General features: G+C 39.0%; 1 long non-coding RNA gene and 1 pseudogene across 1 annotated transcript; one reads left to right on the forward strand and one right to left on the reverse strand.

Moving 5' to 3' along the window:
- TUBB1P1 (tubulin beta 1 class VI pseudogene 1) lies at positions 28687-31522 on the forward strand (annotated as a pseudogene).
- Positions 31376-47152, reverse strand: FAM41AY2 (family with sequence similarity 41 member A, Y-linked 2). The gene is made up of 10 exons (NR_028084.1): positions 46995-47152; positions 46350-46399; positions 34892-35020; positions 34551-34644; positions 33787-33957; positions 33584-33677; positions 33100-33309; positions 32619-32806; positions 32185-32406; positions 31376-32102 (listed from the first exon to the last, which is right to left on the reverse strand). It is a non-coding gene; the product is annotated as a family with sequence similarity 41 member A, Y-linked 2 (long non-coding RNA).
- Positions 47153-60948: the final 13796 nt, after the last annotated feature.

The raw sequence follows: 60948 nt of genomic DNA on the forward strand, positions 1-60948 counted from the left end.
CCATGAAGCTTGTCATTGGTAGTTTCATAGGAAGAGCTTTGGGCAGTATGGTGATTTAAATGATATCAGTTCTTTCTCTCCATTAACATGGAATAATTTTCCATTTCTTTGTGTCTCGTGTGACTTCTTTGAGCAGTGTTTTGTAATTTTCATTGCAGAGATCTTTCACCTCCCTGGTTAGCTGTATTTCTAGGTATTTTATTCTTTTTGTGAAAATCGTGAATACAATTGCCTTTCTGGTTTGTCTCTCAGTTTGGCTCTTCTTCGTGTATAGGAATGCTAGCAAATTTTGTACATTGATTTTGTACACTGAAACCACGTGGAAGTTGTTTATCAGCTTACGGAGCATTTTGGGTCACAACTATAGGTTTTAGATAGAGAATTATGTTGTCTGCAAACAGAGGTAGTTGGACTTCTCTTTCTATTTACATACCCTTTATTTCTTTTTTTAATAACCTTTATTTCTTTCTCTTCTCTGATTGCTCCAGCAAGGACTTCTAACACTATGTTGAATAGGAGTGGTGAGAGAGCACATCCTTGTCTTGTGTGCTTGTGTGGGTTTCAGGGAGAATGCTTCCAGATTTCGCCCATTTAGCATAATGTTGGCTGTGAGTTTGTCATAGGTGGCTTTATTATTTTGAGGTATGTTCCTTCAATACCTCACTTATTGAGAGTTTTTAATGTGAAACATTGTTGAATTTTACTGAAAGCCTTTTCTGTATCTATTCAGACCATCATATGGTTATTGTCTTTAGTTTTATTTATGTTATGAATCACATTTTATTGATTTGCCCATTATAGAACAACCTTCCATTCCAGGGAAGAAGCCTAATTCACTGTGGTGAATTACCCTTTTGATATGTTGCTGGATTCACTTTGCAAGGATTTTGTTGTAGATTATTGAATGGACATTCATCAAGGATACTGGCCTGAAGCTTTCCTTTTTTGTTGTGTCACTGCCAGGCTTTGGTATCAGGATGATGCTGGCCTTATAGAAGAAGTTGGGAAGAAGTCCCTCCTTCACTATTTCTTGAAATAGTTTTAGTAGGAATGGTACTAGCTCTAATTTGTACATATGTTAAAATTTGACAGTTAATCTATCAGGTCCTGGGCTTTATTTTTTTCCTTGGTTGGTAGGCTGTTTACTACTGATTCAATTTTTGGAGCTCATTATTTGTCTGTTCAGAGACTGAATTTCTTCCTGGTTCAGTCTTTAGAAGGTGTATGTGTCCAGGAATTTATTCATCTCTTCTAGGGTTTTTTGTTTGAGTGTGTAGAGGTGTTCGTAGTAGTTGTTGATTGTTATTTTTATTTCTGTGGGGTCAGTGGTAACATTACCTTCATCATTTATAATTACGTTTATTTGAATCTTCTCTCTTTTCTTCTTTATTCATCTAGCTAGTGCCTATCTATCCTATTAATTTTTTTCAGAAAACGTTGATTAAGTGACCATTTGAACAGTTTTTTATGTCTCAATTTTTTTTCCAATTCAGCTGTGATTTTAGTTATTTCTTATCCTCTGCAAGCTTTGTGGTTGATTTCCTCTTGCTATTCTAATTCTTTCAGTTATGATGTTAGGTTGTTAATATGAGATCTTTCTAACTTTTTGAATTGGGCATTACTTCTTATGCCCTATACTAACTTTTCTCCTTCTCCTAGAAAACTCAGGACTGTGCTTTCTAAACTAATTTAAACTTTCTCAGTGAATCAGCCTGATCTCCCTGAGGCAAAGTTAGCAATTTTCCATTACACATGTTTCTCTTTCTCTGTAATAATATCTTGTGCAACAATGCAAGTGTTTCATGCCCTCCTGGATATTCGGGGACCTCATTTTGGCTGAGACCAAGACTTAAAACTTTGTTCTTTCAACATTAATGAAGATCTATTTAGAAAGGCTCTATTTTACAGAAAAGGTATACAAATACCAATGAAAATAAATATAACATTATATGACATACAATTATATTGTGAAAGATTGAATAAATAAGTGAAGTAAGCTCTAAGAAAAAAAGATGATATAAAGTGATACATAAATGAAAAACCTGGCATGGTATAGCATAATTTATGTACCAGTACAGTGTGTACATTGCAGAAGTGGCAGGAAAACTGCATACAGAGTGAAACCTGACCAAAAGCTTTAAGGAAAGTTCAGCTCTTTGTATGGAGATTGGTAGGGGAGAAAAGGAGAGGAAATAATATAAATTATTTGATCTATGCCCTTAAAAGAGATTAAAGTGGACTCAAGAAAACATGGTCCACTTTAGAAGAAGGACACAGGTTCAATGCTGGCCAAAGCTCAGAGCATCCCTACTTTCTCCAGGAGGAAAGGGGATACAAAAGAGCAGGCAGACAGCAGTACAGCCAGGTCAGTACAGGGCACCCAGGCCAAGCCAGTTGGGCTATACTGTACAGGTAGTAAGGAGCCACTGCAGGGTGGGCTTTATTCATTAGTTTGTTATATTTTCTTTAGTAACTAAGACACATGATCAAAGTTGATCTTTGTAAGTATTGCTGCAGCTGAACATAGGATGGATAAAACCAGTGTTTAAAAAATTGTGTTGTATAGAACACTAGCCTCAGTGAGATATTAGTGGAACCCACAGGTGCATGCACACTCATACACACACACACTTGCACACACTCACACTGAGCCCAGATTATTCTGGCAAATGCTGGGTTAAGCAAACTAAAAGAAACATCTCTATTGCTGGACATCTCAGAACCTGGAATGTGGCTATATGACTCATAAAACAGCAACATTAAGACAGATCATGTGATTTTGTTTTCCAGAAATGTTGAAACACTTTCCTCTCCTTGGCTTCAGTGTCACCTTCTTTCTCCTCATTCTCCATCAACATTTTGGCTGCTCCTTCTTGGTTTCCTTCTTGACACTCTGCTGCTGCTCACCCATTCTCTTTTCATTCCCCATGAATTTCTCAAGTGTGTTTCTATTGCTGCAGATCTTTCCTTGTTTTTTCCTGACAATTCTCCTTGCCTGACCCTCCCCCATTCTAAGGCATGTGTTCCATCTGTGTGCACTTTTGGCATCCTGGGATGCTCCCAGAGTGTTCCATGCCACACTCCATCAGGTTTTCTCCCCCAGACTCTGTGAGGGCAGTGCCCTTGTCTCTACTGTTGCTTCAGTACTCAGCACATAACACATAAGCTGATTCCTAAACATTTACTGGGCCAACTGAGACTAAATGTGTGTTCCTCCAGATCTTAAAAAGTTACAATAATAAACATAGCACAATAGTCCAAAAATGTCTCTTCAGTCAGGAGTTCTCTATATATGCACAACAGTTTGAAGTCATTATAAGGCAAAGTTAAACAGAAACTTTCACAAAGTTCCCTATTTTGCTTTAATCTTCAATTCATCAGGTGAGATAATCAAGACCATGTGTTATTGTACATATTTCTAGCTTGCAACATAAGAAGCTGATTTTTATTGTTTGAAATAACCACAATATAAATCTGTTAACTAAAACTTGTGTAAATATTCCTTTCAGATAAAATTCTGCCTAAATTTTATGTTATTCATGTGTTCAAATGATAATGAGCTCATAGGCTTTTCCAGTACCTCAGTCACAACATTGTACTGATTCCAGCTGTGGGAATAGCATCTGAGAGTTATGTTACAGATGGGGAAAAGGTACTTATGTGACATTGGCCTTTGCACTACTGTGTCCGTTTGGTTCAGGAAAAAGCTGTTTCCTTAAAATTCTAAAATCTCTTCTGTCAGGTCTGTATGGTAGGTGGGAAACACAGTTTTTTAAATTTTAGACACAGATGATTTATTCCTTGCTAAAAGCAGTGAATAGATAAAGGCCACCAGGAGAGCCTCTGATGTTGCTTCAGAAGCAGTGTGTCTGAGAGCATCTTCCTGAAACACTCTCCTATGTCTGCCCAAAATCACGTTAGGTAGGAAAGTCAAAACTTAGCAGGCTGAGGAGATCCAAGGGGATCACTGAGCTCTGAGACTTATGACAGAAGAGAAGAGAGAGAGGTCTAATACTTTTGGGGTATAAATTTATGGGTTACAAGTTGTAATTTTGCTCTAAGCATGGATTACATAGTGGTGAAGTCAGGGCTTTTAGGGTATCCATTACCGGAATAATGGACATTGTAACCATTAAGTAATTTCCCACTATTCACCCCTTCCATCCCCTCACCCTGCTGAGTCTCCATTATCATTCCACTATCTACATCAATACCTAGACATCTTTAAGCATCCACTTATGCGTGAGAAATACAATGTTTACTCTGTGTCTGGCTGGTTTCACTTACAATAATGGCCTCCAGTTCCATTCATGTGTCTCCAGAAGTTATGATTTTATTCTTTTTTATTCCTGAACATTATTTCATTGTGTATATTTTCTACATTTTCTTTCTCCAATAATCTGTTGATGGGTATTTAGGTTGATTTGTATCTGTGCTACTGTGAATAGTGTTGCAGGAAACATGCAAGTACAGGTATCTTTCTAATAATTTTATTTCTTTTCCTTTGTGTATGTACCCAGTGGTGGAGTAGCTGGATCAGACAGAGCCAGTTGATGATCAGTAATGGTGGCCAATAATCAGCTAGAAACAAAGTACTTAGCAGAGCCTGAAAACACCAAGACTCTGAGACCACTGATCTTAAAAAACTTCAACAGCCCTGAGTGAAACATCCAAACACATTTATCCACAATTTAAATACCCTTTAATGCCTGTCTTCTGTGCATCTCAGAAGTCTATTTTTACCACACTGTATATGCTGCATTAGCCATTTATATGAAACTGCAAGGCATCTTATACTAAATATTCAACCATGTATCCCTAGTGCCTAGCACAGTCCTGGCATATAGTTTTCTACTAAACATTTGCAGAATGAAATAATTATCTTGTATCCAGTTTCCAAGTTTTAAGGTGATTTCTCACTAAAAATAAAGTACTGCAGTTCACAAATAATCTACTTCTTTTTTTGCAAGTGGGATATATTTTAATCTTATCCCCTAATGACATTATTTTCATTTACTTCCATCTAAATATACTGTCATAAGAGAGAAATAAGAAAGAGAGTTAAAGCTGGAACTTGAAGAATTGTACATGGTCCACATTGTGGCCTGACATTCATCGCTCACCTGAGCTTCATCTGTTAGGTATGTCAGGGAAGATAATTGGGGTGAGAGTGGCCTCAACAGAGGACCCCAGATCTCTGGCTTCCCCATCTGGCAAGTACACGCTGTGAACAAAGTCTTCAGAGCCATATGACAAGAATGGCCCAAGCACTCCACTAGGGAAATCTGAGCCCTGTGGACATCAATGCAGAGCATCAAGCAGCACATAACATGTAACTGAAGAGGACAGCAGGAGCAACAAGGAGGGACAACCATGACCTAGGAGGGCACAATGCCAGGGATGCCTGGACCCCACACTAGGCTCAGTGCCCATTATACTCTTGGGACCCAGTGCTTTCTCTCGCCATCACTTGGCATACTTGGAATTTTTTTTGTTGCTTAAAATAATGTTTTTAGTGTTCACCTTTCCTAGGAGACAGGTAGATTCTTTGACACTACAGCTTCTGGCACACAGTAGGTGCATCACAAACATCTGCTGAGTTCACACACTCTTGCCTTCTCAAACCTTCTTGTCAAGTCTTCAGTGAAGAGGAATTGCTGATTGAGAAAGAATTAAACTTCTAGAGACTTCTGGATCCACTGAAGTTTGAGGCAAGGTGAGATTTGTTTATTGCCATATTCCTAGCTCATAGCATAATGTAGTCACTTAATAAATGTTTGTTAAATAAGTGAGTGAATTGATTCATACGTCTTACTTAGCAATATATTTTCTGAGTAAAGTTGATACATGTAAGAGTTTACTTCTGGTATAATTTTACTTTACTTATTCAAGAAACTTGGCAATTCAACTAGGTGCCAGTCACACCACTGCCGAAGAAAAAGAGGTATAAGATATAATTTCTGTCTACATGAAAGCCACAGTTTAAAAATTAGAAACATATGTACAAATTTTAAAAATAAATTGGCTAAATTCAAAATCAGAGGGTTTTGTTTTTATTTTAAACAGCTCTACTCAGGAAGTGTTTGAAAATTCTAAAGAGGAAATCTTTCAACACACCACCTAAGCATGAAGCAGAAACCACCCATAATTGAGTTTGCTACCACCAACCTCAACAGCAAGAATTCCAATCTTGCTGCTGCAAATTAAGTGTCACTCTGATTTTATTACTGCTATGTAACCCAGTTTTAGACTCTCTGGTTCTCACTTAATATTCCATAAAAGTATTAAAGAGAAAATATTATTATGGTGATGAGCCCATTCACTGCAGCCATCTTAACATTATACCTATTATAAGCCCTATCACTTAAAAAGAAAACTGTTTGTTTAACTTATTTATGCAAAAGTCAGTGTAACATAAACATATTTGCCATCAGACTTCATATTTATGGGTTAAATAGCATACAAATATGATTAGAGGCTTAAAGTTTACACTTTTCTGATTCTCTCAAATGTTTTTTCAAAATAGCATGTGCCTTTCTTTTTTTTTAATTTATTTATTTATTTATTTATTTTATTATACTTTAAGTTTTAGGGTACATGTGCACATTGTGCAGGTTAGTTACACATGTATACATGTGCCATGCTGGTGCGCTGCACCCACTAACTCGTCATCTAGCATTAGGTATATCTCCCAATGCTATCCCTCCCCACCCCCCCACCCCACCACAGTCCCCAGAGTGTGATATTCCCCTTCCTGTGTCCATGTGATCTCATTGTTCAATTCTCACCTATGAGTGAGAATATGCAGTGTTTGGTTTTTTGTTCTTGTGATAGTTTACTGAGAATGATGATTTCCAGTTTCATCCATGTCCCTACAAAGGACATGAACCCATCATTTTTTATGGCTGCATAGTATTCCGTGGTGTATATGTGCCACATTTTCTTAATCCAGTCTATCATTGTTGGACATTTGGGTTGGCTCCAAGTCTTTGCTGTTGTGAATAATGCCGCAATAAACATACGTGTGCATGTGTCTTTATAGCAGCATGATTTATAGTCCTTTGGGTATATACCCAGTAGTGGGATGGCTGGGTCAAATGTTATTTCTAGTTCTAGATCCCTGAGGAATCGCCACACTGACTTCCACAATGGTTGAAAGCCCAAGGTAATTTACAGATTCAATGCCATCCCCATCAAGCTACCAATGACTTTCTTCACAGAATTGGAAAAAACTACTTTAAAGTTCATATGGAACCAAAAAAGAGCCCGCATCACCAAGTCAATCCTAAGCCAAAAGAACAAAGCTGGAGGCATCACACTACCTGACTTCAAACTATACTACAAGGCTACAGTAAGCAAAACAACATGGTACCGGTACCAAAACAGAGATATAGAACAATGGAACAGAACAGAGCCCTCAGAAATAATGCTGCATAGCTACAACTATCTGATCTTTGACAAACCTGAGAAAAACAAGCAATGGGGAAAGGATTCCCTATTTAATAAATGGTGCTGGGAAAACTGGCTAGCCATATGTAGAAAGCTGAAATTGGATCCCTTCCTTACACCTTATAGAAAAATCAATTCAAGATGGATTAAAGACTTAAACGTTAGACCTAAAACCATAAAAACCCTAGAAGAAAATCTAGGCATTACCATTCAGGACATAGGCATGGGCAAGGACTTCATGTCTAAAACACAAAAAGCAATGGCAACAAAAGCCAAAATTGACAAATCGGATCTAATTAAACTAAAGAGCTTCTGCGCAGCAAAAGCAACTACCATCAGAGTGAACAGGCAACCTACAAAATGGGAGAAAATTTTCACAACCTACTCATCTGACAAAGGGCTAATATCCAGAATCTACAATGAACTCAAACAAATTTACAAGAAAAAAACAAACCACCCCATCAAAAAGTGGGCGAAGGACATGAACAGACACTTCTCAAAAAAAGACATTTATGCAGGCAAAAAACACATGAAAAAATGTTCATCATCACTGGCCATCAGAGAAATGCAAATCAAAACCACAGTGAGATACCATCTCACACCAGTTAGAATGGCAATCATTAAAAAGTCAGGAAACAACAGGTGCTGGAGAGGATGTGGAGAAATAGGAACACTTTTACACTGTTGGTGGGACTGTAGCATGTGCCTTTCTAAACAATTGTTAGTTTTCTTTTCAAATGAACTTTTAAAAGTGTATTTTCCAAAAGCAAAATACAGCTCCCTTTGGTAAATGATGATTTTGAGATAGAATAGGCAACTTCTCTTGGGAACCATTTGATCAGTGCTCACTTTCACACTCTGTCCAGAAATGTCAATGGCTTTAAAATATAGAAGTATATTACACGACTAAACTTATACTCATTCAGTATTGTGAAATATTTAGAACTTATTCTAGCTCTCTGTTGCTGAATAGCAAGCCATTCCAAAACTTAAGGAATTATTTATTGTTTAATATTTTTATTGTTATTTTTATTTAGTAATTTTAAATAACATTATTTCTCAAGGTTTTGTGGGTTGATGGGAGCTACAACAGTTCTGTTTTGGAGTTTGTCTTGCAGCTGCTATTGGTTGCTGCTACTGAAGTTACCTGAAAACTCAACTAGGCTGAAGAGCCTAGATGGGTTACTCACATGGCTGACAGTGCCTATTGGCTGTTGTGTGTGGTGCCTATCTGGCCTCTCCATGTTACCTGGAGTCCTCAGAACATGGTAGTTGGTCCCAAGACACACAGAGAAATACTACAAAGCTTCTTATGACCTAGGCTTGGAGGTCCTAGAATTTGACTTCTGCTGCATCCTATTGGTAAAGCAAGTCATTGTGACCAGCACAGATTCAAGAACTGGGAGATTCAACTCCACTTGTCATTATATTTTAGACGGATAGTACTAGCTACTCATGTCTCCCCTAGAAACCCAAGCTAGGCATTGACATATTGAAAATGATGTCACTAACATTAAAAAACTCCAGAAAAATCACATGTGATGACAGGTTAATTCAGTCTCTCAGTTACATCAATATAATTCCCTTCTTTTAACCCTAAATATGGTAAAACAGAATTGAATTCTACAAAAGTCTTTCAACTGTTTTCTATGGAATAATTAACAAACCCAATAAACGTGGAAAGAGTATGAAGTCCAATTTATTTTAGATATATACCTCTTAATTTCAAAGCTTATAGAAATCTAAAAAACTAATCACCACAATCCATAATGCGTGGATCAGAAGACATCGTACTAAGAGTATCCTGTGGCATGCCAAAAATATATTACTAACTAGGAAATTTAAAACCCTTGTTGGTGATTTTAAGAGAGCTGACTAGCTCATCAGCACAATTCACACAGATTAAGAACGGAGGTTACTCTGCTGAGTGGATTCATAATGATCATAAAAAATTCACGAATAAGAAAATGAGATAGAGAAGGGGAAGCATACTGTCAATCACTACAATTAAAGGGAATTTTCAAATGGTCTGATTTTGTATTTTTCAAAAGAAAGACAGCTTATTGCGATAGAATAAGAATCCCACTCATATGTCTTCTTTTGAGAAGTGTCTGCTTATGTCCCTTGCCAATGTTTTAATGGCATGGTTTTCTTAATGTTCAACATCACTAATAATCAGAGAAATGCAAATCAATGTAAGATAACTTCTCATATTATTCAGTATGGCTACTAAGAAAAAGTAAAAAATTATAAATTCTGGTTAGACTTCAGAGAAAATAAAATGCTTATGTACTGTGGTGTAAATTAGTTTTCCCACTGTGAAAAGCAGTTTGGAGATTTTTCAGAGAATTTAAAACAGAAGTACCATTAAACCACAAATTCCATTATTGAGCATATATCCAAAAGAAAATTAAAAAATTTTTAAAAAGAAACCCCAAATGCACTTGTATGTCATCATATTGCTATTCACATTAGGGAAGGCATGAAATTAACTTACGTGTGAATCAAAAATTGGATAGAAATATCCAACACCATAAAATACTATGCACACATTAAAAAGAATACAATCAAGTCCTGTGCAGCAACATGGATGCATCTGTAGGCCATTATCCTAAGAAAATTAATACAGGAATGGAAAACCAAGTACCACATGTTCTTGCCTGTAAGTGGGATCTAAACATGAATATAAAGATGTCAGCAATTGACACTGAGAACTACTAGATGAAGGAGGGAAGGAGGAGGGCAGGGGGTGAGAAACTATGAGTACTATGCTCATTACCTTGGTAATGGGATCAGTAATATCCCACATAGCTCAGCATTACACAATATATCCATGTAACAAACCTGCAAAAGTACTTCCTGAATCTAAAAAATTTAAGGCAGAGACCAAGAAGACAGAATAGAAGTCTACGTCACTTGTCCCCCATACCCAAACACCAAATTTTCACAACTTATTATATTCAAGAAGCACTATCAAAGGGACCAAAAATGAGGCAAGCAATCACAGTACCTGGTATTAACTTCATATCACTGAAAGAGACTTTGGAGAAGACAAAAAAATGACAGTCTAGAAACACTGATGCCACCTCTTTTTCAACCACCAGTAGTGGCCACGTGGTGCAGAGATTGTATGTTTGGGAAAGGGAGAGCACAGATTGTGAGGCTTTGAAATAAACTCAGTACTACCCTGTCACAGTAAAAAGCAGACCCAGATTGTACTCAGCTGACATCTGCCAATAGAACATTTTGATTTGCCCTAGCAAGATGAAAATCTCCCATCTCAATGTTGGGAGCTTGAGTCTTTACAAGCCTTGCCACATGAGTCGAAGAGCTATTGGACCCTAAGAGAACTTAAGGGGCAGTCTAGGCCACAAGGACTTCAATTATTAGGCAAGTCATACTGCTGAGCTTGGCTCAGAGCGAGTGCAATGTGGAGCCTGGGGAGAATGTGGACTACTGAGACACCAGTCAGAGCAGCTAAGGGAGTGGTCACAATACCACTCCCCCTACCCCCACCCAGCAGCAGCCACACAGCACAGAGAAACTTGTGAATTTGGGAGAGGAAGAGCACAATGACTGAAGGACTTAACATTAAAGTCAGTGCTGCCATGTCAGTAAAGACCTGGCAGAATTCATCACCTGCTGACTAAAGAACCTCTGTACCCAGAATAAAAAACAGTGATACCCAGGTAATACCCAGTGATACACCATGGGTATAGGGCTCTGAGAAGTGCTAACTTCAGGTGTGACCCAGCACATTTCCAACTGTGGTAGCTATGGTGAAAGACTTCTTCCATTTGAGACAAGCAGGGGGGAAAGTAAAGGGAACGCTGTGTTGCACCTCATATACCAGCTCAGCCACAGTGGGTTAGAGCACCAAGCAGATTCGTAGAGTCCCTGAGTCCAGACCTAAGGTCTTGGTCAGCATTTCTGTACTTGCCCTGGGCCAAAGGTCGAGTCCCAGGCATTGCAGAATTTATCACAAGCTAACTAAAGAGTCCTTGGGCTTTAAGTGAGAAATTGATGATGATTTGGCAGAACTACCCCATGGGCCGGTGGTGTTGGCAGTCATAGAAGAGACTCCTCTGCCTGCAGACAGAGGAAAGAAGGGTAGAAAATACTTTGTTTTATGCCCTAAATGCCAGGTTAGCTACAGTAAAATAGAAGAGCAGGTAAATTTTGAAGATTCTATACTTTAATCTCTGGCTCCCTAGCATCTAGGGACCCCCTCATGGCTACAGGGAACTTGCCACGCTGTAGGCAGAGACACAAATCTGGCTGGCTTTGCCATCTATTAATCATAGAGTCCTAGGGCTTTGAGTAAACTTATATGGTAGCTAAGTAGTGGTTAGAATGGGCCTTGGGTGAGACTCAAGTTCTGTGCCTACCTGAGATGTGAACCAGCACAGTCTTTGTGCTGGTGGCCACAGGGTTTCTCATGTTGCTGCAACACCAGCTCCACATGCCTAAGCACAGAGAGAGAGACTATGCTGGTTTGAGAGAAAGTAAGGGAAGAGAACAAGGGACTCTACTTGATAAATCAAGAGAATTTTTCCTGATGTGAATCCAAGGCAACCAAGGCAGTACCTGTATGTGTTTACATAAACTACTGTGTTATTCGGTTGGGACCCAAGTCTCTTTGAATACCTGGAAAGCATTCCCAAGTATAATGGGCACAAACAAGCCCAGACTTTCAAGACTACAGTAGGAAACTCTTCAATGCCCAGATATAGATGAACATCTACAAGTATCAAGACCATCCAGGAAAACACGGCCTCACCAAACAAGCTAAATAAGGTGCCAGGGACAAATCCTGGAGAAACAGAGATATGTGACCTTTCATAAAGGAAATCCAAAATAGCTGGTTGAGGTAATTCAAAGAAATGCAATAGGACACAGCGAAAAATTCCAAATTCTATCAGATAAATTTAACAATGAGATTGAAATAAAAAGAATAAAGCAAAAAAAAAAAAAAAAGAAATGAAAATGCAGTTGTCATACTGAAGAATTACTTAAAACAATTGATCAAGAAGAAGATAGATTTAGTGAACTTGAAGTCAGACTATTTGAAAATATAAAGTCAGAGGAGACAAAAAAGAATAAAAAATAAAGCATGCTGCCAAAACCTAAAAATTAGCCTCAAAATAGCAAATCTAAGAGTTATTGGCCTTAAAGAGGAGATTGAAAAGAGATGAGTTAAACATTTATTTAAAGAAATAGTGTTAAATAATATTAAACAATTTCCCAGCATTCGATATCAACATTTGAGTAAAAGAAAGTTACAGAACATCAAGCAGATATAGCCCAAAGAAGACCACCTCAAGGCACTTAACTAAACTCCCAAAGGTTAAGGATAAAGAAATGAATCGAAAAGCAGTGAGAGAAGAGAGACAAATAACATTCAGTGGAACTCCAGTAGATCTGACAGCAGACCTTTCAGGGGAAAATTTACAGGCTGAGAGAATGGCATGCCATTTTTAAAAACCTGAAGAGAAAAAAAGACTTTTACTTTAGAATAATGTATCTGGCAAAAACATCCTTTAAACTTGATGGAGAAATAAGAACTTTTCTGGAGAAACAAAAACCGAGGGATTTCATTAACACCAGACATGTCCTGCAAGAAATGCTAAAGGGAGTTCTTAACCTGAAAAAAAAAAAGTGAATGAGCAATAAGAAATCATCTGAAGGTACAAAACTCACTAGTAATAGCACACGGAAAAACACAGAATATTATAACATGGTAATTATGTTGTGCAAAAATCTCAAATAGAAACAGTAAGCAATAAACCAATTACAAAAATAACTACAAGATATTTCCAAGATATAGACAGTAAAATCGGGAATGAAGAGAAACCACAAAAAGTTTAAAAGAATGGCAATGAAATCAAAGTGTAAAGTTTTTGTTAGTTGCTCTGCTTGTTTCTTTGTTTATGCAATCAGGGTTAAATTGTTCACAGTCTAAAACGATGTGTTATAAGATGTTATTTTCAAGCCTAATCATAATTTCAAATTAAAAAGCATATCACAGTTGTACAAAAAGTAAAAAGGAAGAAATTATATTATATTACAGGAGAAATCACCCTCACTAAAAGGAAGACTGGAAGAAAGAAAAGAAGGATGAGAGGACAAAAATCAATCAGAAAACAAATAACAAAATGGCAGGAGTAAGTGCTTATCAATACTAAGTTTGAATGTAAATGAACCAAATACTCCAATCAAAAGACAAATAATGGATTAATGGATAGAGGCACAAGACAATAATCTGTGACCTAAAAAAAAATACTTTACCTATAAAGATGCATTTAGACTGAAAATAAAAGCATAGTAAAAGTTATTCCATGCCAATAGAAACAAAAAAAGCAGAAATAGCTATACTTTTACCAGACAAAAATAGATTTCAACAAAAGACTGTAAGAGGAGATTAAGAAGGTCATTATATAATAATAAAGGGGTCAATTAATCAAGAAGATGTAATAACTGGAAATATATATGCACCCAACACTAAAGCACCTATATAAATGAAGCAAATATTATAAGAGATGTAAAGAAAGAGACCACAATACAATAATGGCTGGACACTTCAACACCCAACTTTAGTCATTGGATAGACCTTCCAGACAGAAAATCAACAAAGAAACATCAGACTTAATCTGCACTATAGTACAAATTAACCTAATAGATATTTACAGAAAATTTCATCCAACAGCTACAGAATACACATTCTTCTCCTCAGTACATGGTTTGATCTCAAGGGTAGACCATAACTTAGGTAACGTATCTAAAAACATTCAAAAAATTGAAGTAATATCAAGGATTTTCTCTGACCACAATGGAATAAAACTAGAAATCGATAAAAAAAAAAAAAAGAATTTCAGAAACTATACAAACACTTGAAAATTAAACAATATGCCACTGAATAATCAGTAGGTCAATAAAAAAGTTAAAAAGAAAGTAGAAAAATTTCTTGAAACAAATGATAATGGAAACATAGCATGGCAAAACCTATAGAATATAGTAAAAGAGGTACTAATAAAAAGGAAAATTTAAAACTATAAGTGCATACATAAAAATTAGAAAACCTTAAAATAACCTAACAATATATCTTAATTAAATAGAATAAAAAGGCCAAACCAAACTCAAAATTAGAAGCAAAGAAATAATAAAGATTAGAGTGGAAATAAAGTTAAAATGAAGAAAACAATGCAAAAAATCAATGAAACAAAATGTTGACTTTTTTGAAAAGTAAAACAATTGACAAATACTTACAGAGGCTAACTGAAGAACTGAGAAGATACCAAATTAATAAAATCAGAGTTGATAAAGAGACATTACAAGTAACGCTTCAGAAAATCAAAGGATCATTAGTGGCTAATGTGAGCAATTGTATGCCAACAAATTAGAAAACCTAGAGGAAATCAATTCTTGGACACAAACAACTTACCAAGATTGAACTAGGAAAAAATAAAAAACGTGAACAGACCAATAATAAATAACAAAATTAAAGCCATAATAAAAAAGTCTGCAGGACCAGGCATAAAATAGAGAAGGAAAGAACATTTTCAAACTCATTCTTTGAGGCTAGTATTAAACTGATATCAAAACCAGACAAAGACACATTAAAAGAGCAAACTATGGGCCAATATATGAGAATAATGATGCAAACATTTGCAAAAAACCTGGAAACCTGAATTAAACAATACATAAATAATTATATTTATGTATAATTACATAATATATTTACATAATAGATAATATACATAATAATAATTACATAATAGATAATCCATCATGGGCAAGTGGGATTTATCCCAGACATGCAAAGATGGTGCAACATGCAAATTAATCAATGTGATATATCATATAAACACAATGAAGCGACCAGGTGCAGTGGCTCATGCCTGTAATCCCAGCACTTTGGGAAGCTGAGGTGGGTGAATCACCTGAGGTCAGGAGTTCAAAACCAGACTGGCCAAGATGGCAAAACCCCATATCTACAAAAAATGCAAAAATTAGCCAGGCGCCATGGTAGGCACCCGTAATTTCAGCTACTCAGGAGGCTGAGGCAGGAGAATCACTTGAACCTGGAAAGTGGAGGTTGCCGTGAGCCAAGATCATGCCATTGCACTCCAGCTTGGGTGAAAGAAGGAGACGGCGTAAAAAAAAAACAAAAACAAAAACAAAAAAACAGAATGAGGGACAAAACCCATATAATCACTTCAACTATGCTAAAAATCATTTGATAAAATTTAACATTCCTTAATAATTAAAAGCCCTTTGAAAACTGGGTATGGAATGATACCTCAACATAATAAAAGTTATATGTGACAGACCCACAGCTAGTATCATACTTGGTGGGGAAAAAACTAAAAGCCTTTCCTCTAAAATCTCGAAGATGACAAGAATATCCATTTTTACCATGGTTATTCAACATAATTCTGAAAGTCCTATCTGGAGCAATCAGACAAGAGAAAGTAATAAAAGCCATCCCAATTGGAAAATAAGTCAAATTATCTTTTTTGCTGATGATATAATTTTATATTTGAAAAAATATAAAGACTCATCTGATAGAGTTTTAATATGTATCCTCTCCCAAATCTCATATTTAAATGTAATTGTCGATGTTGGAGGTGGGCCTGATGAAAGGTGATTTAACCATCTGGGTGGATTACTCACAAATGGCCTAGCACCATCCCATTTGGTACTATCCTCATGATAGTGAGTGAGTTCCCATAAGATCTGGTTATTTAAAAGTGTGTAACAACTCACCTCTCTGTTTTTTGCTCCTGCCTTTTGCCCTGTGATATGCAAGATTCTGCTTAAACTTCTGCCATGACTGTAAAGTTCCAGAGGCCTTCCCAGAAGTGTATGCTAGTGCTATATCTTCTCTATAGCCTGTAGAGACACAAGCCGCTTAAACCTCCTTTTTTAAAAATAAATTTTCCAGTCTCAGGTATTTATAGTGATGCAAAAATAGATAAATAGAGAAAATTGGCACCAAATTGTGGAAAATTATTATAAGAATACTTGAAAATGTGGAATTAACTTTGTTATTGGATAAACAGGCAAAAGTTGGAGGAGTCTGTAGGACACAGAAGAAGCCAGAATAATTAGGGAAAGTTGAGATCTTCTTAGAGCCTGGTTGTATGGCTGTGACCATAATGCTGATAGTGATCTGGACAGTGAAGGCTGAGCTGAGGAGTTCTCAGATGAAAATTAGAAACTTATTAGGTCTGAAGCAAAAGTTATGCATGTCATCTTAGCAAAATGGTTGTCTGAATGTCTGTCATGCCCTAGGGATATACAGAAGTTTGAATTTGAAAGTGATGATTTAGGGTTTCTGTTGGAAAAATGTCTAAGCAGCAAAGCATTCAAGATGTGTCCTGGCTGCTTCTATCAACCTGTGTTCACATGTTGGAGCAAAAAAACAAAACAAAACAAAAATTTGTAACTTATACTTTTGATGGAAGCATAGTGTAAAAGCTTGAGAAGTTTGTAGTCTAGTTAAGTGTCAGAAAAATAAATAGCTTTTATAAGAGAGGAACTCAAGCAGGCTATGGAGCAACCACTTGTTAGAGATATTTGTACAACCCAAAAAAAAAAAGCAATTGTTGATAGCCAAGACAATGGGAAAGAGGAATTGAAGGCATTTTAGAATTCTAAAAGCCAGCCCCCCATCACAGACCCTGGGGCCTAAAAGAAGACAATAGTTTCTGAGATCAGACCCAGCACCTGCTGCCTTGAGTAGCCTTGGAACATGGCTCCCTGAATCCTGGCCACTGCTCATGCTCCAGGTGTAGCTCAAATTGGCCCAGTTACAACTATACTCACTGCTTCAGAAGGTGCAATCCATAAGCCTTGCTAGCTTTCATGTGGTGTTAGGCCTGTGGGTGTACAAAATGCAACAGTTGAGAATTTGGAGCTTCCACTTTTATTTCAAAAAGGATGTATGAAAAAGCCAAGGTGTGCAGGCAGAAGCATGTTGCAGAGGGGAGCCCTCATGGAGAACCTCTACTAAATCAATGCAGAGAAGAAATGTGGGGTTACAGTCCCCATGTGGGCTCCCTAATGGGGCATGACCTAGTAGATCTGTGAGGAGAGGATCACTGTCCACCAGACTCCAGAATGGTAGATCCTGTACAGCTTGCACCTTGCACCTGGAAAAGCTAGAGGCACACAGTAACAGCCCGTGAGAGCAGCCATGGGGGCTAAACCATGCAAAGACACAAGGTTGAAACTTCCCAAAGCATTAGTGTGTCCTGGAAATGGGACACAGAGTCAAAAATAATTATTTTGGAGTCTTACAATTCAATAACTCCCATTCTGGGTTTCAGACATGCATGGGTCCTGCAGCCCCTTTCTTTTAACTGATTTCTTCCTTTTAGAATAGGAATATTTACCCAATGTCTATACCCAATTTATGTCTTCGAATTACCTAACTTGTTTTTATTTTATAGGCTTATAGGAGGAAGGAACTAGCTTTGTCTTAGATGAGACTTTTGACTTTTGAGTTAAGTCTGAAATGAGTTAAGACTTTGGGGATTATTGGGAAGTCATGATTGTATTCTGAAATATGAGAAGGATATGAGATTTGAAATGGCCAGGGGCAAAATGATATAGTTTGGGTGTGTGTTCCCACCAAAATCTTATATTGAAATGTAAACCTCAACGTTGGAAGTGGGCCTAGTTGGGAGGTGATGGAATCATGAGGGCAGGATTTCCATGAAGAGTTTGGCATCATTTGCTTTGGTGCCATTCCCACAACAGTAAGTTTTCATGAGAGCTGGTCATCTACAAGTGCGTAGCACTTTCCCTTTGCCTTTGCACTTACCATGTGATGTGCAAGCACCGGATTTTTTCTTCACCTTGTCAGTTGTCAGAGGCATCCCCAGAAGCAGGGGCCAGGGCTATGCTTTCTGTACAGCCTCTAGAAACATGAGCCAATTAAACCTATTTTCTTTATAAATTAACCAGTCACCAACTATTTTTATAGCAATGTGAGAATGGCCTAATATATCCACCAAAAAACTGTTAGAAGTGATAACTTCAGTAAATTTGCAGAATACAAAATCAACATATACAAATCAGTAGGATTTCTATATGCCAACCATCAACAAACTGAAAAAGAATTCAGAAGAGTAATCCTATTTGCAACAGCCATAAATAAAACAAAATGTGTGCGAATTTACCAAAGAAATAAAAGTTCTCAACAATTAAAATTGTAGAATACTGATAAAAGAAATGAAAGAGGACACAAAAAATGGAAAGATATTTATTTGTTCACAGGTTGGAAGAATCAGTATTTTTAAAAATGTCCATACAATCCAAAGGAATCTATACATTTCATGCCATCTCTATCTAAATAACAATGACATTCCTCACAGAAATAGAAAAAACTTCTGCAATGTATATGGAACCACAAAACACCATGATAGTCAAAGCTATGCTGAGTATATAAAACAAAAATGGAGGAATCCCATTACCTGGTTTTAAATTATACCATCAAGCTATAGTAATTAAAACAGCATGATGCTAGAATAAAAATAGAACATAAAGACCCAAGGAATGAAATAGAGAACTTAGAAACAAACTCATGCAGCTAAACTAAACTTATTTTCAACAGAAGTGCTAAGAACATACAACAAAAAATAAGACAGTTTCTGTAATAAGTAGGGCTGGGAAAACTGGCAAGCCATAGGCAGAAGAATGAAACTAGAACCATATTTCTTGCCACATAAAAAAATCAAATTAAAATAATTAAAGATTTAAACTTAACACCTCAAACTATCAAAGTTTCACACACAAAAAAATGGGGAAACTCTTTAAAGCATTGGTTTGGGCAAAAATTTCTTAAGTAGTGCCCCATATGCACAGACCACAAAAGCAAACATGGACAAATGGAATTACAGCAAGTCAGAAAGCTTTTTTAAAGTGAAGGAAACAATAAACGAAGTGAAGAGAAAACCCACAGAATAGGAGGAAACATTTGTAAATTACCCATGTGAAAAGCAATTTATAACCACATGATACGGTTAGGCTTTGTGTCCCCACCCAAATCTCATATTGAATTAATCTCCAGGTGTTGAGGGAGTGACCTGGTAGAAGGTGAGAAGGTGATTGGATCATGGAAGTGGTTTCCTCCATGCTCTTCTTCTGATAATGAGTTCTCATGAGATCTGACGGTTTTATGAGGGGCTCTTCCCCTTTTGCTTCGCATACAGGCTGTCTCACCTGCTGTCATGTAAAGGTGCCTGCTTCCCTGTCTGCCATGATTGTAAGTCTCCTGAGGCCTCCCCAGCCATGTGAGTCAATTAAACCTATTTCCTTAAAAATTACCCAATCTCACCAGGCACAGTAGCTCACGCCTATAATCCCAGCACTTTGGGAGGCCGAGGTCGGTGGATCACAGGGTCAGGAGTTCAAGACCAGCCTGGCCAAGATGGTGAAACACAGTCTCTACTAAAAATAAAGAAAATAGCTGGGCATGGTGGCTGGTGCCTGTAATCCCAGCTCCTCAGGAGGCTGAGGCAGATAATTGCTTGGACCCCAGAGGGGAGGTTGCAGTGAGCCGAGATCGCACCACTTCACTCCAGCCTGGGTGATGGAGCAAGACTTAATCTCAATGAATAAATAGATTAATAAATAATCCAGTCTCTGTTTTTTTTTTAATAGCAGTGCAGAAACAGACTAATACACTACATTATATTGAGTTAAAAAAATTCTATAGAAAAATATGTAGTAACCTAATTAAAGAGTGGACAAAAAATTTAAATAGACATTTATGAAAAGAAGACATACAAATGGCAAACAGGCAAATGAAAAGATTCTCCACATTACTGATTATTATAGAAATGCAAATCAAACCAAAAATGAGATATCATTTCACTCCAGTAAGGTGGCTTTTATCCAGAAGTCAGTCAAAAACAAATGCTGGTAATAGCCAAGATTTGGAAGACACCTAAACGTCAATCAACGATGACTGGCTAGAGAAAATGTGGTACATATACACAATGGAATACTATTCAGCTATAAGAAAGAATGAGAGTCTGTCATTTGCAATAACGTAAACGAAACTGAAAGTCTTTATGTTAAGTGAAATAAGTCAGGCACAGGAAAAACAAATGTCACATGTTCTCACTTATTTGTGACTGCTAAAATTTGAAACAATTGATGTCATAGAGATAGAGAGTATAAGGGGGGTTACCTGAGGCTGGGAAGGGCAGTGGGGGAAGAGAAGGATAGTGGGGATGCTAAATGGGTACAAAAAATTGTTAGAAAGAATGAATAAGGCAGTATTTGATAGCACAACTGGGTGATTACAGTAAATAATAATTTAACTATACATTTTATAAAAACTAAAAGAGTATAACTGGATTCTTTATAACACAAGCTATAATTGCTCAAGGGGATAGATAGCCCATTTTTTATTATGTATTACTCACTGCATGCCTGTATCAAAGTATGTCATGTACCCCTATAAATATATACACCAACTGTGTACCCACAAAAATAAATTAAAAATCAAAATTAAAATTAAAACCAAGGGGAGGAGAGTATAATGAGGTATGCGTGACCCATGGCTTGAACTTGCTTTTCAGGTTAACTTTGGAAGGTCCTTATCCAAGAAGAGGGGTCCATTTGGTGACTGGAGGCTTAAAAATTAATTTTTAATTTATAAGGGGAAAAAGAATTTTTAATCCTGAGCCATAGCTCTCAGTTAATCAATCCCTGCAGGGAACCCTGTTCTTTACTCTGGAGATAAACATTATTTTTCTTTTCCACTGAATAACACCACATTTCAAAATGATGGAAACATCTTGAAACTAAAAGCCTTATTAAATTTGATTTGGTTTCAATTATACGTAATTAATCACATGTGTTCCAGAGTTTGGCCTCAGTCTTCTCCTACTTGAGGCTCACGATCTGTTGAATTTGCTCAGCTCCCTGCTCAACAGCAGGAAATCAGTTAGAATTACTTAAAAACCTCATTGTGACTGGAAGCGGTGGCTCATGCCTGTAATCCCAGTAATTTGGGAGGCCAACATGGACAGATCATTTGCTGTCAGGTGTTTGAGACCAGCCCGGCCAACAGAGACAAACCCCATCTCTACTAAAGATACAAAAATTAACTGGGTGTGGTGATGCATGTCTGTAATTGTAGCTACTTGAGAGGCTGAGGCAGGAGAATCACTTGAACCTCAGAGGCGGAGGTTTCAGTGAGCCGAGACGGTGCACTGCACTCCAGCCTGGGCAACAGAGAAAGACTCTGTCTCAAAATAATAACAATAATTAAATAAATATAAATAAAAATCTCATGTTTCTAACAAAATTTCTTTTGAATATCAATTGTATCAACTTGCATATTAACTATAATCATTTTGTTTACTTTATATCTAATCCTGAGAAATCTTTGAGGACTAATTTCACTCTTTTCTGCCATTTTGGTAAATATATCAAATTCCATCAAACAAAATGCACAAAATTCCTGAGAAATAAATTTTATCCTTGAGCAGTAGGCTTGCTTTGTTAGAGGAAGTCATGGTTACCAAGCTTCTAATTTAATAAACATAACTGGAATACTCTATCTTAATATGAGTACCTAGGTACTCACAAAGCATCTAGAAGGTTAATATTTATGGTCTGAAAATAGCCACATTTTTAAGCTGGCCACAAATTACAGTTGCAGAGTATTTATGGCCATACAAGACAGTTTCCACCAAGCCTGAAAAATGTATAAATATCCTAGGTGTGCAGCATTTTTTCCTTAAAGATAATATTAATGAGCTAGCTTAGGTCAATGGGGTAATGATCATTGTTAAAACCAATAGCTCCTGACTTTAGTGAATACATCTGCACCTTCCAAGTTTATTAATAACTGTTTCTCTTTATACTTACTTATAAGTAGAGATACTCATAAAAGACAATGCATTCCTGCTTTTGTTTTCTGACGATGCCCAACTCTGCAATGGAGTCACTTATAATAATCTTGCTTCTTTCACTGTGCTCTCTGATTCACCTCAATTTTTTCCTACACAAGATCTAAGAATCCTACTTTGTGGTCAGTATCAGGACCCTCTTTTCCAGCAACATCTTTCAGCAACACCTTGAAGGGACACCAAGACAAGACCCCCACTCCAAGGAAAACAATCCATACAGAATCAATCACCTGGCAAGCAGGCCATCTTTTAGAGTCGTGAAGCCATTCTGGCAGGCAAGAATGATTATCCACTACTACTAAAGTGAGAGGCCCTAGTGCATAATGTTAGGGGGAGAGACTTAGCCCAAAAAGTTAGAGACCTGGGGGTGTCATACTCAGATTAAACGCCAAGCTCACAAGGTTAGAGGCTCTGGGGTATGTTGAGAGGAATGGACTTGGCTAAACAAGATGTTTGCCACTTTCTCTTTTTGGACTGTCCACCTGGTGCTCTCTGTCCCTCACCTGAGTGCTCTGCATCTTGTCACCTTTCGGCTCACTGCCTCTGTTTTGTAGTAGTCTGTAGGCTGCCCCATGAAAGAGGACCAAAACAGTTTAGCTTTTACTTTCCTCAATAATCCTCTGACTTTTAGCTGATTGCTTATTTAATTTGCCACTGGTCCAAGTGACACTGAAGAAAAGAGGTGTCTTGGAACCTAGTATTTTTTACCTTAATTATCAGAAAAGATCAGCAGTAACCTCTCCATCATTATGACTAGAAGTTGAAATGTGGCATTTAACAGTCTTACATGATAAGATCAGATATGCCTGTTTAGTGACAACCTCTTTTATGACAACCCTCTGCAAACAATTAGCATCAATATGGAGAACATGAGACGTTTGCTTAAGAGTTTTCTCTTATTTCTTAAGCATAAGATCATCTTTGAAGAGCTGGTATAGGGCAGCTGGACCCTACTTTCTAAACCCAGCATGTCATTTTTTCCCTGAAAGTGTGTCAGTTTTGTCATAGCAGTGTGAAAACGGACTAATACATTTCAATATACAAGTTACAGCCTTCCCATTTCCCCTGTTTGGTCTGACTCATTCTTTTGCAGCTTAATTTGTTTTATAGAAGAGAAAGTGAAGGGGAGGAAATACATTATACACAGGCATCTCTGATGCTTGGTCAGGATTAAAAAATTAAAATCAGCTTGTATATGTTTGATGGAAGAAAAGACAAAATAGGGACGGCACATAATTGATTACCTTTTCAATGCAAGTGCCTCTTAATATCAGGCTTTTCTTAGCTGAGGCTGAACTCTGCACTGCCAGTCCAAGCACCCCATAAGAACGCAGTCAGGCTCCTTCCAGTTCTGGTGAGGTGTGCAACATGTTATTAATTCCTTCTAGTTTTCCAGGGTAATCTCGTGTCCAGACATCATCTTTGCCCTGCCCTTCGAGTCCTATCTTACATAGATACCTGAAAACACCCGAGCTTCACCAGAACAACATGCCCTGGGGTCTCTTATCAGCTGGCAAAGTTGAATCTTTGCCCTCTCTGGGAAGTGGCAAATGATAATAGGGACACTATATAGCTATATGTACCCTTTTCTATGTCTGAATCAGCCACATGCAAGGAAAAACTGAAACAGCTTTCAGAGGTTCCAGGAAAATTCATAGACAAATTTAAGAGGCTAACCTTGAAGTATGATCTGACCAGGCAAGATTTGCATACATTTATGTTTACCTGACACATGATAGAAAAGCAGCGTATTATGGGAGTGACTAGAGCACATGCTAATAGGGCGGCAGCCTGCAACCAGAGACATGGCAACTATCAAGTAGGAGGCACAACAGTGCCTGAGCAGGAACCAAAAGAGAATTAGGATCTAGAAAAGGGAAATCAATTAGGAAGAAAGTGGGATATACAGAGAAAAAATTATGATCATTTGACTCCTTGAAGGAATAAAAAAATGCATGATGTAACTTTTTAATTTTTATAAATCTGGAAAATTGCTCAGGGAGAAGATGAATACCTAGCTTTATTACAAGGGTGGATAACTTAGACCTTGAGGAAATACACTAACACTGCCCGACTCCAAGAAGGGACAGGCATTGCGACATTGCTAGGAGTTTATTTTATAGCCCAGTCTGCTTCTGATATCTGCAGGAAGCCGCTGAAAGCAGCCTTAGGGAGTGCTTAGGGACCCAGACTCCCATGGGTCAGCTGTTAGACTTGGCTTTTGCAGTTTTCCATCACAGGAATAGGGCAGAGGAAACAAAATAAAGCAAACCTCCCAAGAGGCCAGCTTCTAGCTACAGCCTTGTGCTCTCCACCCCTTCAGAGGCAGCCCCCTTAACCCCTGGCCGTCACAGAGGAAGTGAGAAGGTAAAAGTCCCAGTCTGTGCCTCTGGCCCACTATGCCTTGGATATAAATCAATGTGACTTCTGTAAGAAGGTCAGCCACTGCCGAAGGAAATACACTGTGCTTCCAAGGGAGCCATCATCAGCACCCAGCAGATCCAAAAGTGGTAGGGCCTGATACTTCCTGCATCTGCTCTCATTGGACTATTACCTATCGAGAGATGGAAGAGCCTCAGCCGACTCTTGAAGTGGAAGGTAGGATTATTAACTTCTTATTAAGTATGGGAACAGATGACTCCGTCCTGAGTAAATACAATTGGCTCCTGTCTTCTCACGATGGACAAGCCCAAAAACACTGCTTTTCTTATCTTCTAAGTTGTCCTCCAGGGATTCTGTGTTTCTCACCTGCCTTTTTAGTACTGTCTGAATGCCTGACCTCTTACTGGGGAGAGGTTTATTGAATCAGGAGACTATGTCATGGTCACCTTCACAGATCATAAAGCAGAGAAAGTGTTACTTTTGTTCCTGACCCCTCAGGGGAAAAAGAAGTTAAGAATGAGCTGTCACATTTACCACCTGAGCTGTTGTCTCAAGTAAATCCTAAGGTTTGGGCCACACAAGCTCTGGGAAATGCACTAAACACCTCCCACATTCAAATCCAACTTCAGCCTAGTGCTCCTCACCCTCAGAAGAGACAATACATTTTAAGGCGAGAAGCATGAGGGGAAATTCAAACCCTTATCGCCATATTATTGTCATATGAGTTATTAAGGCCATGAGAGTCTCCTTACAATACTTGCATGTTACCAGATGAAAAGCCTGATGGAAAATACAGATTTGTCAGAAACCTTACAGCATTAATAAACGCAGTTGTCTCCATACACCTCATTGTCCCCAATACTTACCCAAGTCCCAGGGGATGCAAAGTGGTTTACATTCTTAAACCTGAAAGATGAATTTTTCTGCATTTCAGTGCATCCAGTTTCACAATATGTTTGCCTTAGAATGGACTGATCTGTATATGCATTCAGCCTCAAAATTAACCTGGACAGGCATCTCTGAAGGGTTCTGGGATAGCCCCCACTTATTAGAAAATGCTCTAGCTAAGGACTTAAGAAATCTACGATTGCAAAGGACACAATTATTCAGTATGCAGGTGACTTGCTCATTGCTAGTCCAACTAAAGAAGACTCAAATAATAAAACTGTTAAATTGGTAAATTTCCTGGGAATTTGCAAATATAAGATATCACCATACAGGGCTCAGATTTTGACTGAAAGACTTAAATATTTGGAATCTGTCTTAACCTTTGGAACTGATCAACATCCCTAGAAGATAAAAAGTTATTTTAGTCATGTGAGGGTCCCAGTCCAAGAAATGACTGTTGGGCTGTTTTAGGAGATGGCTGGGTACTGCTACTTATGGGTACCCAGATTTGGACATGTAGCCAACCCTTATATGATACACTAAAGAGAAAGATTTAGAGCTCCTAGAATGTAATTAGAGCTACAAGCAAAACTTCAATACTTTTAAGGAGAAATTGGGCTCTGCTGCAGTTGTGGGAGTCCCCAGGTTGGATCAACCATTTGTGCTTTATGTGGCCAAAAAGCAAGGCATAGGCCTTCGGTAATCTTGTCACAAAACTGGGGAATATTCCAAGGCCAGTAACCTAATTTTCTAAGCAGATAGACCAGGTGGCCTCAGGGTGGTCTTAATGTCTTAGAGCTATTGCTGCTACAACTTTTCTAGTAGGTAAAACTAATAAACTAACATTAGGACAGCACCTACAGGTTTTTGACCCCACATCAAGGGAAGGTCTTCCTAGAAGCTAAATGGCACCAGTGGATAATAGGAGAATATTTATGAAGGTATCAGGCCTAATTGCTAGACACTCCAGACATAACTCTTAAAGCCTGTCAAACCATAAACACAGCTACTTATCTGCCAGAGTCCACAGGTGCTCCCAGCCTTTCTGGCATACAGGTTGTATCAGTCTATTCTCATGCTACTAATAAACACATATCTGAGGCTGGGTAATTTATAAAGAAAAGAGGTTTAATTGACTCACAGTTCTACATGATTGTGGAGGCCTCACACTCACGGCAGAAGGCAAATGAGGAGCAAAGTCACATCTCTTACATGGCAGCAGGCAAAAGAGATTGTGTAGGGAAACTCCCTTTTATAAAGCCACCAGCTGTAATCCCATCATTTTGGGAGGCCAAGGTGGTGGATCACCTGAGGTCAGGAGTTTGAGACCAGCCTGGCAAACATGGTGAAATCCCATCTGTACTAAAACTACAAAAATTAGCCAGGCATGGTGGTGGGCACCTGTAATCTCAGCTACTCAGGAGGCTGAGACAGGAGAATAGCTGGAACTTGGAAGTCAGAAGTTGCAGGGAGCTGAGATCATGCTATTGCGTTCTAGCCTGGGCAGCAGAGAAAGACTATGTCTCAAAAATAAAAAAAATAAAATAAATAAATAAATAAATAAACAAACCATTAGATCTCATGAGGCTTATTCACTGTCACGAGAACAGCATGGGAAAGACTCATCCCCCAATTCAATTACCTCCCCCTGGGTCACTGCCATGATATATGGGAATTATGGGAGCTACAATTCAAGATAAGATTTGACTGGGGACACAGCAAAATCATGTCACAGGTTATAAAACAAATTTATTCTAGGAGGCCAGACTTACAAGAGATGAGCCCCTTGCCCCTTGACCATCCCAAGGAAGAGTGGTTAACAGACGCAAGTTCTTTTTTGCATCAGGGAAAACAGAAGAGCTAGATATACTTATTAGCACAAGAGAATCAAGGCACAAGCATTGCTGGCCTCTACCTCAGCTCAGAAAGCTGAGTTAATTGAACTTACTAGGCCCCTGCAGTTGGTAAAGCATTTAAACGTTAACACTTACACTGATTCCAACTATGATTTTTTAGTGCTTCATTCTTACGCTGCAATTTGGAATGGGTAACTACCCCTGGCTCCCAAGGGCTTTTCCATAGAACATCATTCAGATTTTTAGCTTCTTAGAATGCTGTTTTGCTGCCAAAACTGACTATAATTAATTGCAGAGGTCATCAAAACAGAGACGGACCATGTAAAAGGAAATGCCCTGGTAGATGCTGCAGTCAAGGCCCCTGGACTGAAAAGGCCAATTAAGCTATGGGTGTGCTGATTAGCATTCACAGAACATAGGGTCAGAATACTCTGAAGAAGTACAAAATTGGGCCAGGGATTGCAGTTCAGTCCAGGACCCCTCTGGCCCGCTGAACGATGGTAATAAATTACTAATGCCAAGTACCAATCATAGGAATATAATTCAGCACTTTATGATTATTTTCATCCTAGAAGAGATTCTTTGTTTCTGTTAATATCTCATTTGTTTATAGGGGTAAATCTTTTCAAGACAATAAAACAGGTGGCTCACCCCTGTGAGCTCTGCGCCTGACATGTCCCAAAGGCCAGCAATTTTCTCCTTCTCCAGTTAAACGTGTCCAATATTGATGAATCTATCCAGGTGAGAACTGGCAACTCTAATTTACTCAGATGTCTTTCTGCAGGAGATTCAAATATTTGCTAACTCTTACTGATACCTTCACTGGTTAGATCGTTGCCAGAAGAAATAACTTATCAGTCTGAGTAATCTAAAAGCCTGCAAAGTGACAATGGTCCATTTTCAGTGTATCCCAACACCTATCCTCAGCTTTAGGAATCCAGTATTACTTTCACTCTGCGTAAAGACCGCAGTCCTCTGGAAAGGTGAAAGGGCTAATCCTACTCTAAAGAAGACTCATGCTAAATCAAATGCCTAATATCTCTAACACCCATAACTTACTGAGGGTTTGAACTGCTCCAAAGTAAAACTTACCATTAAGTCTTGTTGTGTTTACATATGGAAGGCCTTTCCTACCACAGATCTCCCAATAGATGAAAAGACTCATCAAGTACAAAAATATGTCATCAGTCTAGGATAGGTGCAAGGCACTCTGTGAATACCGAAATAAGAGGCTTCCCCTCCCACATGGGAGGAAAATTCAGTTTCATGTCAGCTAGGGATTTAATCTTAGTAAAGACGAGGGAGGAAGTTCTCCAGCTGACCAGCTTTCCCCAACGTGGAAAGGACCACAGCAAGGCCACCTGAGCTCCCCAGCAGACGTTCAGCTCCAAGGGACTCACAGGTGGGTACACCTGTGTGGAAGTAAAGCTGTTGCTTATTCTGGGAGCCCAATCCGAGGTTGAGGGAGGCGGGCGAGGGTCTATTTAAATGTTGGCAGAGGGCGGGCTGGGTCGCTGCACATCTGCTCTTCCTTCTCGCATTTCTCCTGCCGCCCTAATCCCGCCTTGGCCATGAGGGAGATTGCGCTCACGCAGACCCGGCAGTGCGGGAAGAAGATCGGTGCCAAGGTTGGCATCCGGGGCTCTGAGGTCCCAGCTCCGGCCTACTGGGTGGCCAGGGAAGATGTTGGCAGTGGCAGTGGCTTGGGCGGTGCCCCTGAATTGCAGCCCCTGGGCTCCCTGCCGGGGACGCAGTGGAACTGGGAGGCTGACTAGTCGGCAGGGGTGGACCCCAGGGACACGGCAGCCTAGGGATGTGGTTGCGGATGAGGGTGGGGGTGGTAGAGGAGCTAGGAGAGGGGCTGGGGCGCCTCCAGCTCCCTGGCCTCCGTGACTCAGCCCTGGTCTGTCTGACCCCACCCAATCTCTTGTAGTTCTGGGGGGTGATCTCTGATGAACATCCCATTGACTCCGCTGGCACCTACCACGGGGAGAGCAACCTGCAGCTGTAGCGCATCAACGTGTACTACAACGAGGCCAGCGGTGAGAACCCAGACCTTCTCCGATCGCCATCCTGGGAACGGCGGCCCTCCCCCTCGCTAATACCCTCCTGTCCCACTCAGGTGGCTGGTACGTGCCCTGCGCTGTGCTCGTGGACCTGGAGCCGGTCACCATGGACTCTCTGCGCTCGGGGCCCTTCGGGCTCATCTTCAGGCCGACAACCTCATCTTTGGTGAGCTGCGAGTGAGGACTGCGGTGCGGCTCCTTAGCCGGAGCAGCTCATCTAGTAGTTCCTGAAGGTCATAGCTGTGGGAATTGTGCAGCCAGGGCCCCTGAACATCCTCCTATTCTCCCAATGGCTCAATCTGCCTCTCCTAAATGGGCTTCGGGAGGAAGCCCCAGGCGTCTCCTCAAGGTGAGGAGCTAGTGTTATAAACTCCCTGCAGGGAGCTGAGCTGGGGCCGTGGCTACTCTCTTCCCTGAAAATAGGTAGGAGCCACCTACAGCGAGGTCTCTTAGCATGTCTGAGTTTTGAGTCCTGACTTAATTTCTAAAAGGGGAGGCTGCTGTCCTGTAACTCTGCGGTACGGGGTTTCATTTGCTCCACCTGAAGGATGAATGGTGCTTTCACCTCACATGTGACACTTGGTCCATTTTGCATTGTGGTGGTGACCACTGATGACCATACACCTGGCACTCAAGTGACTGACTGTACTGTCATACAGGTCAGTGTGGGGCTTGAAACAAGGCCAAGGGGCACTATACAGAAGGTGCGGAGCTGATGGAGTCAGCGATGGACATTGTCTGAAAGCAGTGTGAGAGCTGTGAATGCCTGCAGGGTTTCCAGCTGACCCACTCCCTGGGTAGGGGAACTGCATCTGGGATGGGTACCCTTCTCGTTAGTAAGATCTGGGAGGAGTATTCAGACAGGATCATAAACACATTCAGCATCCTGTCCTCGCCCAAGGTGTCAGACACCATGGTGGAACTCTACAATGCCACCCTGTCAGTCCACCATAGAAACTCATAGAAAATGCAGATAAGACCTTTTGCATAGATAATGAAGCTCTATATGACATCTATTCCAGAACCCTAAAACTGCCCACACCTACCTATGGTGACATGAACCACCTGTTATCTGCTACCATGAGTGGGGTCACCATGTGCCTGGGCTTCCCAGGTCAGCTGAATGCTGACCTACAGAAGCTGTCTGTGAACATGGTCCCATTTCCCAGGCTGCATTTCTTCATGCCTGGCTTTGCCCCACTGACCAGCCGGGGCAGCCAGCATTACCAGGCCCTGACTGTGGCTGAGCTTACTCAGCAGATGTTTTATGCTAAGAATATGATGGCTGCCCCTGTCATGGCTGCTACCTAATGGTGGCTGCCATTTTCAGGGGTTGCATGCCCATGAGGGAGGTGGATGGACAAATGTTCAACATTCAAAATAAAACAGCAGCTACTTTGCTGACTGGCTCCCCCACAACGTAAAAACAGCCATCTGTCACATCCCACCCCAGGGGCTAAAAATGTTGGCCACCTTCATGGGCAACAGCATTGTTATCCAGGAAATCTTCAAGCATGTCTCAGAAGAGATTACAGCAATGTTCAAGTGCAAGGTCTTCCTCCACTGGTACACGGGCGAGGGCTTGGATGAGATGGAGTTCACTGAGGCTGAGAGCAACATGAATGACCTGGTGTCTGAAAATTAGCAGTACCAGGATGCCAAGGCTGAGGAGGAGGAGTTTGAGGAGTGTGCTGAGGAGGAGGTGGCCTAGAGCTTTCCTTTTCTTGGGGAAAGGATGGAAACTATGTGGATTCTTTTTTGTGTTCTGACAGCCCTGTGTCACTACGCAATTGTTCATTTGTGTCTTCTCATCTTCTCCTGATGTATTTTAAAGCATTTTTATAGTATGCGATTTTGCCTACTAAAGTACTCTCATAACATCTGGTTTCACCTCTAACTTCTTTCTTTAGGCTCTCTGGCTACTGCTGCTAGATGCCCTTAGTTGTCCTGCAAGGCTGAAGCTGTCTGGGCTTATCACATGCCCAGTAACAAGCATTCGGCTGGCTCCAGGAGGGGTTGGCATGGGCTGTGGATGTGGCAAGTAGTATTCACATGAACGTATGGATGCCCTGGGACTTGGGCAGCTATGTGATGGGAAACCTGTTCCTGAAGGCAAGCCTTGGCTTATCCCATGTAGCAAACTTCCAGGGGAATAGCTGGCCCTCTGTTTCTGGAACTTTAAAAGTGGTCAGTGACCCTGGTGGACAATGTCCCAAAGTCCTACCTCAGGGTAGGAACGTGGTCAGACAGCTGATTATGAACCAGCATTGAAGGGTGGCAAAGTAGGACCCCAGCCACTCTATCACCATGATGGACTGGGTGTGAACGTGTGTCTTCATTCTCTTAATGAGGTGGGCATGGGGTATCTGGCAGGGACTGTTGGGCAGGAATCAAGTCCAGTGTCTGCTCACATGCACTGAACCCTATGTAGAAGGTTATTAGGTCCTGGGGGCCATAGATGGTGGTTGCTGGGCCTGTGTGCTCGGGGCAGTCTCTCCAAAGGCAAAGATGGGGTTTCTGAACAGGACCTGGGGAGACAGGCAGATGCTCACAAGTGCTGTTTCCCCCATCTGGCAATCAGTGAGAAAAACACACAAGTGGAGGTCTTACCTGCCCCAGTCTGGAGGGCTGATGCTCTCTGGAAAGGTGGTTAATACACACTGTCTGCTGTCTCTCTGTCTCCCACTTCAAAACTTCAGGGCAAAAATAATCCAAGATTGTCAGGATGAGACTGGTGAGGGTGTCACCTTTGGGGATAGGTCCTTTAGCCTGGCAGAGTCTCCACCCCAGGCTTCCTGGGGAGCCTGGACTTCAAAGCCTGCTTTGGGGAAGCTGTCAAGAGATGTGTGTGTGTGAGCTGGGTGCTGGGCAGCCTGACAAGACAGTGCTTTTCTACCTAGCTCTTGTAGAATTTGTCGGTGGCCTGTGTAATTACCTCTTGGTAATTCCCACCCCACCCTCATCACACAGATAAAATGAAGCCAGCATAGCCTGGGGGTCGGCAGATGTACAGGTTCTACCGCAGGAACCCTGGGCATACCCACCTGCCTCAGGTGTGTCAGGGAAAACAGGTGAGGCCCCTTTCTTTTTCTTCATTGAATGTTGGCAATGGCCTTTTGCAGCCAAATGGCAACAGGCAAGCAGGAGAGTGCCTCATCTTGAAAGAAGTGGCTCCTGGAAGCAGCTAGGAGGTGGCAGAGGTCCCCCATACTCCCTTAACCTGTTCTCAGAGCAGGAAAAGGGGCCTCTGTGACAGCCCTCCTCAGTGGCTCTCACTCTCTGAGGGGTGTGCTTGCCCACCCAGGTGTGCCCCCATATGAAATGTTTTTGTGTGGACCTGGTTGGGAAGGTTCAGCTGAAGCAACCACTGGAACCTGCCCACATGTAGTATCTCCAATGACACATGGGATCAGATGGTCCTTCTGAAGTGGTACACCCAGAGTTGCACAGAGGGCGAGTCCCTGCTGCAGTTCCCATCGGGTCTGAATGTGGATTAGGCTTGGTACCCATGTATTTCCCAATTACCTGGTTCCATCTGGGGGCTTCATGGACAGGAGTAGTGCTTTTCCAGGCCTCTTCTCCATATGCCAGCTACAGGCCCAGATTTCCCAAGTATCTGGAGACCCCCTTCCAGCCTGGCAAGCATGGCATGTTGTGGGGGAAGGACATCAAGTCTACAGGCAGCAGAACCTGTCTGGCTAGGTTCTCTACCCCTGGAGGCCCCTGGTTGTTTACCTGTTTGGGTGAGAGTTGGCTTAGGAACTCAACATTCTTGTAGGACTTCAGAACACTATAGACAGGGGCCCAGGAGGGAGCAGGGGCTGGCAGCTAATCAGTGTAGTGGCGGTTGTAGGGCTCAGTTTGGTCTTGCAGGGAATTCAGAGGGCTTGGATTTGCTGAAGCTCTAGACAAGTTTGGGCTTGGATATGGAAACAGCATGGATCAGGGGCCCTTCTGCATGCAGAAGTCTGAGTAGTTACACCCTGGTGCATCCATAAGTGTTTCTCACCTGGAGCACAGCTGTGGGTAGAAGCTGGGAGAGCTGTGGAGGGAAGAGGAGGCAGAACGAGTCTCAGGGCAGCCACAGCAGCCACGCAGGGCCTCTGCAAGTGAGATGCAGATCCAGCCTGTTGGTCACTTAGCAGCTGCTTGGACGGCTGCAGATCACCTGACCTCTGCTCACCAGTAGATGGGGGTTGCATTAGCACTTACCTTCAGGGACTTCTGCAGCTTGAAGGGGAAGCACACACCACAGGATGAGAAAGCACCTGACTCAGGCAAGCTTCTCCAAGAGCACCACATCAGATTAACATCCAACCTGTACAGGACACCATGAAATCTCCCCACCCCTCATTCCAGCTGTAAGAAAAGGGAGTCTTTGTCCTAGGGGAACAAGCACAGGCATACTTATGCAGTGAGCACATGGCCCAAGTTGCGGAAAGGCCCTTGGATGAATGCTGGTTTCACCAACAATCTGTGGGTTGGGTTTGGCCTGGACCCTTGGACCCCAGCAGTCCAGTACCCCCCTGCATGGGACAGGACTGGGAGGTGGGTGGGAGGGCTGAGCTTTGATGGAAGCCATTATTTGGCTTCCTGTCAAGTGGTACAGGTGGTTGTTGGTGGCTCAGTTTTGAAAGACCTGGGTGATCACCCAAGGAGTGAAAATTGCCTTTTTATGAGAAATTACCAAAATTCATGCAAGCTCATCTGTTGAAAAGGTAAGAAATGCTGACAGTTGGCTTCACCTGCCCCTTCCCCACAAGTAACTTGTGTTCAGGGGTGGGTTTTCTTCCTTCCCAGACTTTCCCCTTTGCATGTAACTGTGTGCATGTACTTTGGCATGTACACACACACTTTCCCTGGAGGGGTTACTTTTATTTTTTTATTTGGGGGGATAACAAGTGAGTCAGCCTGACACTTGCTTATTTGGTCTTTTAAGTGTGGAGTCCTCTACGGAGTGGGCATCAGGTACTTACTAGCTGGCCTCTGCCAGCTGTTTGGCTGCCCCGGTTTCTGCCCTTCACAGAAATGCTGGCCACCTGGTGTGACATTCAGTTTCCTTGTTTGCAGCTAGTATGAGACAAGTGGATCAGGGACATTATAAACTGAAAAAGCGCACAACATGCAGAGGGAAAGAATAAATGACCATGTGTGTACTGAGATGACAAACATTGTTTTTGCCTAACATTTGGGCCCTGAGAAAGGGCATTTATGTTTTACTTTTTATTTAAAACAGAGATAGAAGAAATATTACCAGGCTTTCTTTTCCATTATCCCCAAATCCCAAATCCTACTTTACCCCCTCAAGTTTACCTACCTCTGAGAGAAAGAGGAGCTCGCCTGGTTAATGAGAGCCTGAAATAATTGAACCGGGTCACAGGGTAAAGGTCATACTGCTTCTGTCTCCTTGTGAATCACTTGCTCATCTCAGATATTTCATAGCTCCCTGTATAAAGGTAGATGTGTTATCCTCCTAGCCTGCTTTCTTGGTTTGATACATGCCTGAGAGCACGTGAGAGCACTTAAGGTCTAGGCTGATTGGAGGACTGTTCTGCCCACCCCATCTCATCTATCCAGCTCAGCCTGCATGCATGCATTCCCTCATCTGATTTCTGAGTAGGGGATGGGAGGTCTCACATTGACCTCAAGTTTCTGTGACTTTTTCCACCTCTGTTTTCCAAGGCAGCCTCTGCTGTGGGACTTGTAATGAGATTTGTGAAGTCAGTATCTACTTTTCTTGTGTGGGTGTTTTATAAAGTAAAGCCCTGGAGGGGAATAAATGTTAAAGGTACAACAAACCCCTAACCTATAAACATCTAAGCCTGACCCTTTTTTGGTGGTAAAATATATATAACATAAAACTTACTATTTTTTCCATGTTTAAATGCACAGTTCAGTATATTCACAGTGTTGTAAAACCATCTCCTTAATCCGTATCTACAACTTCTTTATCGTCCTAAACTGAAAGACTATACCCATAAATAAGTCTTTGAATAGAAGACTGATGCAGTTGACTCCATAAAAATTCAAACTTTCTATGAGAGAAAAATACTTCAAATGACTCATAGACTGTGGAAATAGATCTGCAACATACGTGACAGACAAAAAGCTAATTTACGTAATATATATATATCCTAAATTATTAAAAGACTAGCAGTCAAATTGAAAAATGGACAAGGGATGTAAAGAAACAGTTCAAAGCAACACATAGATTTTTAAATATTTGCTAATTTTTTACTGTGGTAAAATATGTGTAATAGAAAATTTAAGTACATTAGGTACAAATACATTGCTGTGCAACTATCACCGCTATCCATTTTCAAATCTGTTTTATCATCCCAAAGTGAAACACTGTATCCACAGAACAATAGCTCCCGTTTCCCTTCCCCCTATCCCCTGGAAACCACATCCCACTTCCTGTGTCTATGAATTTAACCGTTGTAGGTTTGTTATAAAAGTGAAAAGCATGGAGTATTTGCATTTTTTGTTTTAATCTTTTCAAGGTTTATGTTGTAGGATGTATTAAAATTTCTTTTCTTTTTAATGCTGAATAATATGTCATTGTGTGTATGGCTCACATTTGCTTATCCATTCATCTGTAGATGGACCTTTGGGCTTTTTCTACCCTTTGGCTATTCTGAATGCTGCTACGAACATGGGTGTTCAAATTCCCACTTTCAGTTTTCTGGGGTATAGGCCCAGATGTCGAATTACTGGATCACATAGTGATTACTGTTTTCCACAGTGGCTGTGCCATCTTACTTTCCCACCAGCAGAGTGCAGGAGTCCTGACTTCTCCACATCCAGCATTTGCTGCTTTCTGGAGCTTTGTTGTTTGTTTTAGTTTGCTGCTGGTGGTTTTTTTGATGGTAGCTATACTTACATGTGTCAGTTGGTATGACATTGTGGTTTGGATTTACTTTTTTCTCATGATTACTGATGCTGGGCTCCTTATACTGTGCTTACTGGTCATTTGTATATCTTCTTTAAAGAAATGTGTATTTTAAAACCTTTGCTCATGTTTAAATTTGATTGTTTTGTTGTTGTTTCTGAGGTCTTTATATAGCCTGGATATTAATTACTTGTGAAATACATAAATGTGTGAATATTTTCTCCCCCTCCGTGAATTGTATTTTCAATCTATTGATTGTATCTCAGATACACAAAAGCTTTTCACTATGATGAAGTTATTTTTGTGTATTGTTGTTTTTGTTGTTGTCTATGCTTTCACTGACATATCCAAGAAATTATTGCCAGATTCTATGTTATGAAACTCTTTTCCTATGTTTTTTTCTAAGGGTTTTATAGTTTCAGCACTTACAATTAGATGTTTGGTCTATTTTAAATTAAGTTTTTTATGTGGTGTAAAGTAAGGGTTGAACTTCGTTGTTTTTCATGTAAATATTCATTTGTTAACACCGTTTTTAAAATACTGTCCTTTCCCATTGAATAGTTTTGACTACCTTGTTAAAAATCATGACCATATGTTTTGGTTCTTTATTTCTATTGCATTGGTCTTTCTGTCTGTCTCTATGCCGGTACAACATTGTCTTGGGTACTGAAGCGTTGCAGTAAGTTTGAAACCAGGAGGTGTTAGTCCTCTAATTTTGTTAGTTTTTAAGATTGATTTGGCTACTTGGGGTTTTTTGAAATCTCATCTGAATTTTAGAACAGGTTTTTCTATTTTTGCAAATATTGGAATTTTTATAGTGATTTTATTGAATTCATGGATGACTATTGATAACAATGGCATCTTGACAAGGTTTTGTCTTCCAATCCATAATAAACACATGACGTCTTTTCATTTATTTGTATCATCTTTAATATTTTTCTGCAATGTTTATAGTTTTTGCTGTACAGGTTTTTCATTTCCTTGGTTAAGTTTGTTCCTAATATGTTATTGTTTTGATGCTATCATAAATTATACTGTTGTCTTGATTTCTTCTTCACATAGTTTATTATTATTGCAGAAATACAACTAATTTGTGTGTATTGATTTTCTATCCTGCAGTTTTGCTGAATTTTATTTACTGCATCTGACAGTTTAACTCACAGAAACTAGAAGATTTTTAACATATAAGATTATGTCATCTGCGAACAGATAATTTTACTTTTTCAAAAATTGGAATATCTTTCACTCTTTTACTTGCCTTTTTGTTTTAACTAATTAGAATCTTCAGTACTATATTAAATAGAAGTAGTGAAAACAGGCATCCTTGTTTTTGCTCTTAGAGTAAAATCTGTCAGTCTTTCACCATAAGGTTAGCTGTGTGTGTGTGTGTGTGTGTGTGTGTGTGTGTGTGTGCATTTTTTAATATAACATTACATCGATATTTTATTTATTTTTATAGCTTATTAAGTATATTTTTATGATTGTGGGTTAAATTTTGACAAATTCTTTTATTTGATTAAAATGATCACATGAGGGTTTTTTCCTTCTTTATGTTAATGTGATATTAAACTGATTTTCATGTGTTGGAACATAATTTTATTTCAGGAGTCAACTATACTCATTCATAGTGTGTAATCCTTTTAATGTACTGATAAATTTCAATTGCTGGTATTTTGTTGAGGATTTTTGAATCAGCATTTGTAAGGGATGTTTGTAGTTTTCTTATAGTGTCTTTTTCTGGCTTGGTGTCAGGGTAATTCTAGCCTCATAGAATAAGTTAGAAAATGTTACCTCCTCTTCAACGTTTTGAAAAAGCTTGAGAAAAACTGGTGTTAATTCTGCATTAAATGTTGGGTAGAATTCAACAGTGAAGCCGTCTGGTCCAGGCTTTTCTTTGTTGCTGGGTTTTTGATTACTGATGCAGTCTTCTTGCGGAATCTCCTTTCTGAATAGGTTTATTCAACTTTTCATATTCAGTCTTAGTGGGTTTTTTGTTTCTAGGAATTTGTTCGTTTTATTTATGTTATTCAATTTTTAAGTGTACAGTTTCTTATGGTACCCTCCTACATTCTTTTTTTACTCCAAAAATTTGGTAGTAATGAATCCATTTTATTTTTGAGTTTTGTAATTTGAGTATTCTTTTTTTCTTAGTCAATCTAGTTAAAGGTTTGTCAGTTTTGTTGAACTTTTTCAGAGAACAAACTTGGTTTTGTTGTATTTTGATATTTTTCTATTCTCTTTCACTTATTTCCACTGCTATCTTTATCATTTTTTATTTTGCTAGCTTTTAGTTGTTCCCTCTTTTTCCCTCTGTTTTTAGTTCATTAGCTATATAGTTAAGTTGTTGATTTGATATCTTACTTTTTATAATCATTTATAACTATAAATTTTTCTCTTATGCTACTGCTTTTGATGTATGTCTTAACTTTTGGTATTTCATATTTTTAATTTGTCTCTAGATATTTTCTGTTTTCTCTTGTGATTTATTCTTCTATCCATCCTTGAGTGTTTAATACCTGTATTTTTAGACATAAAATGTGTAACCCACAGAATTTTCTTGATTTGTTACAATTTTGTTTGTTGTAAATTTTTGTTTCAGACTTAAATGTGTGTATCAGCATTTGTTATGTTCTCATAAACTTTGTAATACATGAAGATTCCTGGTCCACATATGCAAGCCTCTACATGAATATTATTTTGAAGCATTATCCTTCTATTTTAATATTCCAAATGTCTATATGAAATTGAGATCTTGGTTTCTGAGATGAAATCATGATAGGTGACTGAGAAATCCTTAAAAATTAGCCAAAACTTAAAATTAAGTTACAGTTTACCTTCAAGATTCAACCTGAGTCACTCTGTATTGCTGGTAATAAAAAAATAAGTCTTTAATGGAATAAAAGCAAATTTCAGAGAATGTTTTTTTCCCCCTCGTTGACATTGAAATTAAAAGCCATAAAAAACTTTATGGCCTTAGGCACTGTTTACTTTAGAATTCCAACTTTTCCTAGTTAAAATTTTTCTAAACAGATTCCTGTGAATTTGAAAGAAATAATTTTTTAGTTGAAATGCTTAAGCATATTTAAGAAGTTAAAGCTGTTGTGCTTATTCTTGCCTTAAATAGTTTATGTAATGTAACTACATTTTAAAAGTTTCATTGTTAAGTTTCTCTAAACTTTGGTTAAGAAGCAGAAAGCATTACATGAGATTTTTGACATATGCTTTCAAGAAATCTCTTTTAAAAATGTTAAAGGAAGAACTGTTTAACATAAAAATGAATCTTTATGTGTTTGCATAATTTGAAAAAGTACGGCCCACAGCTTTTTTAATGCCCAAGAACGACACATATTTTCCTTTAGTAATATGAGGATAATAATTGTAGTTACCATGAGTGTTATGCCACATGACATGCAAAATTCTTTATGTATATTCATCTTCTAATCTTCAGAATTGTCTAATAAGTTTGACAAATTTATTATCTCCATTTTTATAACCATTATTCTTGATTCATTATACACCCTCATCAGTTTTCTGTGCTTGATTCTTTATGTATGTTTAGTTTGTTCATGTGCTTTTATTTCTAATAAACATTTAGAAATTAGAAATTTGAAAACTGAGATTTAAAAGTGGAATAAATTGTCCATGGGACACCCAGCTACGAGACACAGAGCCAGGATAAAAACTGGCATCTGTCTGACTCTAAAACCTGCAATGTTAACCACTGTAATCCCAGACAAACTTCCTTGATCATTCTACATGAATTAATGTATCTGTCTCTTTCTTCTCTCATTCTTCTTTTTTGTTCTTAGTACTCATTACAACTTGACGTGCACATGTAGATTTTTGTTTATAGAGATGGGGGTCTTTCTCTGATAATCATACACGTATATTTTTAATTTGCTATCTTTCTCTCTTGCTGTTTCATTCAATGTTCTCCTAAAACAATTACAGGCATTTGTACTGGTCTGTATGTATTGGTTGATACTTAAATAAATGAATGAAATTAGTGTATTCTGTACAGCATTAGTGCATATATTATTAAAGCTGTTATAGATTTTGTGTTTTCCTCTCTTTAAATTTTTCTTTCTATATTGCAGCACTCCCCAGTCTTTTCAGCACTAGGGACTAGTTTCGTGGAAGACAACTTATCCATGGACTGGGCAGGGGGACAGTTTCAGGATGACTCAAGCACATTACATTTATTTCATACTTTATTATATTGCATTGTAATATATAATGAAATAATTATACAACTCACTGTAATGTAGAATCAGTGAGAGCCCTGAGCTAGTTTTCTTGCAACTAGTCAGTTCCATTTGACGGTGATGGGAGACTGTGACACTCAAAATGTGGTGCTTATGTCCAGTCTACTTCATAATTTTGTTTTGATTGCTGTCACTGGAAAAAAACTCTGCTTCAGAAAGACAGGATTTTGGAAATGGAAGCAGGAGTTTCAGTGATACTGTTAACAAAGAGATGTCAACGCTGCTATGGAGAAGAACAGCAATGGCTTCACTATCCTTAAATTTTACATAACATTTGCTATTATAGGTTCTTCTCCCTGTTCTTATTTTTTCCTGATATCTCTCCTCTTAAATGGTACATATAATCCTGTTATTTTATTTCAAAATTTTTAATGCTTTTCAATACCTGCAGGTCTTTACTGAATACTTCTATAATCATTTAACTCTAATTCTATTTCAATAGCTAAGCTGCCCATTTGATATTTCCATTGGTTATTATACCTATCACAAACTTGATAAATCTGAAATTTGGTTCTATAGATAATTTTCTTGTAATAGTTTAAATATACATTCAAAAATTATTTGAAACTCTTCAAAAAGTATGAAGGATCTTCAAAAAGTTCATGAGAAATGCATATTGAGAATAAATTCTGCATAGACTTCAAAAATATTTTGCAACTAAATAAACTTTTACTAACTTTGTTATAACATGTCTGAACAGGATCTAATTTGGGGAATTATAATAAGGAAACTAAGACACCAATTTGAAAAGAGATCGTATTAGAGCAGCATGAATTCTACTAAAATTAAAGCAAGAAAAAACATCAAATTTATGGCCATTTTGGGTGAAAGAATAGTAAAATAACTAATTCTTTATAACAATTTATGGGGACAATGCCCCCCGACATTCACAAGCATACAAATGAATAACTCATTTTAAGAAGGGATGATTAGGTGTTGAAGATAAAGCCCACAGTGGAAGACAATTCACATTAACTCACCAGAAAAGAAATTAATCTTGTTCATGCCGTGCTTTAGGAGTGACAACGGTATAAACAACAGTTTAGGAATGACAACGGTATAAACAACAGTCAACACCATGGCCATCTCTTAAATTCACACAATTTTGAGAATTTTTCCACTCAATAGATTAGAAAACTCTTGTTCCTAGATCAGCTGCAGACAAGAACAGAGCTTTCAACTGAAATTGTACATAAATGTTATTAAGATCTTGAGGCATTTCTTCAAATAATTGTGTGAGGAAGTCAAACACAGCTGTTCCATGAAATTTTCAACATAAAACAGAAATAAAGCAACGGCTACCAAGAAGTGAAAGTGGTCCAGTCTCAGCAAAAGGTTACTGGTCTAGAACAAAGCTCATAGCAACAGTGTCAGGGTGCTCAAGGCATTTTGCCTGTTGGCTTTCTAGAGGGCCAAAAACAAAACAAAACAATACATAATGCAATAAAACATGCTATTATGGAGTATTTTGAGACAGTTACCCAAAGCGTTAGGGGAAATATTTCCAGAAAATTTTACCATAGAATTCTTCACCACCACAACAATGTTCCTCCTCTTTCCTCTCATTAAAAAAAATCAAAGGACAATTTTGCTGGACTTGCCATGGAAAATTATTAAGCATCCACCTTTTAACCCTGATTTGGCTCCCTCCAACTTCTTTTTCTCTTCTGATTTTAAAACAGCTTTAAAAGACACCCATTTTCTACAGTTAATAATGTAAAAGAGACTTTCCTGACATTGTTAAATTCCCAGGACCTTACTTTTTGTGGGGATAGACTGAAGGCTGGTATTATTGCTTATAAAAGTGTCTTGAACTTGACTTGATGAAGCTAATGTTGAGAAATAAAGTTTATATATTTTATTTTTGTGTTTTACTTTCATTTTTTCACAAACTTATTGAAGTCCTTTCATAGACCCTAATTCTTTTCTTCTTGAAGGTATGTCAAGCTTAAAAATCCTTTCTGGTGAATAGAAGGTGACAGAAGTGTCCATGTGTGACTTCTGAGTCTAGGTCATAAAAGATTTTGCCACTAATGCATTGTTTTTCCTAAGCCACTCTCTCTGAAAGAAACCAGCCACTATTTGGTGAGAACAGTCAATCATCCCTACAAAAATATCTATGTGGAGAGAACCTGAGACCTTCAATTAAAAACCCCACCAACTTGCAGGCCATGAATGTTAGCAAAGTTGAAAGTGGATCTTCTAGTTGCTGTCAAGAGTTTGGATGACAGCCCCAATTGAAATCTGACTGTAACCACATGAGATGGCCTGGGGCACAACCACCAGGATAATTGTTCTTGAATTTCTCATCTACAGAAATTCAGGTAATAAATATTGTGATTTTATGCCATAAAGTTTTGGGGTTACATGTTATGAAACAATACATAGCAACTTCACTCTTTCAACATCCATTTTATTTTTTATACAACCATGCATTTTTAATAATGAGGATATATATTGAGAAATGCACCATTGTGTAGTATTATTACTGTGTGAACATCATAGAATGTACTTACACAAACCTAGGTGGTATAGCCCATTGGAGACCTAGACTATATGGTATAGCCTATTGCTCCTAAACTACAAACCTGGACAGCATGTTACTATGCTGAATACTGTAAGCAATTGTAACACTATAGTCAACATTTGTATACATAAACATAAAAGGCACAGCAAATTTATGTTATAAAAGATTTAAAAAATGGTATATTTGAATAAGGCACTTACCTCAGGTGGTCTGCTAATTTTCATGGTCACATGAAGATTCCACTGAAATATATTCTGAACTACCCACTGCCATAGGTGGCAGCCTTGACTATGTGCACCACCCATGAAGGTCGCCTTTCCCTTGCTTTTCCTGACTTTTCAAGTGCATGATTATGTGCTAAGTCATCACAAGAGCTGAACTCTGTTCTCTTTCTGTTGGGTTCTGCAGCTATTTATTATCAGTTTGGTACCTAGATTTTGTAGACCCTATTTCGTTGACATTCTTGGTAGAATCAGGCCATCTTCATCCCATTGTGCTATCCTTGTGTTACTGTCATGTATTATAATGTGTAAAGTCATTTTTTTTAAGAACAATCTGAGGGTAGACCATAGGCATAGGACCTTTGTGCCTATTGTTTCAGCCAACCTCACAGAGAGAACAGTTAGTGGTTTTCCCTTGATCAGCATTAATTTGGATAAACGTTGCTGTCAGTTACTGTGAAACTGGTTACATTTTCCTTTCACTTTTTTTCATCTTAAGAAAACATCTTTAATCCATACAGCATGTTTTCTCTTGTTTTATACCCACTGGAGTCATAGGCATTTTTCTGCTTTAAGTTATGGCCAACCATTGGATTAGGGCTGAGACATTAGGTGCACAGGATTACACACAAACTGTTCTCCAAATACTCTTCATTTTAGGATAAAAGTATTGGTACTTATATATACTTTAATTACAATTCTTACACTTATTTCTCTGAATACCATTAGTTCAATGATTATTTGAACCTTTAATGACCACATTAATGAATGTTGACGAGACAAACATTCTTCCTTTGAGAGGCACTTTAGAAAGACAAAGAATCTTCAGGTCCAATGGGAAGTATTTCTAGTTGGTACATATAATGAGCCAAGAAGACTGTACACATAATTATGAATGAGACATTGCTCCACGAAAATATTCTATTGCTAAAGATGTCTAAAGATGAAAAATTTACAATCAGAAGCAACAAAAACCAGACACATTTTTTAGTAAATGTGTCTCCTCCTTGTCCTTCTGTTGCCTCCTTGCATGTTGCTCTCCCTCCTGCCCCTTATGATTCTAATATCTCATCTTTTGCCCAACTATTGACTTCTCCTTCTAGTTTTTTAATATGAAATTATTTTCTGAGCTGTCACACATTCCCAAATTGTTTGTTTCACCTAAGTATCCACCTTTCCCATGACCCAGATTGGTAAGCAACTGCAGAATTCAAATCTAGTGCATGAGTTCAGAGTTGCACATGAACTAACAAGTTATAATTAACGATTTTTAAAAACTAAACAAGAAAATTAAATATTCATCAAATAATTTAGAATTATTTAGGGCACATATGGCTTAGGGTTACTTGACATATCAACTTGTACACCTGTTAGATGGAACATCAGATGCTAAATCCTGGATGACAAAATGTGATTGGCCTGACCTGCTAGGAAACTTGTAGAATTCCTCTTTCCAAAATATCAGGGTCAAAATCATTCATAAAAACAATAATACAATTATTAAACTATAGAAGATTTGTAGATAGAATATAAAATTTTTTGTCACAACTCAGTTAAAACAGGTTTTTCTGAAGATCAATATTTATGTAAAAGTTATAAAACATAAAATAATAATAGGGATAATTACATAATAAAAGCTATCACAAATACTGAACAGAAGACTTCAGAAATTATACTAATTTTGCCATTTATATTTTACTATCAACTATAATTATTGTTTTTCTTAAAAGAAATAAATATACCATTATGAGGTGATCAGAAGCAGACAAGGAGGTTAGACATTTCCTCATTTATTCACTCAGCGACCCTGTCACAGAACTAAATCTGTGCTAAGTGCCATGATGGGCCCAGCATGTGGTGCTGAGAAATGATTGAGTGGCCCTTTCCCCAACTCAAGAAGCCTGCAGTCTGAGGATATATGGACAAAAACCCTAAAGCAAGTACAAGTAAATGAAGAGTAAATGCTATAATTAAAATAAAGTAGGATGTTGAAAGGCAGGGCGGGGAGCCATAGCATTCTAGGGACCCAAATGCCTCTCTGTGGCAACAGATGACCAGCCCTGCACAACTCTGGGGATACAGTGTCAGTGAGATGCCACTCCTGGTGCAGAGAAATGCAGGCAGAAGTGACTTTGGCAGAGGATGAGAGAAAGAGGCCGGCAGGGCTAGAGGGAGCCTGGGGAAGAGAAAAGGAGAGGGAAGGAGGACTCTGGGACCTAGAAGAATAAGACAGTGATCTGCTTCTCTCTGACAACATTCTCCCCAAACTTAGCATCTTTAACAACAAATTCTTACTATCTCACAATTTATGTGGACCAGAATCTGGACACAGCTTTGCTGGTTGCCTGCACATGGGGCTCCATGAAGCTGGGGCTGTGCTCTCAGCTGAAGCTGAGCTGTGAGAGGATTAGATTCCAAGCACACTCATATGGGTATTGTCCAGATTCAGTGTAGACTGAGAGCCTGAGTGTTTCCTGGGGCCTGGGCACTCCCTCATTCTCTGTTGTGTAGGCCACTGCATAGGCAGCTCATAACTCTGGATCTTGTTTTCTGAACTTGAGGGATGCAGTAGAAAGACAGGGAAATAAATACACATTGAAAGAGAAAGAGAAAGACATTGGCAGAAAATGGGAGAGAAAACAATGGGCAGAGTAAGTAGAAGAATGAGAGAAATAGATTGAGGGACAAAACACAGAAGAAAGAGACGAGGAGAAAATGAGGTGAAAGCCTCAGGAACAGTATTACTGGCTCTATAAACAAAACAAAACAAAACACAACAAAAAACCCAGAGAACTCCATCCTCCACTATCTGTCAGGCAAATATAGAATGTAAAGACTACAGTCTGAAACTCAGAAGAGAGAGTTCTCACTAGAGCTCGACCATGCTGGCATTCTGATCTTCAACTTCTGTCCTCCAGAACTGTGAGAAAGAACATTGAAGAACATTGTACTGTTGATAAGCGGCTCATTCTATCTTTGCTGTAACAGCCAATCTAAGACAGAAATGTTATCATATCACATTTATTGCATTCCATTTGTCAGAAGTGAGCTGCAGACCCCTTAGTGTTATGAGCCTTCCTATAGTCTGCCAACCACATAGGCCAAAATGAGGGACATGGGTCTGATTCTGAATATAATGAGAAGGCTCTAAAAAGAATAATGTCAGAGGATGACAACATGTGAATTTCATTTCACCTCAAATTCTTACTAGTGTAGAATGAAAAATGAGGCTGAGAGGGGAAGCGACTTTCCAATATCACAGTGCTGGACACAGGCCTGCTTGTGTTGTATTCTATGTTACCTCCCATTCCTTCTTATAATTATTTTATCTCTAAATGCGTGCATTGTCTACATGGGATGCCACACCATGAGTTTTACAGGTCTTATCTCATACACACCCGATGAGTTCCCTAGGGAGATGCTGGCATATTACCCACTGTACAGGTTGAAAGGCCCCAAAACCTACAATAACTTTTCTAGTGTCACAGAACTAATAAGAAATACTAGGTTCTTACCCAGATCTATGACCTCAAACCTGAGACCCTGGCTTCATTCAGGTCTTTTCAGGGAAGTGAGGAGGGCTGTTCTTGCATAATTGTGCACAGCTAAAGAGTTGACACGCAGGGATAGTGAGCAGTCAGTAGCCCAGAAGGTCATTTTAGATGGGTTTTATGGAGGAAAGCAAGGAGCCAGAGGATGAAACTTTGAAAAAGTGATCTTACTTCCTTTGTGACAGACCCCAACAGAACTTAGAACTCTGGTAACCAAGCACCTACATCCTAGAGACAACCCTGTGCCCAGGTCACTCATGGAAAATGTTTAACAGAGCACAATATGCTCCTGGTAGATCCCAATACTCTTAGGCTCTTGATTCAGGAAGGCCTAAAGTGAAAACCTTTTCTGAGATGCTGACATTGGCTTATTCCACACACCAGATGTCTCTGGAAATTTTGTAGGGGTTGCCCAGAGATAACAAACACTAAGCTTAGGGCAAGCCCCTCCAGGCTGGGTCTCACCAGTGCTTTCATTTACCTTGCATTAGAATGTATGGAAAAAACAGGAATTTAAAATAGCAAAGATTGACCCAAACTACTTTTTTATTAGATTCCCTAAGGTTCTGTATTGGTGTTGTTGTTGTTTTGTTTCTTTGTTTGAGACAAGACCTAACTCTCACTCAGGCTGGAGTTCAGTGGCACAATCACAGCTCACTGTAGCCTAGATCTCCTGAGCTCGAGCAATTCTCTCACCTCAGCCTCCCAAGTAGCCGAGAGACTACTGGTGCACACCACCACACCTGGCTAATATATATATATATATATTATTTTTAGCAGAGATGAGGTCTCATTGTGTTGCCCAGGTCTGTCTTGAACTCCTGAACTCAAGCAATCCTCAATTTTTGATACATAAATATGCTAGGTGTAGGATTCTTAGTCGAGAGCTTTATTTTTTTTTTCTGTGAGCAGTGACCAAGGAAAGTTTCAAAAGAAGAAATAGAGAAACTTTAAATAAGGCAATTAAATGAACAAATAAAGAGCTAAGAAAAAACAAAGATTGAGTATTGAGGTTGTATTTATGGCAGCTAATGATAGACTGGATCCAGTCAGAGAGTTCAAGCAGAATTGTATTTGCAGAGAGTAGAAGTCAGAGAGTGAGGGTGTCCAAAATGAAGCCAACTGGAATATTTTTTTGTTACAGAATCAAAAACAATGCATGGGGACACACCATGCCAAACCCAAACAGGCTGAGCTGTTGCTCTGCACTAAGAAATATAGGTTTATGGGAAGAAAAGCTACCATCATAACAACAAGTGTATTTGTATTTAAAAAAATCATAAATGTGCAGTTATAATCAGGATTAAGGTTAAAGTTATATTTCAGGTTTGGTTGGTGGGTGTCACAAAGCAAAAAATGTGTCTGTTGCCAAGAAGTGGGCATTCTAGTTTGCAAAATAAAATATCCCCATGACTAGAGACAGAAGATAACAAAAAGGGATGGGATGGGCCGGGCATGGTGGCTCACGCCTGTAATCCCAACACTCTGGGAGGCCGAGGCGGGTGGATCACAAGGTCAGGAGATTGAGACCATCCTGGCTAACACAGTGAAACCCCATCTCTACTAAAAAATACAAAAAAATAGCTGGGCATGGTGGTGGGTGCCTGTAGTCCCAGCAACTTGGAAGGCTGAGGCAGGAGAATTTTGTGAACCCAGGAGGCGGAGCTTGCAGTGAGCCGAGATCACACCACTGCACTCCAGCCAGGGTGACAAAGCGAGACTGTCTCAAAAAAAAAAAAAAAAAAAAAAAAAAAGAAAAAAGAAAAAGGGATGGCATGGAAAACACAAGTTCCTGGAAATTTATGTCAAAATCAGATATATAAAGAAGGACAATGTGCATCTCAGTCATCAATTCTGCCTGTAATTGAGGTTTTTTTCTGCCCTTGATAAATATACCAGGCCTACTACGTGACAGGTGAAAAGCAGCCTACATTCTGTTTCCCCTGCAAGATGCCTTGACTTAGGGATCTGTTCCCAGGGGAAAAAGCACATCTTTTAAGTACTTTTGGAGCATGAGTTATCTTCCAAATTCCAACAAAGTAGCTTATATTTCTAGGTGACCCTAAGACCACTAAAGAAGAAATAAATGAAGACCATGAAACTTTCTTGAACTTGTGGAAATCCATGAGAAAATCTGACATTAAGTTCTATTCTCCTGGAAGGTAGAAATATTGTTTGACTTCTGTTTTGCTGAGAAGAAATGTGGTCCTGAGCAAGGCTACCTGGGACAATGACCTCACACATGGAAAACGTTGGAGCCCATCTGTTTCCTATCTGCTGTTTTTCAAAAATTAGGAGAGTTCAGTTTTCCCTTTGATACTGTCTGTTTCTAACAATCCCAGTGCCAGGGCTGTCCTGCTTCTTCAAGTGACAATGACAAATACAGGCCTGAAGGAAGATGAGCTGATGGCATTCCCCGCTTATTACCACTCCTTGGGGGCCTTATCTCCCATACATGGATTCAATTCTTAGACTGAGTTGGGTGAGTATCTATTATTCAGCTGCATTAGAAGTGGCTGGTTAGGTCGGTAGTAGTGGCTCACTCATGTAATCCCAGCACTTAGTGGGGTCGAAGCAATTGGATCATGAGGTCAGGAGATTGAGACCATCCTGGCTAACATAGTGAAACTCCATCTCTACTAAAAACGCAAAAAATTAGCCAGATGTGGTGACAGGAGCCTATAGTCCCAGCTACTCGGGAGGCTGAGGCAGGAGAATGGCATAAACCCGGGAGGTGGAGCTTGCAGTGAGCTGAGATTTCATGACTGCACTGCAGCCTGGGTGACAGAGAGAAATTCTGTCTCAAAAAAAAAAAAAAAAAAAAAAAAAAAAAAAAAGAAAAGAAAAGAAAAGGAAAAGGAAGTGACTGCTTAAGACTCAGGTGTGCATTGAAATGAGGCAGAATTTTCTCAATGGAGTGTTAGAACTTTCTCCTCATAGTTACCATCTTACTATCACTAAATCATAGCTAAAATAAGGAAATTATTTAAGAAGAAATAGAAATATAATCTTATGAGGACATAAATTTAGAGATTTATGGAAAAGCCTTCATAATTTTATGGTGTTCTCTTTGAGCTGGGATTATAGTTGACATTTCATTATGGTATATTAGCTATACCAGACTTTTGCATTTATGTAAAGTTTTTAAAATTATACTTTAAGTTCTGGGATACATGGGCAGGGCGTGCAGGTTTGTTACATAGGTATAGACATGCCATGGTGGTTTGCTGCACCCATCAACCAGTCATCTACATTAGGTATTTCTCCTAAAGCTATTCCGCCCCCAGCCCCCCACCCTCAGACCAGCCCTAGTGTGTGATGTTCCCCTGCTTGTGTCCATGTGTTCTCTTGTATTGTCCAACTCACACTTATGAGTGAGAACATGTGGTTTTTGGTTTTCTTTTTTTTTCTTTTCTTCCTTTTCTTTTTTTCGATGGAGTTTCGCTCTTGTTGCCTAGGCTGGGGTGCAATGGCACAATCTTGGCTCATTGCAGCGTCTGCCTCCCAGGTTCAAGCTATCCTCCTGACTCAGCCTCACAGGTAGCTGGGATTACCGGCATGCGCCACGGTGCCTGGCTAATTTTTTGCATTTTTAGTAGAGACAGGGTTTCTCCATGTTGGTCAGGCTGGTCTCAAACTCCCGACCTCAGGTGATCTGCACGCTTCAGCCTCTCAAAGTTCTGGGATTACAGGTGTGAGCCTTGGTGCCTGGCTTGGTTTTCTTTTCTTATACTAGTTTGCTAAGCATGACGGTTTTCAGCTTCATCCTTGTCCCTGGAAAGGACAGAAACTTATCCCGTTTTATGGCTGCATAGTATTCCATGGTATATATTTGCCACATTTTCTTTATCCAGTCTATTATTGATCGGCATTTGGATTGGTTCCAAGTCTTTGCTATTGTGAACAGTGCTGAAATAAACATGTGTTCACGTGTCTTTACAGAAGAATGACTTATACTCCTTTCGGTATATACCCAGTAATGGGATTGCTGGGTCAAATGGTATTTTTGGTTTTAGATCCTTTAGGAACTGCTACACTGACTTCCACAAATTTTGAACTAATTAAAACTCCCACTAACAGTGTAAAAGCGTTCGTATTTTCCACGCCCTGTCCAGCATCTGTTGTTTCCTGACTTTTTAATAATCACCATTCTAACTGGTGTGAAATGGTATTTCATTGTGGTTTTGATTTGCGTTTCTCTAATGACCAATGATGATGAGGTTTTTTTTTTTCAAATGTTTTTTGGCCGCATAAATGACTTCTTTTGAGAAGTGTCCTCTTGTTTCCTTTGCCCACATTTTGATGGGATTGTTTTTTTCTTGTAAATTTGTTTAAGTTCTTTGTAGATTCTGGATTCTGCATATTAGCCCTCTGTCAGATGGATAGATTGCAAAAATTTTCTCACATTGTGTAGGTTGCCTATTCACTCTGATGATAGTTTCTTCTGCTGTGCAGAAGCTCTTTAGTTTAATTAGATCCCGTTTGTCAATTCTGGCTTTTGTTACCATTGTTTTTCCTGTTTTAGTCATGAAGTCTTTGCCCATGCCTATGTCCTAAATGATGTTGCCTAGGTTTTCTCCTGGAGTTTTTATGGTTTTAGGTATTATGCTTAAGTCTTTAATTCATCTTCAGTTAATTCTTGTGTAAGGTGTAAGGAAGACATACAGTTTCAGTTTCCTGCATATGGCTAGCCTATTTTCGAAACACAATTTATTAAATAAAGCATCCCTTCCCTGTTGCTTGTGTTTGTCAGATTTGTCACCACATGCTTGCATGTGTATGGTCTTATTCCTGAGTTCCCTATTCTGTTCAATTGGTCTATATGTCTGTGTTCGTTCAAGTACCGTGCTGTTTTGGTTACTGTATCCTTATAGTGTAGTTTGAAGTTGGGTAGTGTGATGCCTCCAGCTTTGTTCTTTTTGCTTAGAATTGTTTTGACTATTTGGGCTCTTTTTTGTTCCATAAGAATTTTAAAATAGTTTCTTCTAATTCTGTGAAGAATATCAATGGTAGTTTAATGGGAATAGCATTGAATTCTTTTACAAATTACTTTGGGCAGTGTGGCCATTTTTATGAATTAATTCTTCCTACCCATGAACATGGAATGTTTCTCCATTTGTTTGTGTCCTCTCTGATTTCTCTGAGCAGTGGTTTGTAGTCCTCCTTGAAGAGGTCCTTCATTTCTCATGTTAGCTATATTCCTAGGTATTTTATTCTCTTTGTAGCAATTGTGAAAGAAGTTCATTCATGTTTGGCTCTCTGCTTGCCTGTTGTTGGTGTATTGGAATGCTAGTGACTTTTGCATATTGATTTTGTATCCTGAGACTTTGCTAAAGTGGTTTATCAGCTTAAGAAGGTTTGGGGCTGAGATGATGGGGTTTTCTAGACACAGGATCATGTCATCTGCAGACAAAGATAATTTGACTTGCTCTCTTCCTATTTAAATACCTTTATTTCTTTCTCCTGCCCAATTGCCCTGGCCAGAAGTTTCAATACTATGTTGAATAAAACTGGTGAGAGAGGCCATCCTTGTCTTGTGCCTGTTTTCAAGGAGAATAGTTTCAAATTTTGCCCATTCAGTATGATATTGGCTGTGGGTTTGTCATGTATGGATCTTACTATTTTGAGGTATGATCCTTCAGTAGCTAGTTTATTGAGAGTTTTTGACATGAAGGGATGTTGAGTTTTATTGAAGGCATTTTCTGTATCTATTGAGATAATCACACTGTTTTTGTGTTTACTTCTGCTTATGTGATGAATTACATTTATAGATTTGGCTTTGTTGAAGCAACCTTGTAACCCGAGGATGAAGCCATCTTGATCATGGTGGATCAATGTATCTGTATCAGTCTCAGGTTCAGTCTTTTTACATAATCACATATTTCTTGAAGTTTTTGTTCATTCTTTTTGTTCTTTTTTTTCTATTCTTCTCTTCCTGTCTTATATCAGAGAGACAGTTTTCAAGCTTTGAGATTGTTTCCTCCACTTGGCCTATTCTCCTAATGATACTTATGGTTGCATTGTGAAGTTCTCATGTTGTGTTTTTCAGCTCTGTCAGGTCAGTTATATTCCCCTTAAACTGAATATTCTGGTTATCAGCTCCTGCACTGCTCCTTCAGCTTAGTGAAGTTTTTTATTACCCACCTTCTAAAGCCTACTTTTGTCAATTCAGCCATCTCAGCATCTGGCCAGTTCTGCACCCTTACTAGGGATGTGTTGTTGTCATTTAGAAGAGAAGAGGCATTGTGCCTTTTTGAGTTTTTAACATTTTTGTGTTGATGCCTTCTCATCTTTGTGGGCTTATCTACCTTTGATCCTTGATGTTGCTGACCCTTGAATGGGGTTTTTGTGGGATCTTTTTTGTTGATGTTGTTGCTTTCTGTTTGTTTTTAACAGCCAGACCACTCTTCCTAGGGCTGCTGTGGTTTTCAGGGGGTCCACTCTGGATCTTAGTCACCTCAGTCTCTCCTGCACCTGGAGGTATCACCAGTGAAGGCTGCAAAACAGCAAAGATGGCAGTATGGTCCTTTCTCTGTGAGCACCATTCCAAGGGGGTACTGACTTGATGCCAGCTGGAACGCTCCTGTAGGAGGTGTCTGGAGACCCCTTTTGGGAGGTCTTGCCCAGTCAGGAGGAACAGGATCAGGGACTGCTTAAAGAAGCAGTCTGGCTGCCCCTTGGCAGAGTAGGTGTGCTGTGCTGACCCCTGGGAATCTCTAGAGACATCAGGCTGGAAAGGCTAGGTTGGCTGAACTGGGGAGACAGCAGCTATCCATCTCCCTGGGGACTTCATCCCAGGGAGAAATCAGAGTTCTGTCCATAGAACTCTGGCTAGAGCGGCTAAATATCTGATGGGGAGGTCCTGTCTAGTGAGGAGGGATGGATTGAGGCCTCACTTAAAGAAGCAGACTGGCCACATTCAGGCACAGCACCTGTGCTGTGTTATGGGGAGCTCCTCCTGGTCCTTGGTGCCAGCGGGCTACAGCGGCCAACTCAAACCACAGATAACAGTGGCTGCCCCTCCCTCCCTCCGGGAACTGGGTCCATCTCCAGCTGTTTCCAGCCTGCTGCCGCTGGCCAGCTGGAATTCTAAGTCAGTGGGTCTTAACTTGTGACGTGCTGTGGGAGTGGGGCCCACAGAATGATGCCACTTGGCTCGCTGGATTCAGCCCCCTTACTAGGGGAATGCATGGATATGTCTCCCACTTTGCTGGAATTCTCGGGGCAGAGTATGCAAAACTCCTGGATTTCCATGCATGCCCCAGTGAGCCAGCGAGCACTAGGCTGAGACTCCACACAGCTCTGTGTTTCAGACCCAAGCCATGGTGCCTGGGCCTACGAGGGGATCTCCTGATCTACAGGTTGCAAAGATCCGTGGGAGAAGCATGGTTTGCCAGACAAAGTCGCACAATCACTCACCGCCTCACTTGGCTGCGAGTGAGTGCTCCCCCAGCTCGTGCCACACCTGTGTGGGCCATCGCCCCACTTGCTTTTCCTCACTGTCTGTGGGTCGAGCTGTCTGCCTAGTCAGTCACAATGCAAGAGCCTGGGTACCTCAATTGAAGGTGTAGAATTCACTCACAGTTTTCATTGCTCTCCGTGAGAGCCACGGGCCACAGCTGCTTCTAATCGACCAGCTTGGCCCCATCTAAAGTATGATTTCTTAATACATGAGCTGTTTTAAATAAATAAAAATAATGATACTTATCACAAATAATATTTTTTCACAAAGTGATATAAAAATTGCTAATAAATCAATTCTTTTTTGATTGCCACAAAACTATCTGGAAATGTATCGTCTGCCATTTATAAATTTTTTGTAGAGTTAATAGAACTTTACCAGAAGGCTGGCAATATGCATCACGATTTCAAATATTGTATTAATTGTTTTATAATTTTGTGTTTTTTAAAACTAAACTTATTAAATTGGTTATATATTACTTTAGGTAACACTATTTGGTGATGAGAGAATAATAATTTGTAAAATATTAAGAATATGAGTTCCTTATTACAAAAATGTCCTCTGTTTTATATTACTACCATTTCCTCTGAAAGTTTAGAATTGCAGTTTTCTAATTAAAACATATATTCACAAATGTGACTTGTAAATGTTACTATTTGTAATTTGTTTTTGTTTTTTTTTTTTTTTTTTTGCATTTGGTAGTGACAGGATTTTTTGGTGTCTTCTTCTTCAAAATAAAAGGTAGAGAGAATGGAATCAGGAAAGATTAAAACACAAAGGAAAACAATGATGATGGTAGAGATTATTCATTTGCAGCTGGCCAGGGCCTAAAAATATCAAGAAGAAACATGATGAATACAAAACCTGCATGTCCCTGAATATGATGGAATTTTTAATTTCTATTAAAATTATTCATGATAAAAATCTCTGTACTTTGCACATTTAAGAGAGAGAAAATCAGAGTGCAGGGACCTCCCCTGATCCTGATAAGAGCATCCAAAGTAGAAAGGATGTGTCTTAATCTCCTCCCAAATCCACGGTAGAAACAGTTGCTCTGGGTATCTTATTACAGTGATGCACAGGGACATGTTGGTCAAAGAGCTTGCACACTTTAAAAAAGAAACGTTGGCTGGGTGCAGTGACTCACACCTGTAATCCCAGCACGTTGGGAGCCCAGGGCCAGTGGATCACAAGGTCAGGAATTTAAGACCAGCCTGGCCAAGATGGTGAAACCTCGTCTCTATTAAAAATACAAAAATTAGCCAGGCACAGTGGCAGGAACCTGTAATCCCAGCTACTCAGGAGGCTGAGGCAGGGGAGTCACTTGAACCAGGGTGGTAGAGGTTGCAGTGGGCTGAGATTGAGCCACTGCACTCCAGCCTGGGTGACAGAGTGAGACTCCATCCCAAAAAAAGAAAAAATTCTATTATGTTGAGATTTAAAAAACAAATGACATGATTTGTCTACACATCTCCATTACTGTAGATCTACATCATTTATATTAAATTTATGAACAACTTACATAATAAAATAACACACTGGGCTATTTTTTTTATTATTATGATTATGATTATGATTATTATTATTATTATTATTGTGATAATTTCTTTATCAACACCATTTTTACCATACTGTATAAACAGCATTGTAAGACCTGTGACTGGTCATTGACAATATATACAATATGTACATTTTTTTACACAGGATCTAGATCTGTCATTCTTGCTGGAGTACAGTGGCACAGTCATAGATCAGTCCAGATTCAAACACCTGAGCTCAAGCAATTTTCCCACCTCAGCCTTCCTAGTGGCTGGGACTACAGGCACATGCCACCACAGTGGGCTAATTTAAAAAGAAATTGTAGAGACAGGGTCTTCTATGTTGCCCAGGCTAGTCTTGAACTCCTGGTCTGAAACGGTCCTCCAAAATTGACCTCCCAAAGTGTTGGCATTACAGATTTGAGCCACCATGCCCTGCCTGCTCATATATTCTTAAATAATGAGATAAGAAAAACCTATCACCAGGCAGGATTTTTAGAAGTTTCCAAAAATTGTAACATGAATTGTGATCAAGCCCCTCCCCTGTTTTCTGTCTTTTGTCTCTGCAATAGCAGCTCTACTACTTTTTTCCTCAACGAGCTAAGAATTAAATGTATTGAGATCATGAATATCTATGTTAGTAAACAATGTTATTCTGGCTTCATCCTGCATTAAATTAAATTGTCAGAGAAATTTAGACGTATTTTAGTTCTTTGGTTATTACAATTATTCTTTTGGCATTTCTGCATTTCACAAGGTTCTTTTCATGGAAATATCTAGTTAGAAAGAATAATACTTTTCTAAAATTGTGAAATCAGTTTCTCAGGTTGCCAAGTATTGCCACTGCACAAACCAACCTTCCTTCATCTGTCCCATGAAACTGTCATAATCACTTTATGTTGTTGATATCCAGCCATAGGTCTCACAGTGCTGTTTATTGAATATCACCAAAATGATTGTGAACAAGAAATTATCAATATAATAATGAAACACCTCAGTATTTTATTATATAAGTTGTATATACATTTAATTTAAGCCAGAGCACAAAGATCTGTAGACAAATCATGTCATTTTAAAAAAATTTCAACAGATTTGACATTATCATAACGATGAAGAAACAGATTTATTGAGCTCCATTTTCTTTAAATTATTTTTTATTATACTCCCTTTCTTTGCTTCAGACATCTGATCTAAACATCTGCAGTATTTGTGAGCAGTCTTTTGTTCTGGTACATTTAATGGTGTTGTTTTTCCCACAACTACTCATGATTATATATATACTTAGGGACTTAACACAATTTTGAAGGGTAAGCAAGCACAGTGAGAATGAACTTGATTTGCATTGTCTGTCTCTGAGAGTGCTCAGCGACGTCCCCCTCAGCCCAAGGACAATCTGGTTGCCACATCTCCTGGTGAGAGCTGAGATGTACATCCTGATTTCTGTTTTTAATGTATCATATGGGACTCAGTTTTCTTTTATACTCTTACCAACCCATATGACCTCTAAGGATTTTTCTTTCATTCTTTTTTCCCCATGTCTGTACAATGTTACCATAAATCCCATGATACTTCTATAATGGATGTTTCAGATTCACTGAAAGAAAATATAAGAAACAACAGTAAAGTTTAAAACTGGGATAAGCAATGAATAACTTTTTAGTATGGCTACGCAATATTTGCATATTTGTATGTAATATGTTTAAGCAAGTATTGGAAGATATTTATACAAATAATTACCTTACTTACACAAAATTCAAATTGAGTCAAGTGTCTTATAATTTTTTAATTTTTAATTTTCGTAGGTACATAAGTGTATATATTTATAACATACACGAGATGATTTGACACAGACATACAAAGTTAAACAATCACATCACAAAGAATGGGACATCCATCCCCTCAAACATTTATTTTTGAGTTGTGAACAATCTAATTACACTCTTTAAGTTATTTTAAAATGTACAATTACATTATTATTGACTATAGTCGCCCTATTGTGCTATCAAATAGCAACTGTCGTTCATTCTAATTATTTTTTGTACCCATGAACAATGCCCACCTCACCCTATCTCCCCAATATCCTTCCCAGCCTCTGGTAATCATCCTTCTATGCTCTATGTTCATGAGTTCAAGTGGGTTGATTTTGAGATCCCACAAATAAGTGAGGATATATGATGTTTGTCTTTCTGTGCCTGGCTATTTCACTTAACATAATGATTCCCAGTTCCATCCATGGTCTTGCAGATGACTGGTTCTCATTCTTTTTTAAGGCTGAATGGTACTCCATTGTGTATATCTACCACATTTTTTAATCCATTCTTGATGGACACTCAGGTTACTTCCAAATCTTAGCTATTATAAATAGTGCTGCAACAAACACAGGAGTACAGATATCTCAACATACTGATTTCCTTTCTTTTGGGTATATACCCAACAGTAGGATTGCTAGATAATGTGGTAGCTCAATTTTTAGATTTTTGAGGAACATCAAAACATAAAAAAACCTCAAAACTATAAAAAACATTAGTGATGTTCTTTATAGTGATTATACTAATTTACATTCCCCCTAGCAATATATGAGGGTTCCCTTTTCTCTAAATTCTCCCTAGCATTTGTTATTTCCTGTATTTTGAATATAAGCCATTTTAACTCCAGTGAGATGATATTGCACTGCAGTTTCTATTTGCCTTTCTCTATCAATGATGTTGAGCACCTATTCATATGCCTATTTGCCATTTGTATGTCTTCTTTGGAGGAATATATATTGAAGTCTTTTTTGCCATTTTTGACCAGGTTATTGGATTTTTTCTTGTAGAGTTGTTTGAGCTCCTTATATATTGTGGTTATTAATCCTTTGTCAGATGGATAGTTTTCAATTTTTTTTCCCATTTTGTGGCTTGTCTCTTCGCTTTCCTGGTGTGTTATAGTTTATTTTTCATTTGTTATTTTAACTTTATTTTTCTATAAGTTGTTGGGGTACAGATGGTATTTGGTTACATGAGTAAGTTCCTTAGTGGTGATTTGTGAGATTATGGTGCACATATTACCCAAGAAGTATACACTGCACCATACTCATAGTCTTTTATTGTTCACCTCCCTCCCACTTTTCTCCCAAAGTCCCCAAAGTCCATTGCATCATTGTCGTGCCTTTGTGTCCTCATAGCTTAGCTCCTACATATCAGTGAGAACATACGATGTTGAGTTTTCCATTCCTGGGTTACATCACTTAGAACTATAGTCTCCAATCTCATTCAGGTCATTGCAAATGATGTTAATTCATTCCTTTCTATGACTATGTAGTATTCCATCATATATATATATATGTGTGTGTATATATATATATACACACATATATATGTATACACACACACATATATATACACCACATATATATATCACATATGTATATACCACATATATATACCATATATATACACCATATATATATACACACCATATATATATACACACCATATATATACACACACCATATATATATACACACACACACCATATATATATACGCACACCATATACACACACACACACACACACACACACACACACCACAGTTTCTTTATCCACTTTTTGATTGATGGGCACCTGGGTTGGTTCCACGATTTTGTGGATTATGCTGCAATAGACATGCGTGTGCAAGTATGTTTTTCAAATAATGACTATTTTCCTCTGGGTAGATACCTAGTAGTGGGAATGCTGGATCAAATGGTAGTTCTACTTTTAGTTCTTTAAGGAATCTCCACATTGTTTTTCACAGTGGCTGTACTAGTTTACATTCCCACCAGCAGTGTAGAAGTGTTCCGTGTTTACTGCATCCGTGGCAACATCTACTTTTATTTTATTTTTTGTTTGCATGAGGTAAGGTGGTATTGCATTTTGGTTTTGATTTGAATGTCCCTGATCATTAGTGATGGTGGGCATTTTTATTTATGTTTGTTAGCCATTTGTATATCTTCTTTTGAAAACTGTCTATTCATGTCCTTAGCCCATTTTTGATGGGGTTGCTTGTTTTTTTCTTACTGATTTGTTTTAGATTTCTTACTGATTTGTTGTAGATTCTGGATATTAGTCCTCTTTCAGATGTACAGATTGTGAAGATTTTCTCCCACTCTGTGGTTGTCTATTTACTCTGCTGACTGTTCCCTTTGCCATGCAAAAGCTCTTTAGTTTAATTAGGTCCCAGCTATTTATCTCTGTTTATCTGTTTTTATTGCATTTGCTTTTGGGTTCTTTGTCATGACATCCTTGCTTATGCCAGTGTCTAGAAGGGTTTATCCAGTGTTATCTTCTAGAATTTTTATAGTTTCAGGAATTAGGTTTAAGTCCTTCATCTATCTTGAGTAGCCTTTTGTATAAAGTGAGAGATGAGAATCCAGTTTTATTCTCCTACGTGTGGCTCACAAATTATCGCAATATCATGTGTTGAAAAGGGTGTCCTTTCCCCACTTTATGTTTTCATTTACTTTGTCGAAGATCAGTTGGCTGTAAGTATTTGGGTTAGTTTCTAGGTTCTCTCTTCTGTTCCATTGGTCTATGTGCCTAGCTTTAAACCACTACCATTCTGTTTTGGTAACTATGTCCTTATTGTACAGTTTGAAATCAAGAGGTGTGTTGCTTCCAGGTTCATTCTTTTTGCTTAGTCTTAGTTTGACTATGCGGCTCTCATTTGGTTCCACATGAATTTTAGAATTGTTTTTGTAGATTGCGTTGAATTTGTAGATTGCCTTTAACAGAAAGGTAATTTTCACAATATTGATTCTGCCAATCCATAGTCATGGGGGTGAGTTTCCATTTGTCTGTGTCATCTATGATTTCTTTTCTTTGTTGTGTGTGTGTTTTTTTGTTTTTGTTTTTGTTTGTTCTGAGGGAGTTTCACTCTTGTCGCCAAGATGGGAGTGCA

The sequence above is a fragment of the Homo sapiens genome, chromosome Y (assembly GCF_000001405.40).
Source record: "Homo sapiens chromosome Y, GRCh38.p14 Primary Assembly".
NCBI lineage: Eukaryota > Metazoa > Chordata > Mammalia > Primates > Hominidae > Homo > Homo sapiens.